Source organism: Triticum dicoccoides, chromosome 5A (assembly GCF_002162155.2).
Source record: "Triticum dicoccoides isolate Atlit2015 ecotype Zavitan chromosome 5A, WEW_v2.0, whole genome shotgun sequence".
Lineage (NCBI taxonomy): Eukaryota > Viridiplantae > Streptophyta > Magnoliopsida > Poales > Poaceae > Triticum > Triticum dicoccoides.
Window position 1 is genome coordinate 358,076,943 of NC_041388.1, and position 72,089 is coordinate 358,149,031.

At 43.7% G+C, this 72,089-nt stretch overlaps 3 long non-coding RNA genes across 5 annotated transcripts; all 3 read right to left on the reverse strand.

The window, feature by feature from the left end:
• Window positions 1-7,274: 7,274 nt before the first annotated feature.
• LOC119301496 lies at window positions 7,275-10,545 on the reverse strand. 3 transcript variants are annotated; one of them, XR_005147047.1, is made up of 9 exons: window positions 10,488-10,545; window positions 10,348-10,407; window positions 10,185-10,259; window positions 10,000-10,112; window positions 8,452-9,915; window positions 8,209-8,358; window positions 8,037-8,115; window positions 7,881-7,947; window positions 7,275-7,804 (listed from the first exon to the last, which is right to left on the reverse strand). It is a non-coding gene; the product is annotated as an uncharacterized LOC119301496 (long non-coding RNA). The 3 variants fall into 3 exon arrangements; XR_005147048.1 differs by having other exon boundaries at window positions 8,205-8,358; XR_005147049.1 differs by lacking the exon at window positions 8,209-8,358.
• A 230-nt stretch (window positions 10,546-10,775) lies between these two features.
• LOC119301497 lies at window positions 10,776-11,356 on the reverse strand. Its single transcript, XR_005147050.1, has 4 exons — window positions 11,330-11,356; window positions 11,123-11,224; window positions 10,894-10,982; window positions 10,776-10,808 (listed from the first exon to the last, which is right to left on the reverse strand). It is a non-coding gene; the product is annotated as an uncharacterized LOC119301497 (long non-coding RNA).
• A 457-nt stretch (window positions 11,357-11,813) lies between these two features.
• On the reverse strand, window positions 11,814-14,781 carry LOC119301498. Its single transcript, XR_005147051.1, has 5 exons — window positions 12,910-14,781; window positions 12,689-12,769; window positions 12,453-12,523; window positions 12,285-12,374; window positions 11,814-11,851 (listed from the first exon to the last, which is right to left on the reverse strand). It is a non-coding gene; the product is annotated as an uncharacterized LOC119301498 (long non-coding RNA).
• Between the last annotated feature and the right edge of the window lie 57,308 nt (window positions 14,782-72,089).

Consider the following 72,089-nt stretch of genomic DNA (forward strand, 5'->3'; position numbering starts at 1 on the left):
GGGAAGAAGAGGGGGTTGTGGCGGAGCTTCTGAGCTAGTCGGGGGAGCGAGGGGTGGCCGGAGATGGCTGCTATGGCGAACGGCGGCGACGGTGGTGTTCGGCCGTGTGAGAGAGAGAGCGAGGGAGAGGAGGGGAGAGCCGGGGGAGAGTGAGAGAGAGCAGGGGGGAGGCATGGCGTCGTCCGGGGCATCGAGCGAGGAGGGGAGGGCAGGCAAGCAGGGAGAGAGGTGGCGTGGCGCGGTGGCGGGCGCGCGCGCCGGCCACACTCCCCTCCCTCTGTCGGGACGAAGACGACAGAGGAGGGAAGCGGGCTGGGCCGCCTGCTGGCTGGGCCGGCCAGCTGGATGGGCTGCACAGGGAGGAGCCCAGGTAAGCTTCTCCCTTTTATTTTTTTCTGTTTTCTAATTTCTGACATTTGTTTTGATTTAAATAATATATTAAATCATTTATTTAACTTATGCCAATTTTTGCAGGGGCTAGATATATTATTCCAGAGCTCCTTTATAATTGGCATAATATTTGGACATATATTTATATATATAGAAATATATTTCCAAAGCAAATATTCATGCATTAATTCCAAATGCCCAAAATAAATGTCCATGAGCCACTAAAAATATTGGTTTGATTTTTATCTCTGTCCAATATTTTCAGAGATCAACATGAGCATTTTCTTGGACCCTTTTGGAGAAATTTTTATTTGGGTCATTTTCAAAATGATTCTGAGGGTTTCACAGATCCCCATTTCAAGTTAAATGGAATTTTAAACATGATGCACACACTCTAATGCATGACTAGCTAGGGTGTGACAAACTACTAATAGCAAGACTTCTCCCTTGTCCTCAGGAACAAACATAATTACTCACAAAGCATATTCATGTTCATAATCAGAGGGGTAATAATATGCATATAGGATCTGAACATATGATCTTCCACCAAATAAACCAACTAGCATCAACTACAAGGAGTAATCAACACTACTAGCAACCTACTAGCACTAATCCCGGACTTTGAGACAAGAAAGAATTGGATACAAGAGATGAACTAGGGTTTGGAGATGAGATGGTGTTGGTGAAGATGTTGATGGAGATTACCCTCTCCCGATGAGAGGAGCGTTGGTGATGACGATGGTGATGATTTCCCCCTCCCGGAGGGAAGTATCCCCGGCAGAACAGCTCTGCCGGAGCTCTAGATTGGTTCCGCTTCGTGGCGGTGGAGTCTCGTCCCGAAAAGTTCCTTCTGATTTTTTTCTCATCGAAAGACTTCATATAGCAGAAGATGGACGTCGGAGACCCAGCAGGGGGCCCACGAGGTAGGGGGGCACGCCCTAGGAGGGGGGCGCGCCCCCACCCTCGTGAGCCCCCTGGCCTTCATCTTTGGCGAGGATTTTTCTTTATTTATTTTAAGATGTTCCGTGGAGTTTCAGGACTTTTGGAGTTGCGCAGAATAGGTCTCTAATATTTGCTCCTTTTTCAGCCTAGAATTCCAACTGCCGGCATTCTCCCTCCTTATGTAAACCTTGTAAAATAAGAGAGAATAGCCATAAGTATTGTGACATAAAGTGAAATAACAGTCCATAATGCAATAAATATCGATATAAAAGCATGATGCAAAATGGACGTACCAGACGTCAGTTCTGTAGTTGTTCAGACTCCATAGCTTTCCATCTTGTCACACCAGAATGGGTTCTATTTCAGCATTTCATACTGCTTAAAGTCATAGGCCAAAGTGTGGCGATCTTTTTGGAATAGTGTTATGTCTCTATCCCATGAATCTTCGAGATCCTCAAGTGTTAAGCGCCTATTGTGCTTGTGCTTCCTGCCGCTTCAAAGCTTAGCCCAAATTGTTCGAAGATTAATTAAAGATCTATTTATGCACCAGTGCAATAATCATCATGCTCACCTACTAAACTTAAAATCTCATAATCCACCAAACATCTTTGACTACCTCCTCAAAAGTCATATGAACTAAAATCTACCTGAAATCTCATAATCTACTATGAAATTTGGGTCAAAATTACAATCACCTAACTAAATCCAAATTGTCCAAGATTAATTGAAGATCTATTTATCCACTAATATAATAATCATCATCCTCGCCTACTAGACCTAAAATCTTATAATCCACTAAATATCTTTGACTATCTTCCGAAGATCACAATCACCAAATTAAATCCACCTAAAATCTCATAATTCTCCATGAAATTTGGTCCAAGGTCAATCACACAAACTAAATCCAAATTGTTCAAAGATTAATTCAAGATCTTTTTATCCACCGATATAATAATCATCATGCTCACCTATTACACCTAATATCTCATAATCCACTGGACAAGTTTGACTATCTTCTCGAGATCACAATCACCTAACTAAATCCAACTAAAATGTCGAAATCCACCTTGAAATTTGGTTCAAAATCACAAATTCACAACCACGTAACTAAATCCAACTTGTTTCAAGATTAATTAAAGATATTGTTATTCACAAATATAATAATCATCATGCTCTCCTACTATACCTAAAATCTCATAATCCACCGATCATCTTTGACTATCTTCTCAAGATCACATCTACATTACCAACAAACTATCTCATTTTCCAATCATAACTCCTCAAAACAACTTAAGTATGACACCACCCAACTAGGTGTGTGTTGAGGGCTTAAGGATGTAACATGATTGACTCATACAATCACTATCTCATGTTGGGATTTATCTCAAGCAATAGTTGTTGGTGCTTAAGCGGTGCTCTTGCAATTTCGTAAGTTAAGCACATTGATATAAGTCTGTCATATCACAACCTTGATAGCTAGGCTGGGTTTTCTTGGGCTAGGTTTGGTTTAGAGAAAGGCTTAAGCTTGAGTGAGGAGAAACTCTAACTAAGTTGCACCTGGTAAAGTTAAATATGTCGGCCTTTGCATCTTGAATGTATTTTGGTGTTAGGCGTATACAATTTGAACAATTGGACAGAACTTTCCTTAAGAATGATGCTAGTATAGAGTCCACCGGATAGTATATACTCCCCCGTGATCGATATTTTAGAAGTTGGGTCCAAAATTTTGATCTACATTATCGTAAGTGATGTGTTACAAAACATAGGGTGAGGTTTCTTAGAAAGATCGCTCAACGATAGTCTTCACTCCAAGTTGCTTGCTCTTCAATGAGATTGCTTCACTCAACCGAGGCACTCGATGGCATAACTTCTGACATATAGCTTTAGCAAGGGCAACAATTGAGATCTCGTAGTAAGTTGGTTAGGGGTGGGGGTCGATGTGTGGTTTTCTTTGCAGAGGCCCCGTTTGATGGATGACTTGATTTTAAAAGCTTCTTGGAATCTCTTCCAGGTTTGGAGGTCAACTTTGTACCTTTATCTGCAACAACCTTCTTGGGAACTTTGTGGGGACTTAAAATTTGGAAGAGGTAGTTATTTGCTAGTTGGCATGCAAATGTCTTTGGTGTTAAGTAATGGGTTGAGGATGGCAAGCTTAGGCAATGGTCAATTATGACCCTGATAGAGTCATGGCCTTAATTTAACATTGGTAAGGGTGCAAGTGGGACAGGACTACCAGCTAAGTCGCTAGTCCACCCTGCAAAAAACTCGCTAATTCTCCCACAGGCAACAACTTTGTGCATGCGGGTTCACGCGAGTGTGACCGCGTTGCCCGACGGGCTGTCGCATATCCCGCAAATATGTGAAACCTACTCCTTCCTTCTTATTCTAGAAAAAACTCATGCAGACATGCTTCACACTTAGCTTCAGACATCTTTCGAGACAGCAAGAGCGCCACACGATACGGCTCTGCCATGCGCCAGGGTCTCTGGTTCATCGATGAAGGCGTGCTGCTTGTAGACTCCACTTCTACAAACCTTCTTGGTTAGGTATGCAGATGCGACCTCCAAACCAAATAACACATTGCTTGTCTTCTGATAATGCATGGCTTTCCCATGCTTGATCATTTCATTGATTTCTTCTATACTTCTTGATTCATCCTAAGAGTGGGTCTAATCTTGAAGTTAGCAAGACGGACACTATTGACTAGCTCTACACCAAACTTCTCAAAGCCTTCATGTAGCACTAATTGCTCCACTTGGTCAAGGCAGAATAGGGACACGACTTCCTGCTAAGGGTATCCACTGCGACATTGGCCTTATCAGGGTGGTAATGGATATCAATGTCATAGTGGTTGATCAAGTTTACACCAAACTTCTCGAAGCCGTCATGTAGCACTAGTTGCTCTGCTTGGTCAAGGCAGAACATGGACATGACTTCCTACTGAGGGTATCCACTGCCAATTGGCCTCATCAGGATGGTAATGGATATCAACGTCATAGTGGTTGATCATCTAGAAGACATACGTATAGCATGCACTACTGCTGCTATTTCCAAATCATGGTAGGGCAGTTCTCTTCATGAGGCCGTAGTTGCCTTGATAGATAGGCTACGAAGATTCCTTCTTGCATCAAGACGGAATGGAGTCCATGCTTAGATGCATCACAATAACTTCAAAACTCGTATAAATATCTAGGGTGGCTAAGGACGGATCAGTGGTTAACCTCTTCGTAAACTCTTGAAAGCTCACTTCACACTTGGGCCTTCATTCAAACTTCTTATCTTTCTTCAAGAGTTAAGTCATTGGCGATGCTTGAAAGTCTTCACAAATTTGCGATAATAACTATTAAGTTCAATGGAACTTCCGACTTCACATCTGTTTTGCCTAAAAGTTGGTTACAGATTCTATCCTTGATGGGTCTATTGACAAACCTTCCATGGAAAAAACAAGTCCTTGGAACCCTACTTCTTTTAGCCAAATTTCATAATTCTTGAACTTGGCATATAACTGGGGCTCTTTAAGTTATCCAACATCATTCTCAAGTGTTGCTTATGATCTTCCTCAGAGGGAGAATAGACCAAGAGGTCATCAATGATGATAACCACAAACTAGTCCAAGAACTCATAAACATGGTCATGATGTTCATCAAATAGGTGGAGTATAAGGGTTAGTCCAAGGGCCATATCCTTACTACATATCCAGCTCTGTTATCACGGCTCGACCAAGTCATGACTTGGTGAGACTTAAGGTTGCCATAAAATACATAAACTTTCTCTGATACCAATTGTTATAAGGCTCACATAGACCAACTCCCACAAGGTTATCATATACCATCAAAATTGCCATCTCTTCGAATTAATCCAAACCATCCTCCCATGATGATTTTGTACTCATAACATTCTTGGGTAGGGACACCAAAATCACCTATGTCTAACAACTTTGACCACATGTATCGTATTCATGATTATATCCATATGGGGCACATGCAGGCTACTAAGCTTAGATAAAAACATCACAAATCCGAGTGCCAAAGTTATCTCTATCCTAGAATCGAAGTAGCTATATCATTTGACCTAAAGGAAACACAAGTTGTGCTACTCCAAGATACCTGCCCAGATTCGGCTGGTAGTGGCGGTTGGTGGCGGCAAGGGTGGCTGGCGGCCCTTCTAAGGTGGTGGTGCTGCAGTAGGTGTTCGCTCTACTCCGGTGGGGAGCGTGGAGGCGCATGTTGTGTGGTGGTGGTTGGCGCTCCTCTCGAGGCCTTCTTCAGCGGCAAGGTGCGGTCGGCCCTCGCCGGCGGATGGGTGACGCCTCTTCCTCGCGTGGTACTTACTGGACGCCGTGGTAGGGCGTCAGGGGTGACACAGGGGTGGCTGCTAGAGGGATGGGTAGACCGACTACCTGTCACCGTCTCACCGACACAGGGGTGCGTCGGTCCGGACGAGCTCCACTCCCTCCCTTTTCCTGGCCTAGTGCCTCTAGGCCGCTGATCATTACTCGGGGCGAGTCAGTCACCGGCGGCTCCGACGGTGCTAGGGATCTGCCGGTCGGCTCAAAGCTCGTGCCTTTGATGGTCTCTGGAGTGTCTGGTTGCAGGGCGACGGCCTTGGTGGCGGGAGCTGCGGGCTCGTGGGCAGAGCTCGTGGCTCGGGCACTGACGGGCTTATTGTCGTGGCCGCATGGGCGGCATGGGGCGGGCCTTCGATGTTCTCGATGGTCATGCGACCGACGCTCTCATGTAGGGTAGTACCCTGGGCGGAGGTGGAGGTGGTGGCCGGGGTGAAAACCTCGTTTGGCTCGGGCCAGACCGATGGCGGCAGCGTCCATGCATCGTTCCCTTCTTTGAAGGCTCCATCGTGGTGGCTCTACGTTCTTCGTGTTACTTCGGGCGAAAACCTCGATTCTCTGGATCGGGTGGTGGTGGCTCTTCAGTGTCGTTTCTTTGTTGGAAGAACCACTTTGGAGTCCTTGGTTCCGTCGAGTTGCGGCTTCATCTCCTCGCGGTTACTGTTCACGGTGGAGAGCTCTTTAGATCCTTAGCTATGCTCTTCCGCCTACTTGTTGTTTGCTTTCGGGTGTTTGGAGTAGTGTTGATGTTCATCAGCTCCCTTGTATCTGCCTTTGGTCTGTGTGATGTCAGGTGGTTTGCATCTGCTATGTCGATCATTGCCTTATATATAAAGCGGGACAAAAGCCTTTTTCGGTAAAATGAATTGAATCAAAGAGGGGAAAGGGGACTCACGAGCCTACACAGTGTCTATCCGTGTGCCGAAGTCAACTCCTTCCAGCTGAAATGCTCCGGCCACCAACACTGCCGCCGTCCCCTCCCCCCTCACACACACACACACTCTCAGCAGGTCACCCCTCGAAAAGGACCCACAACCCGAATAAAAAGGCCAACAACGGAGAGGGCAACCCACAACCCGAACAAAAAGCCCAACAACAAATAAACAAACAAGACATGCACTTGTGAGTTACAGACAAATGAGGGACACCTGCGATGCTGAGATTCGTGCATGATCAGACAACCACAAATCAAAGCCAAATTAAAAACAGATGACTGATTTTTAAAAAAGTATATATATTAGCAGAAAAGAACATTGGTGCTGACAAGATTTAAGAACCCAGCAAGATTAATTTAGGAGACGGGACAAATTCTAGACAAGTACACTTGCTAGATTTTTCATAGCAAGGAAGGATGCATTCCAGAGCTTGAATCACATGCTACGACATTATGTGAAGATTCACTATTCGATTAGGAGAGTAATTTCAATCAACAGTTCTAAGGCAAACAATACTGCAGCTCCCTCCACATTTTCGCATCCGGGCTTGGGACCGGCAAAGGCAGTGTTAAACCACAACAACACAAAACACACCAATCACTCAGCAAAGCATACAAGCCACACCATCAAGCAAATGCAATACACACAGTCACAAGCACACACTCAATCAAGCGCTTGCACCCAAGAAACATGCATAGATAGGGGCACATCACACACACAATGTAGCACTTGAACACAAGAAACAGACAGAAACAGAGTTAGGGGCACATCACACACACAGTCAGACACACACAAACACAATGGAGCACGTGCACACAAGAAATGGAAAGAAACAGACATAGATAGGGGCAAAAACAGAAAGCTAGTACATGCAAGACCGAAGTAAACTCAGAAAGTTAATAATTAGCTCTTCCTTCTTTAGAAAATAAATTTTGGGAAACCATGTCCACTTTGTGTTTTTCAAGAACTTACTTTCTTTAGGATGAGCTGCACCAACTTTAATTTCAGATGATAAATTTGGAATTAAACCCTTACCATCATCATCATCTGAATCATAATTAGCATGACCAAGAAAGCACCTTTAGGAGAACTTAGCCCAGTATCATCAGAACGACCAATACAGTTGTGGTCTTGACTTCTGATTCTCCTAGACCAAGCTCCTTTGAGCTAGAGACACCAGTGGTCTCATTTGCTGCAACACACAGGCGATAATCAGCAATGCAACTAACTTACCTATTTGCATTAAGTTTTAAGTATAACTCACTCACGTTCAGCTGATGAATCATCTTCATTCATAACTTTGGCCGTGATCTCATTAAAAAGATCATCAGAAACCTGGAAATGACAAAAGTAAGAAATGGCAGTCTTGCTGAATTTAGAACAGAAGTACATGTTCTGCTAAACCTAGCCATGCAATGACAAACCTTCAAAAGAACTTCTGTCAACACACGTTTAATTTCCTTGTTGATTGCTGCCATCCGTGCCGCTTCGACTTCATCCTGTCTGTCAATTTTGTACATCAGTAATTTTCTCAAGAGGCTCAATTTCATATACCGGGATCAGGTAGCTATACAAATCCATAAATTCAATACCAACTTCTTTAAAATTATGTTGAGTAAGAAGATGTCGTTTTATGCTTGAGAATTTCCTCGACTCCAGCCAATGGACCGTGGTTGTATAAATAAATAGGATGCTTCCCGCATCGAATCTCATGCCGACACCGGTGCGCTTCATTAGGATCCAAAACTAACCACAGAAAATGCAATAATAATATGAACATAGCGCATATAGCAGCAAAATCACACACAACAGAAAAAAAGACAATTAAGCAAAACGTACCAGGATATTGAGCGGCACTTAGAACAGATCGACTAGAAGATCCACCGCCAGAAGTAGCACCAGGAATATATTCGGAGCGACTTGGAACAGATCGACCAGAAGCACGAACTGAAGAAGGCAGCCGATCAGCACACGAAACTGCAAGAACCCTTATCACGAACCCAAAGCAAAGAATCTAGAAACCGAGAAATAAGGCCTCCAGAATAGCTTATTTATAGGCAGTAGAAGAAAAAAGAAAGGACCACTCGTACCATGAGAAGAGCCCAGAAAAATCGGCCCAAACAATCCGACATACAAAACTGATATGTGGCAAACAAGGAGACACAATCAAAAACAGAAAGCACACGTCACCTAAGATGGAAATAGTCAGAGCATCAGGAGACAGTCAAAGCGGTGGACTCCAAAACATCCAAAACGTCTTGTACGTGCAGACCTCTCCACCTAAAAAATCATGCACAGAAGTAAAAAAAATATATCAAACCCTTATAGGCCTAAATTCTTAGCTACTCGCTTTCCTTTGGTATCGTATAAGAAAAACACTGACCTCGTACAACTAGCAAGGAAGGATGCATTTTAAAGCTTGAATCACTTGCTACCAAATTATGTGAAGATTCACTATTCGATTAGGACAGTAACCTAAACTGTGTAATTTCTATCGACACTCGTAATGCAAACAATACAAAGAAGGTAACTGCAGCTCCCTCCACATTTTCACACCCGAGCTTGGGACCGGCAAAGGCAGTGTTAGGCCGCAACAATATAAAACACATGTTATACACAACCAATCATTCAAAAAAGCATACAAACCACACCATCAGGCAAATGCAATACTCACACAGTCAAACACACACACACACACACAGAGTCACACACAGAGAGTCAAGCACACACACACAGTCAAGCCACACACATATTCACCCTCAAGTCACACACAGTCAAGCCACACACACACACATTGTCAAGCAACACACGCAAAAAAGTCAGACAGTCACACACACAGAATGGAGCGCTTGCACACAAGAAACAGACATAGAAAGGGGCACAAACAGGAAGATAAGAACAATATAAAACACAAGTTATACACAACCAATCATTCAACAAAGCATACAAACCACACCATCAAGCAAATGCAATATTCACACAGTCACACACACACACACACACAGAGAGTCACACACAGAGAGTCAAGCACACACACACAGTCAAGCCACACACATATTCGCCCTCAAGTCACACACAGTCAAGCCACACACACACAGAGTCAAGCAACACACGCAAAAAAGACACACAGTCACACACAGAGAATGGAGCGCTTGCACACAAGAAACAGACATAGAAAGGGGCACAAACAGAAAGCTAACACATGCAAGACAAAGTAAACTCAGAAAGCTATAAAGAATTTCCAGAACTTGAATGAGTAAACTGATTTCTCTAGAGGGGTGATGGTGATTCAGATCTTCGTTCCTGAAAATAGGAAGCTTGTTAGAGGCTGATTACCATCAAACATAAGAGGAAAATTACAACAGCATAAATATACTCAAACTATACTTCATTCTGCTTGGACTTTGCCATTGACACCGATTGATCATTTTCATCATCACGGCGGGAGCTTCTTCAGAACTGTCATCATCACCATAACTTTCTTTCTTGGAAGATGAATCCTGGGATAGAATAAGAAATGCAATATAAACCAACATCTTTAGATGAAAAAGTAAACACCAAAAAATAAGTACCTTAGGCTTCTTTAGTGCACGCTCTTCATCACTCTCATCAGAACTATCATCAGAATCATCCTTGGACTGCAAATACTGAATTACAATAAGAACAATTAATGTACAATAAATATCACAGAAGACAATCCTTTCAATAAAATAAAATTTAAAAAATAATGCATACATGTTCACTCTTTTTCTCTGTTGTCAGAGGCCTCTTAGCAGGAATAGTAGATTTTGCTGGCTGCAAAACATTGGAAGGAATTTTAAACATTGCACAACAACAAAAAGTGACCATGAGTAAGCAAGTAACAGAACACTTACTTCATCAGAATCTAAATCCAAGTCCTTGTCTGAACTACCACTAGATTCTAATTTCTTTGCATTAACTGTTTTAGCAGTGGTATATCCTGGACAAAGAAAGTAACCGCATTAGAAAGATGGCATAGACAAAAGATTTGCTAGCAGCAAAACAATGTTTAAGAAATACAAATATCACACAAGAGAAGTTACCAAGAGTAAACAAGTACAATAGAGAACTTCTTCGGAATCTGAATCTGAGTCAAAATCTGAGCTATCACTAGATTCTTTATTCTTTTTAACAGCAATAGCCTTGGAAGATTGAACTGGTTTAGCAGTGGTGTCCTGGAAATATATTGAAAATGTTAGTATCACATTATAAAGACAGAATAATGAAGCCTTAGTTTTCATATAACTAGTATACTGATACCTCCTCAGAGTCAGAATCAGAACTTTCACTGGATTCTAACACTTTCTTCGCTACTGGTTTTTTAGTGGCCATATCCTGCAAACAGTTTTCTAGTTTGGACTAAGAAATGTGAGTACTCCACAGAATTAAACGACAAGATCAGGGGAATGGTAAGTGCAAGAACTATGTTTTATGCTTTTGTACTGAATTATCTCACATAGACATGCATTGCTAGAAATAGGATTCTTACCTCATCTGATGAATCATCAGAATCACTATCAGAGCCATCCAATTCCTGGTTTTTCTTTTGTGTAGTAGCAACCGCATAATTCTTCACTTCAGTAGCTGGCTTCTGAAAACCAATGAAGTGAAACATGGTGAAATCAGGCAAAAAGATAATTAAAAATTCTATTAAATAATGAAGTTTCCACTTTGAAATCGGTAGGTAAACGAATACCTCAGAGTCAGAGCTTTCAGAATCAGAACTTTCATTGGATTCTTCAATCTTCTTGGCTACTGTTGGTGCTTTAGCGGGAAGCATATCCTGCATACATTGCTACACTACACTCAGGACTAACAAAATATTGCTGGTGAAGACTGGCACTTGTGCATACTCCGCAAAATTTAAACCATGATAGCAACAATGGGAAGTATGAGACGGAGCACATGGAGTACTCACTGTCTCAGATATGCGAAGTACAAACTTGCTAACCTCATCTGATTCATTATTCATATTACGGTGCTAGTGGTTGAGTTCAGAATGAGTGTACCCATGTGTTATATTCATATTTTTGGAAAATAAAATCAGCTCAAGTTCATTAATAGTTTGTTTGGGTGCAGTAATGAGCAGCTGTACAGGATCACCAAAGTATAAGATATCTGGAAGAGGCAAAAACTAACCGTCCAGCACCGCGTTTGCCACATCAGTTGCCTCAGCCATGTTGCACTTGTGCAGAGCAGACTTCTGAAATAAGAACACCTAAAGAACGAACAAAGTGGGTACTCAATAGAGACCCTTTATTTTTGTTTAAAAAAAAGAGAAAATCTAACTAAGGCACATAAAATCATCTAGATACGGCTCTTAGCATGGGAAAATACATGTTAATCAAGCAAAATGCCTTCACAACTGCCAAGGGCACTCACAGTAATTGGCTCTTCGCATGTTATCATAGTCACTTGATGTGGCACTGTAATAATTAAGAAAGAACGAGACTGGAGCTGTATGTTCATATAGATACGGCTCTTAGCTTGTTTTCTCACACTCGCTGTTTTCCTGTTCTTTAATTTTCTCCACAATGCAATATCATTTAGATACGACCCTTAAGAAACAATGCATTGGGGTGACTCTAATTTTTTCACTACTAGGATGACACATTAAGAGATAATGCATTGCGAAGGTTGAGGTAACCAACCTTTTCAGGTGGAAGATCAATTCCAATGTTTCCTCTTTACAGAATTATACCATCTGCTTCTTCCAGGATCCAATCAAAATGGTTCAGGCTCTGCAAGGAATAAGGAGTCAATAGGTGGTAAACAAATCAAAGTTGCTCAAGAATGTTCAAAGAATATCCTGAAATTACCTCCACATTCTCAAGTTTTGCAAAAACAGAGTTTGACTAAGTTCACCTAACTTTGAGAGGAACTCCCATGCCTATTGCAGGAAAAAAACTATCAACGTTAGGAACATTTAAAGTATGAAATGCAAATGAACATGTGGTAGTATTCAACAAAATATCAATATAAAAAATTCAATCTGTTGGGAAAGATGGCACTGTGAAGTAGTACACTCTAAATATCGACATAATGAGTTACTTACTGGCAGCACATCTTCTGCATGCCTTGTATAAGAAAGAGAGAGGAAGTCAATCTTGGTTGGGGCACCCTATTTTTTCATAACCTGAAAGTGGTGCATGCTCATAAAGTCATATAATGGGTTACAGCAAGGAGCTCCAGTTTCATGATTTTTTTAAAACATGTAAAGTCTAGTCGCCAAGTTAATACAAGCAGTAAGAGAGATTCTTGGGAGGAGTTCCTTACATCTTTATCCTCATCAGACAGTGTGGGCATGTCGATATGGATCTGGGAGCAGTGCAATGTAAAGACATAATCACAAAAAAAAGTTCAGAAAAAAGAATAGTTAGTCTACACTAAAAAGTAATAGGTGTGTTACCTATGATCAGGAACTACCGATACCAAGTTAGCATACATGATTATTCGTCAAGATACGAGTTCACATTCAACAAACAGCAATCAATCATGCCGCAACAATATAAAACACAAGTTATACAACCAAATCAATCAACAAAGCATACAAGCCAGAAGCCACACCATCAAGCAAATGCAATATTCACACAGTCGTACACACACACAAAGCCACACACACAGAGTCAAGCCACTCATAGTCCCACACACAAACACACACAGAGTCAAGCCAGACATATTCACCATCAAGCCACACACATTCACACACACATACAGTCAAGCCACACACACACACAATCAAGCCACACACACACAGAGTCAAGCCACACATATTAACCATCAAGCCACACACACAGAATGGAGCGGCGCTTGCACACAAGAAACATACATAGATAGGGGCACAAACAGAGAAAGCTATAAAGACATTCCAGAACTTGAATGAGTAAACTGATTTCTCTAGAGCGGTGAGTGTGATTCAGATAAAGCTATAAAGAAATTCAAGCACTGTGACTGTGAAGTAGCAGCAACATGAGGAATTACATGGTTTGCACTCTAGTAAATCTTTCTGCCTAAGCACCCCTGAATACACACAACCATATATGGGAACATCAGCAAAGCATGACAAGAATTAAGAAATTGAAAAGAACATAAGCAGTAACACCTTGGACATCCATCAAGTAGAATAAGTATCGACACAGGGGCAACAATCCTATTTCAATCAGAACAACCGATCTGAACAAGGCAGCGTTTGAGATATGAACATCCATCAAGTACAGTAGTATCAAAGGGCGCATGCATTTCAGATATGAAAATAACGGACAAACAACGCAGGTGACGGGACAGAGGAACCGATCTGAACGAGCGCGATAAACGGCAATCCAATTTCAAAAACAGACACGAAGACGAAACGCAGGCAGGACGCAGAAGTTTCTCAAACAGACTTGTTAGTTTGCAAACCAGACGACCCAAACCGACTGACCGCTCGCTTCCTCCACAGATACCCACGACGAGATGGCACAAAGAACACACGAGAGCGTCAGCGTAACAAACCCAGCAGGAACACAGGGGACCGAGCAGAATCAAAGCAAACGCGATTGCAAACGGACTACGGTGAGAACGCGCAGAATCAAACCAGACGCAATTCTGTCTAAACTGACGACAGCGAGGACAAGCAAAATCAAAACAGAGGTGATTCTGATCTAAACGAACTACAGCGAGGATGAGTAGAGCAGAATTGAATGAACCAGACGCCATTTCTAAACGTACGACGGTGAGGACGAGCAGAATCGAATGAACCAGACGCAATTCCTAGACGAATGATAGCGAGGACGAGCAGAATCGAAAGAACTAGACGCGGTTTCTGAACGAACGACAGCGAGGACGAGCAGAACCAAATAAATCAAGAACCCCGCGGATGAGCAAAACCAAATCTGCTTCTTCTAATCTGAACGGACGAATCGAGCGAGGATGGGCGAAATGAAACCAGACGCGAGAGGAGGCGAGGCATCAGTCGAGGTCGAGGATGAATCGAGGCGAGAGGCATGGCGTGAACGAAGACTCGAAGAGAGGAGGAGTGGCCTCGGCGAAGAGAGGGGGAGCTGGCCGGCCAAAGGGCGTGCCTTTATAGCCGGGGCAGAGGCGGTCACGGCAGCCGGAGGCTTGTCCTTGCAGGACATGGCTTCGGCGAGGTGGCGTGCGTGGCATGGCGGCGGGTATAGAAGGAAAGTGGAGCTGGTGGGTAGCCGTTGGGGCTGGATCCGGAGCGGGTGGACAGGACGAGGTCGGCGGCGACGCTTCCGTCTCCGTCTCAAGTTGGGGACGGACAGGGAAATTTCCAACTAGGGCACTCGGGACAGGGGAATTTCGAAATGTGTTCTTTTTTACTGCTGAATTTTTTTTTTGAATAAAAACGTCACGTTCATAGATGCTACAGGGAACGAAAACATTCACAATTTACTTCTCATTACGTTAGCACCAACTTAAGTGTCAATTATTATTATTTTTACCCGGCTAGAATAGCTAGGGCACTTATCCGAGTTGATCGAAAACTCGTCTCGCCCGATAGTGTGCGCAGGGTGTGAACCCTAGCTTCCGCCGTTTTCTTCCCCCTCCTCGGCGCTTCTCCTCCCCTTCGCCGCCGTCGTGCAAAGCCCAGTCGGTGTAGGCGGCGGCGGGGTGTTTCTCCCTCTCGATAGTGCGCGCGGCGCGGGACGGCACCGTGTCGGAGGTGTGGCGGCAGCAAGTTAGACGGTCGTGCCGGCAGCGTGGGAAGATGGCAAGGTTGCGGCGGCTGCACAGATTCCGAAGGTGAGGTGGTGCGTGCTCGACGGGCCAGCGCTGGTCTGGATGGTGATGGCCCTGCCGGCCTGGTGTGTTGAGTGGCGCGAGTCGGGCAGACATGGGCCGAAGGTCGCGGACCTGCCTCTAGGCGGCCATGGCTGTTGGCGAATGGGGTGTGCTATGGGCGAGTAGTGGTGGCCCGAATCCATCGAGGGATCTGGCCGGGTACTGCAGGTGTGGTGCGAGGGAGTTGCTCGAGGCCATCCGTGGATCTGGCTGGCCTTGGTTGCTCCTCGCGGCTCCGGTGGGTGGAGGCCTAGATCGTGGAAGGGGTCCCCCCCTTGCCTCGGTCTGGTTCGGCTGTCGCATGGTTGCTACATTTGTCGGCAGGTCAGTCGCTACGGCTTGCGCGACGGTGGTTGGCAGCAGGGTGCGGTTGCCGGTGGTGCTTCTCTTCTTCCGTCGGCGGTGCGGGTGCCCATGACTGGGAGCTCGTGCTCGGGGCAGATCAGTTTTGGGCCCAGGACGGGTCAGATCTCTGCTCCGGGTAGATGGTGGTGGGCCCGATCCAGGTGGTGCCCACGGCCAAAGAGGTCCCTCTGCCCCAGGTGGTTGATGGTGGTGGTCGGGACATCACGAGTCCATCGGGCAGATCGTTGTCGAAGACCACGAACATGGCATCGTGCGAGCATGCTCGACGGCGACCATTGGTAGTGACGGAACTCATCAGCTTCAAATAGTGCAAAGGAACTCTCAAATATTTCAAGGAAAAAGTCCCAATTTTAACATAGAAAATTGTGAAAGCAACTTGGAAGAAGCATCATCAAGATTAACACTCAACAAATCACACTTATCATAATTAGTCTTCATACTAGATATCTAGTCAAAACAAGAAAGCAACCACTTTAAGTTTCTAGCGCATTCAAGATTAGGATCAAGGAAAAGAGTCATATCAGCAACATATTGAAGACTGACTAAGCTATCAGGTACTATATAAGGAATAATCTCAGAAATAACATTAGTTCTGAAAGCTTTCGCTAACATCCTGGAGAACACATCAGCCACAAGGTTGAACAACATGGGGGGGAATGGGTCCCCTTGTTTCAATCCTTTCCTGCCAACACAATAAGGTCCATTTATGTCATTAATACGGACACTAAATGAGCTATTTTGGATGATGGACAAGACCCACCTAATCCACTTATTGCCAAACCCTCTACAGGTTAGCATCTCCACCAAGAAACCCAATTAATCATATCGTAAGCTTTCTCATAATATAATTTGAGGATAACCCCAGGCTTGCCAGAGTTATGTAGTTCATGGATGGCCTCGGGCTGTGACCACACTTTCTAGAATGAATCTCCCTCGGAAAAACGCAGACTGGCACGGAGAAAGTAGTCTTTGTCCTACAGGAGACACTCTATTAGCCACATCTTTGCTAAAGATTTTTATAGAGCAATTACTAAGGCATATAGGCCTGAATTTCTTCGTATCCTTAGCATCGGATTCCTTAGGGATCAATGTGACAATAGCATAGTTGAGCCTCTGGATATCTAGAGAGCCCTCATCGAAATCCTGAACCAAGGCCATGAAATCCTTTTTGATTAAATCCCATAAAGTTTGGTAAAACAGGAAAGAGAGGCCGTCAGGGGCTCCATTAGCATAAGAGCCCATAATGGCCTCTTTGATTGCCTCCTCAGAAAAGGGTTTTTCTAAACTAATGTTTTCTTCTTGGAATACCATTTCTTCCTTAGACCAAAAATGGTCACTTAAATGAATATTTGGCTTAGGTTCGTATCCAAATAAGCTTTTTATAAAAATCAGTTGCAACCTCCAACATATCTTTAGTAGAATTGACAGGGTCATCTAGGTTCTTCAAAACCGAAAGGTGATTTTTTTCTCCGACGTTGATTTGCCACAACATGAAAATAAGTTGTATTCCTATCCCCTTCTATAGTTTTTTTTAATCTCTAGACCTCTGCCACATCACAATTTCTTCTTTTTTCCAGATATCACCCAGCTCCTCTTTGTTCTCTTTCATTCTGAGGATATCCTCAGGAGAAGATCTGTTTTGCTCAGAGAAAACATCCAGAATATCAAATTCTTGGATTAGTTCTCTTTTCTTCCTCTTCATAGCTGTCACCATATTTATACTCCAGCCTCTCACCTTTTATCTGGACAACTTAGTTTTAAATTGCCATGTGTCAATAGCAAAATCAAAAGGAGAGGGGGTGTTCCAGATTTTATGCATCGGAGTAATAAACTCAGGGTGACTAAACCACAATTTTTCAAATCTAAACAATCTAGAAGTAGGAGTGTTGTTTTCTCCGGTATCCAAAAGAAGGGGAGAGTGGTCACTGCCTACTCTAGGTAAAGCACATAGGGTGGTAAGAGGGAAGTGGGCATCCCAATTAGTGGAAGAAAAAACCTATCAATGGTAGAAAAGATAGTGTTGTCCTGATTATTACTGTATGCAAAAACCCTATTAGCCAGTTTTGTTTTCATAAGGCCACATTTGTTGATCCAATCATTGAACATGGGTCTAGAGAAGAACTCCATCACATACAATAATGCTTTCTTGCTGTCTTGCAAGTCCATGATGTACATCTTGCACAAACCACCAAAGGCAAGTCACCAACTCATTAAATTGTGTGCTTAACGTATGACATGAATATCCCATACACTTGCTCTGATAACACTGATATGGCTTAACTGAATTTTGGTAGCACTAACAGAATTATAGAACTAAATGCTAGTATCTAGAAATTAGAATGCTATGTGTTCTGAGTAGAACATGTGCCAGATTTTTTTTGAGTGTATCTCAGATGAATATGCCTAACCAACCATAACTTTGTAGACTTTGAAGGAAATATGCCCTAGAGGCAATAATAAAGTTGTTATATTATATTTCCTTATATCATGATAAATGCTTATTATTCATGCTAGAATTGTATTAACCGGAAACTTGATACATGTGTGGATACATAGACAAAACCCTAGAGGTAATAAAAAAGTTGTAATTTTATATTTCTCTAGTAAGCCTCTACTAGACTAGCTCGTTAATCAAAGATGGTTAAGTTTCCTAACCATAGACATGTGTTGTCATTTGATGAACATGATCACATCATTTGGAGAATGATGTGATGGACAAGACCCATCCGTTAGCTTAGCATATTAATCGTTCAGTTTTATTGCTATTGCTTTCTTCATGTCATATACATATTCCTTTGACTATGAGATTATGCAACTCCCGAATACCGAAGGAATACCTTGTGTGCTATCAAACGTCACAACGTAACTGGTTGATTATAAAGATGCTCTACAGGTATCTCCGAAGGTGTTTGTTGGGTTGGCATAGATCGAGATTAGGATTTGTCACTCTGAGTATCAGAGAGGTATCTCTGGGCCCTCTCGGTAATGCACATCATAATAAGCCTTGCAAGCAATGTGACTAATGAGTTAGTTGCGGGATGATGTATTACGGAACGAGTAAAGAGACTTGTCGATAACGAGATTGAACTAGGTATGAAGATACAAGCGATCGAATCTCGGGCAAGTAACATACCGATGACAAAGGGAATAACATATGTTGTCATTACGGTACGACTGATAAAAATCTTTGTAGAATATGTGGGAACCAATATGAGCATCCAGGTTTGATACGTCTCCAACGTATCTATAATTTTTGATTGTTCCATGCTATTATATGATCAATCTTGGATGTTTTTATAATCATTTTATAGTCATTTTATATCATTTTTTGGTACTAACCTATTGACATAGTGCCAAGTGCCAGTTCCTGTTTTTTTCCATGATTTTTACATCATAGAAAATCAATATCAAACGGAGTCCAAATGCCACGAAACTTTACGGAGATTTTTGATGGACCGAAAGGAACATGTTGGGCCCTGGTTACACCTGGGGGAGTCCCGAGGAGGGGACAACCCACCAGGGCGCGCCAGGAGGCCCAGGCACGCTAGTGGGTTGTGCCCACCTCGGGTGCCCCCCGGACCACCTCTTTGCTCTATAAATACCCCAATATTTCCAGAACCCTAGGGGAGTCGACAAAATATTCATCCAGCCGCCACAGAGTCCAGAACCACCACATCCAATCTAGACACCATCTCGGATGGGGTTCACCACCTCCATTGGTGCCTCTCCGATGATGCGTGAGTAGTTCTTTGTAGACCTTCAGGTCCGTAGTTAGTAGCTAGATGGCTTCATCTCTCTCTCTCTCTCTCTCTCTCTCTCGATTCTCAATACAATGGTCACTTGGAGATCCATATGATGTAACTCTTTTGTGGTGTGTTTGTTGGATCCGATGAACTTCGAGTTTATGATCAATTCTATCTTTTTATATCCATGAAAGTTATTTGAGTTTCTTTGATCTATTATATGCATGATTTCTTATGGCCTCATATTTATTCTATGATATTTGGGTTTTGTTTGGCCAACTTGATCTATTTATCTTGCAATGGGAAGAGGTGCTTTGTAGTGGGTTCGATCTTACGGTGCTTGATCCCAATGACAGAAGGGGGACCGACACGTATGTATCATTGCTACTAAGGATAAAATGATGGGGTCTATCTCTACATAGATAGATCTTGTCTACATCATGTCATAGTTCTTATTGCATTACTCCGTTTCTCCATGAACTTAATACACTAGATGGATGTTGGATAGCGGTCGATGTGTGGAGTAATAGTAGTAGATGCAGGCAGGAGTCGGTCTACTAATCTTGGACGTGATGCATATATAATGATCATTGCTTGGATATCGTCATAATTATTTGAAGTTCTATCAATTGCCCAACAGTAATTTGTTCACCCGCCGCTTTGCTATTTTTCTCGAGAGAAGCCACTAGTGAAACCTACGGCCCCGGGTCTTCTTTCTCATATTATTTGCCTTTGCGATCTATTTTTCTCTTGCATTTATTTTTAGATCTACTAAACCAAAAACCAAAAAAATACCTTGCTGCACTTTATTTTATTTGTGATCTATTTATTTAATCTATTACAACTTTCTCCTGTCCACGTGCCATTTCTGGCGCCGTTACCCGAAAGGGATTGGCTACCCCTTTAACACGTCGGGTTGCGAGTGGTTGTTATCTGTGTGCAGGGGCTGTTTATGTTGTGTTGCTTGGTTCTCCTACTGGTTTGATAATCTTGGTTTCATATCTGTAGGAAATACCTACCGCCGCTGTGCTGCATCATCCCTTCCTCTTTAGGGAAATACCAACGTAGCTTCAAGCGACATCAAAAGGAATTTCTGGCGCCGTTGCCGGGGAGGATCTTCAACATATACCAGGTTCCTAATCAAAAATCTCATATCCTCGCAATTTATATTATTTTCCATTTGCCTCTCGTTTGCCTCTCCCCCACTTCACAAAAAATGCCATTTTATTCGCCTCTCTTTTTCGTTCGTCGTTTTCTTGCCGGATCTGTTTTTGAGTGCAATCTTGTTGTGTAGTCATCATGACTCAAGAGAACACCAAGTTATGTGATTTCTCAAATACCAACAACAATGATTTTATCGGCACTCCGCTTGCTCCTCCTGCCACTAGTGCGGAGACTTGTGATATTAATACTTCTTTGCTGAATCTTGTTATGAAAGACCAATTTTCTGGTACTCCTAATGAGGATGCCACGTCCCATCTTAATAGCTTCATGGGATTATGCGATATGCAAAATAAAAAATATGTGGACAATGATGTGGTCAAGATGAAATTATTTCTATTTTCCTTGCGTGTTTCTGCAAAAAATTGGTTCTCTTCTTTGCCTTGCAATAGTATCAATTCTTGGAATTAGTGCAAAGATGCTTTTATCACTAACTATTTTCCTCCCGCAAAAATTATTTCCCTTAGAACCCAGATCATGAATTTCAGGCAACTTGAACATGAGCATGTTGCACAATCTTGGGAAATGATGAAAATGATGCTAAGGAATTGCCCAACTCATGGGTTAAATATTTGGATGATCATACAATTTTTTATGCGGGGTTGAATTTTCTCTCTCGTAATCTTTTAGATTCCGCCGCGGGTGGTACTTTTATGGAAATTACTTTGGGTGAAGCCACCAAATTGCTTGATAATATTATGGCAAATTATTCGCAATGGCATACCGAAAGAGCTCCTACAAGTAAAAAAGTTAATTCGGTTGAAGAAATTTCTTCTTTGAGTGAAAAGTTGATGCTCTTGTGAAATTGGTTGTTATTAGAAGTGCTCCTATTGATATTAATGATATGCCTTTGTCTACTTTGATTGAGCAAAATAGTGATGCCATAGATGTGAATTTTATCTCTCGAAATAATTTCAACAACAATGCTTATAGAGCTAATTTTAATCCTAGGCCTTTTCCTAGTAATTCCTCTAATAATTATGGTAATTCCTATGGAAATAAATCTTATAATAATAATAGAAACACCTCTGATCTTGAGAATAATATTAAATAATTTATCAGTACTCAAAAAGCTTTCAACACTTCCATAGAAGAAAAGTTGAGTAAGATTGATGATTTGTCTAGAAGTGTTGATAGAATTGCTCATGATGTGGAAAATATCAAGATGAATTTTTTTGTGCCTAAAGTAGATGAATTAATTAAAGCTCTTTATGTTTCTATGGATGAAACTAAGAAAATAACCGCTATGCTTAGAGCTAAAAGAGAATTTTTAGAAAATGCCTTTTCTAGTGATTTCTTTCGCAAAAGTGATGAAGATCTTAGAATGATTGGTGTTTCTTCTATTGATTCCTTGTTTAGCAAAGTTAAGATTGATGAAAAAGGGACTGGAGAAGGGTCAACTTTAGGTAGAAGCGTCCCAATATTTCGGAGGGTGAAAATCTTGTTGAAAAAATTGATGAAAGTGGGTTTGGAGAGGTCAAAACTTTAGCTCGTGATGTGCCCACTCTTTTGGATTACAAAGACTTTAATTACGATAGTTGCTCTTTGATTGATTGTATTTCTTTGTTGCAATCCATGATAAATTCACCCCATGCTTATGAACAAAATAAAGCTTTTACTAAACATATTGTTGATGCTATGATGAAAGCTTTTGAAGAAAAATTGGAATTAGAAGTTTTAGTTCCTAGAAAATTGCATGATGAATGGGAACCTACTATCAAAGTCAAGATTAAAAATTATGAGTGTTTTGCTTTATGTGACTTGGGTGCTAGTGTTTCTACGATTCCAAAATCTTTATGTGATGTGCTTGGTCTTACTAATCTTGAAGAATGTTCTTTGAATTTGCACTTGGCGGATTCTACTATTAAAAAGCCTATGTGAAGAATTAATGATGTTCTTATTCTTGCAAATAGGAATTATGTGCCTATATATTTTATTGTTCTTGATATTGATTGCAATCCGTCTTATCCAATTGTTCTTGGTAGACCGTTTTTACGCACTATCAGTGTCGTGATTGATATGAAAGAAGGCAATATTAAGTTCCAATTTCCCTTGAGAAAGGGTATGGAACACTTTCCTAGAACTAGAATTAAGCCACCTTATGAATCAATCATGAGGGCATCTTATGGATCTCGAACCAAAGATGACAAAACTTAGATCCTTGCTTTATGCCTAGCTAATGGCATAAAACTATAGCGCTTGTTGGGAGGCAACCCAATGAATAAATTTTGTTTTTGCTTTTTGCTTGTTAACACAATTGTGCTACTGTTATGATTGTGTTTTTTATGTTTTAATTAGTGTTTGTGCCAAGTAAAGCCTTTATGATCTTCTTGGGTGATAGTTGTTTGATCTTGCTGAAAAAACAAAAACTTTTACGCTCACGAAATTAGTTTTCATTTTTTACCAGAGAGCGATAAAATACCCATTCCACTTGTAGTAGATAAATATACAAATTTCTCAGGTCGTCTTAATTTTTCAGAATTTTGTGGAGTTACAGAAGTATTCGAAATAGTCAGATTGCTACAGATTGTTCTGTTTTGACAGATTCTGTTTTCTTTGTGTTGTGTGCTTATTTTGATGGCTCTATGGTTTTCTTTGATGAGTTTTTGCCATAGAAAAGTTGGAATACCGTAGATATAATACAAAAACAAAATATGAATTGGTTTGATACATCACTTATAGTAGTGGTTTATTATTTCTTATACTAACGGATCTCATGAAGGTTTTGTTGAGTTTTGTGTGATTGAAGTTTTCAAGTTTTGGGTTATCTTAGGATGGATGAAGGAAGGATGGAAGAGCCTAACCTTGGGGATGCCCCGTCATCCCAAGCTATTATCCAAAAATGAGCAACCAACTAATCTTGGGGATGCCCCCGAGTGGCATCCCCACTTTCTTCCAACGATCATCGGTATTTTACTTGAAACTATATTTTTATTCGTCACATAATATGTGTTTTTCTTGGAGCCTCTTGTATGATATGAGTCTTTGCTTGTTTTATTTTTTGTTTTAAGTCATCAATCCTTGCTGGACACACCTATTTGAGAGAGCCAAAATTATGTCATGACTTGTTAGAATTGCACTCTATGCTCCACTTAAGTTTTTATGAGCAATGGACTTACTCTAGTGCTTCACTTATATCTTTTTGAGCACGATGTGCTTTAGAGTTTTTGAAGAAATGCTCTCTTGATTCACTTAGATTTATTTGAGAGTTAGTAAAATTTTCAAGAAATTCTCTCTTGCGTCACTTAAATTAATTTGAGAGAAAGAAACATATATTATGCTCATGATCTTCACTTATATTTGTTTGAGCTTGTCAAAAGCAATACATGAAAATTAGTCCCAAAGTGATAGAATACCAAGAAGGATATAACAAAAACTTCTATGAAGATTATTGGACAAAATAAACTTGATTCTTAGTAATAGTTTTGAGATATGATGATGTGATATGTGAGTCTTGTTGATGAGTAATTATGCTTTAGTAAGAATATTGGTGTTAAGGTTTGTGATTCCCTATGCAAGTACAAAAGCCAATAGTCATGCAATGAAATTATATGCTACTTGTGGTGCATTATTCGGTGTTATTTATGCTTAATGCTTGCTTATGAGATTATCTGTTTCTTAGTTGGCCGCTTCCCAATCTTTTGCTAGCCTTCATTTTGAACTAAGTATGATCACTACTCGTGCATCCAAAAACCTTTAACCCAGTTTTGCCACATGAGTCCACTATATCTACCTATATGCGGTATTCTTTTGCCGTTCTAAGCAAATTTGCATGTGCCATCTCTAATTTTCAAAATAAACTTCTCTTTTGTGTGTTTGTTTTGCTCGCGGAGCGGTGAGGGGTGGCTAATATTTTCCATGCTAGATGTGTTATTCTTAAGATGAGTGTTTATTCACTTGTCATTGCACGAGAGTAAGGCAAAGGTATTAGGGATCCCTAGTCCCGAAATGCAAAAAATAATAATTTGATTTACTTTATGTTTTCAAATAATAAATTCCTTGGAAAGTGTTGGTATCGAGGGCACCCGTTGATATGGTTAGCCATGGAAAGTGAAAGTTATGGTGGAAAAATGAATAAACTTTATTTTCTGTTTGGGAACCGCCTATGATATATCTATGCATGGAAGGTATTGGGAACTCTAAGTCATTTTCGTTGGTGGGATGGATACACCTCTCAAAATGTTTTTATCTCTAAGTTTTTCGCTTTGAGCTCTGGCACCTCTACAAATCCCTACTTCCCTCTATGAAGGACCTTTCTTTTTTACTTTATGCAATTTTTATTTTGAGTCTCCATCTTCTCTTATAAAAGCACCAACTAGGAGGCAATATGATCGTACTTAAGTATTGGGTGTAGCTAATATTCGAGTGTGTTTCATGAATGGATCAACGTTTGAGCATGATGGGCTAGGGATAGCTTATTTTAGCGTTGATATTTTGAAAGACATGGTTGCTTACTGATATGATTGAGTATCTAAATTATCATGTCAAAACTATACTATTGCTTTGAACAACTAAAAGTCCAATTGTCCATGCTATAAAGAAAGAAATTTGATATGACATGATAGGCAGCATTCCACATCAAAATTCTGTTTTTATCACTTACCTACTCGAGGACGAGTAGGAGTTAAGCTTGGGGATGCTGATACGTCTCCAACGTATCTATAATTTTTGATTGTTCCATGTTGTTATATTCTCAATCTTGGATGTTTTATAATCATTTTATATCATTTTTTGGTACTAACCTATTGACATAGTGCCAAGTGCCAGTTCCTGTTTTTTGTGTGTTTTTTACATCGCAGAAAATCAATATCAGACGGAGTCCAAATGCCACAAAAGTTTACGGAGATTTTTTATGGACCAGAAGGAACATGTTGGGCCCTGGTTGCACCTGGGGGGAGTCTCGAGGAGGGGACAACCCACTAGGGCGCGCCAGGAGGCCCAGGCGCGCCCTGGTGGGTTGTGCCCACCTCGGGTGCCCCCCGGACCGCCTCTTTGCTCTATAAATACCCCAATATTTCCAGAACCCTAGGGGAGTCGACAAAGTATTCATCCAGCCGCCGCAGAGTCCAGAACCACCAGATCCAATCTAGACACCATCTCGGATGGGGTTCACCACCTCCATTGGTGCCTCTTCGATGATGCGTGAGTAGTTCTTTGCAGACCTTTGGGCCCGTAGTTAGTAGCTATATGGCTTCATCTCTCTCTCTCTCTCTCTTGATTCTCAATACATTGGTCTCTTGGAGATCCATATGATGTATCTATTTTGCGGTGTGCTCGTTGGGATCCGATGAACTTCGAGTTTATGATCAGTTCTATCTTTTTATATCCATGAAAGTTATTTGAGTTTCTTTGATCTCATATATGCATGCTTGCTTATGGCCTCGTATTTCTTCTCCGATATTTGGGTTTTTTGGCCAACTTGATCTATTTATCTTGCAAGGGTTCGATCTTACGGTGCTTCATCCCAGTGACAGAAGGGGAACCGACACGTATGTATCGTTGCTACTAAGGATAAAACGATGGGGTCTATCTCTACATAGATAGATCTTGTCGACATCATGTCATCGTTCTTATTGCATTACTCTGTTTCTCCATGAACTTAATACACTAGATGCATGCTGGATAGCCGTCGATGTGTGGAGTAATGGTAGTAGATGCAGGCAGGAGTCAGTCTACTAATCTTGGACGTGATGCCTATATAATGATCATTGCCTGGATATCGTCATAATTATTTGAAGTTCTATCAATTTCCCAACAGTAATTTGTTCACCCACCGCTTTTCTATTTTTCTCGAGAGAAGCCACTAGTGAAACCTACGGCCGCCGGGTCTTCTTTCTCATATTATTTGCCTTTGCGATCTAATTTTCTCTTGCATTTAGTTTTAGATCTACTAAACCAAAAACCCAAAAATACCTTGCTGCACTTTATTTTATTTGCGATCTATTTATTTAATCTATTACAACTTTCTCCCGTCCACGTGCCATTTCTAGCACCGTCACCCGAAAGGGACTGACAACCCCTTTAACACATCGGGTTGCGAGTGGTTGTTATTTGTGTGCAGGGATTGTTTACGTTGTGTTGCTTGGTTCTCCTACTGGTTCAATAACCTTGGTTTCATATCTGAGGGAAATACCTACCGCCGCTATGCTGCATCATCCCTTCCTCTTTCAGGAAATACCGACATAGCTTCAGGAAACATCAAGGTTCCACTGTTGGTTATTGACCGGAGAGGTGTCTCGTTCATGTCTACATAGGTCTCGAACCTGTAGGGTCCGCACACTTAATGTTCGATGATGATTTTGTATTATATGAGTTATGTGATTTGGTGACCAAATGTTGTTCGGAGTCCCAGATGAGATCACGAACATGACGAGGAGTCTCGAAATGGTCGAGAGGTAAAGATTCATATATATAGGACGATGATATTCGGACACCGGAAGTGTTCTGGGGGTACCGGGTACATATCGGCTCACCGAAAGGGATTTCAGGCATCCCCCCGGCAACTACATGGTCCTAATGGGCCAAGAAGGGGATAGAAGAGAGAAAGAGGAGAAGGAAAGAGGAGAGGAGATAAAGGAAGGGGAGGGATTCGGCCTCACCCTTCCCTCTCTTCTCCCTCCTCCTTCCTTCCCCCTCCGGATGAATATGGAAGGGGGGAAGGCCGAATTGGGAGGCACCCAAGTAGGATTCCTCCTACCTGGGGCGCCCCCTTGGCTGCCTCTCCTCCCCTCCAACCTATATATATGAGGGGGTACCGCTAGAACACACCAACAATTGTTAGGCGTGTGTGGCGCCCCCCTCCATAGTTTACCCCTTCGGTCATATTCACGTAGTGCTTAGGCGAAGCCCTGCGCGGATCACTTCACCATCATCGTCACCATGCCGTTGTGCTGACGGAACTCTCCCTCGACACTTTGCTGGATCAAGAGTTCGAGGGACGTCATCGAGCTGAACGTGTGCAAAACTCGGAGGTCCCGTACGTTCGGTGCTTGATCGGTCGGAACGGGAAGAAGTTCGACTACATCAACCGCGTTGTTAAACGCTTCAGCTTTCGGTCTATGAGGGTACATGGACACACTCTCCCCCTCTTGTTGCTATGCATCTCCTAGATAGATCTTGCGTGAGCGTAGGATTTTTTTGAAATTGCATGCTACGTTCCCAAACAGTGGCATCCGAGCCAGGTCTATGCGTAGATGATATGCACGAGTAGAACTGATACGTCCATTTTGCATCATGCTTTTATATCGATATTTATTGCATTATGGGCTATTATTACACAAATTCTGGGCTGGAAAAGGAGCAAATATTACAGACCTATTCTGCAGAGCTCCAAAAGTCCTGAAACTCCACGTGAGTCATTTTTAGAATATATAAAAATATTAGGCGAAGGAAGCACCAGAGGGGGGCCACCCACCATCCACGAGGGTGGGGGCGTGCCCTACCCCCCTGGGCGCGCCCCCTACTTCGTGGGCCCCCTGGCAGGCCTCTGGTGCCCATCTTCTGCTATATGAGGTCTTTCGTCCGAGAAAAAAATCATAAGCAAGCTTACGGGACGAAACTCCACCGCCACGAGGCGGAACCTTGGCGGAACCAATCTAGGGCTCCGGCGGAGCTGTTCTGCCGGGGAAACATCCCTCCGGGAGGGGGAAATCATCACCATCGATCCTTTCATCGGGAGGGGGTCAATCTCCATCAACATCTTCACGAGCACCATCTCATCTCAAACCCTAGTCCATCTCTTGTATCCAATCTTTGTCTCAAAACCTCAAATTGGTACCTGTGGGTTGCTAGTAGTGTTGATTACTCTTTGTAGTTGATGCTAGTTGGTTTATTCGGTGGAAGATCATATGTTCAGATCCTTTATGCATATTAATACCCCTCTGATTATGAACATGAATATGATTTGTGAGTAGTTATGTTTGTTCCTTAGGACATGGGAGAAGTCTTGCTATAAGTAGTCATATGTGAATTTGGTATTCATTCGATATTTTGATGAGATGTATGTTGTCTTTCCTCTAGTCGTGTCATGTGAACGTCGACTACATGACACTTCACCATTGTTTGGGCCTAGAGGAAGGCACTGGGAAGTAATAAGTAGATGATGGGTTGCTAGAGTGACAGAAGCTTAAACCCAAGTTTATGAGTTGCTTCGTAAGGGGCTGATTTGGATCCATATGTTTCATGCTATGGTTAGGTTTACCTTAATACTTCTTTTGTACTTGTGGATGCTTGCAATAGGGGTTAATCATAAGTGGGATGCTTGTCCAAGGAAGGGCAGTACCCAAGCACCGGTCCACCCACATATCAAATTATCAAAGTACCGAACGCGAATCATATGAATGTAATGAAAACTAGCTTGAAGATAATTCCCATGTGTCCTCGGGAGAGCTTTCATTTATATAAGAGTTTGTCCAGGCTTTTCCTTTGCTACAAAAAGGATTGGGCCATCTTGCTGCACCTTATTTGCTTTTATTATTGTTACCCATTACAAATTACCTTATCACAAAACTATGTGTTACCTATAATTTCAGTGCTTGAAGAGAATACCTTACTGAAAACTGCTTATTATTTCCTTCTGCTCCTCGTTGGGTTTGACACTCTTACTTATCGAAAGGACTACGATAGATCCCCTATACTTGTGGGTCATCAAGACTCTTTTCTGGCGCCGTTGCCATGGAGTGAAGCACCTTTGGTAGGTGGAATTTGGTAACGAAAAATTTATATAGTGTTGGGGATATTACTACTGGACATAAACCGGCCAGGAGTGGCCGGGTTAAATCTATGAGGATTAGAATCCCAGGAAGACAAAGGATGGTGGCGCTTTATGAAGGCCCAAGGCCCAAAGGAGGGTTAAGGCCTGTAGATGTAAACCGACATTATCATGTAACTTGTATTGTAAGATAGGAGGAATAGAGACTGAGTTGAACACGTTGATGATCCGGTCTCGGGACTTTGTAAACCGACGGGCGTCGACCTATGTATATAAAGGGACGACCCGGCGGCGGTTTAGGGACGACAGACAACAAATCGAGAGCCAGGCAAAGTGGATTCGCTCCCTGGTCATCAAAACCCTAGCAATTCCATCACAACTGGAGTAGGCTTTTACCTTCATAGTAAGGGGCCGAACCAGTATAAAACTCTTGCGTCCCTTGTCCGCTTTAACCCCTTTAAGATAACCCGTAGCAATGGCTCCACGACTAAGTCCTTTCACGAGGACATCTGCCGTGACAAAACCACGACAGTTGGCGCCCACCGTGGGGCTATCGCACGATGGTTTCAAGTTCTTGAAGGGTAGCTTCTAAGGACTCAAGGGATACGCTGTGGGCCAGATGACTAAAATTCGTCGCGGCAAGCTCTACAACGACGATGCTGGATGGGGTCCCGAGACCGGTTCAATTGAATACGGGTACCGGGCCCCCTTTGGCGGAATTCACGTCTTCATCGGCAAGCTCGGCGAACCAGGCCCTGAGCCGAACATCTGCACCGACATCATCGAGACGGATCAGCATGCAAGCACTGCCCAGGTTCAGCCCGCCGTAAAACATGTCTTCATAGGTGTCATCCGTGGAGCGGAGTATGAGGGTAGATCGGCATCTGGTGGCGAAACCGTTGTCTGCTCTGACGACGAGTCTTCAACCAGAAAGACCGAGTCACTGTACTAGCTGCAGGATGGCCGGATTAGTGGAGGTTCTGATGGAAACAGTATTCCGGACCCCCTCGATCTGCCAAGCCGGGTCGCGGTCTTCATGGCCGGTACACAACCAGCACAACACTCTTCTACCACCGCAGCAATGATCTCCGGTTCAGCAACAACAACACTAGCAGGAGCAGGGGGCTCTGCGCCGCCTCCGGCTCAGGTTTTGTCCGACCTGTTCGACGCTTTAGCGACGTTGATGGCAGCGGAAGTGGACGCGGCAACCCGGGATCAGCACAACGCAGAGATTGCAAAGGTGAAGGATCAGATAACTCAGGTTAAAGCGGACCTGGCAGCAGAAAATGCCAGGATGGCTACAGAGCGGGCCGGATTGGAGGCTTAGGCATACCGGCTTATGCTGGATCAGAGTGCGTCAGATGACGTCATGAGGAGAAGATACCGGTCGTGCCTTCTGTCGGTTTTGGAGGCAAGTAATCTCTTTAACACATCAGGAGCGGGCACCAGCAACCAACCTGTGGTAAACCGGGCGGAGGCACTTGGGACTGGGGCACAGGTTCAGCCTCATGCAACGGATCCGACGCCTCCGCCTCGTTAGAACAATATTCCATCACGACATGTCTCAACACCTCCGGGTCATTACTCTAACCCGTTGGATAACATTGTGTCCGCCGCTTCACGATTGGCAGCTCTCCCAATCGAAGGCGAGTCACCGGTGGGAGTCGAGACACGACGGGTTAGAGAGCTCCTTCAAACGGCTTTAACCCAGCAGCAGGCTTATTGGCATAGTCGCGAGAGGATTCATTCCACCCCCCGTCCAAGTCGGAGTTACCACAGGCATGTGGACGAACCGGCTGTGTCAAGCAGTGCACGGCACCGTAACCCGGCGGGTGGTGGTGCTAATGCACAAGATGTGGTGGATCATGGCCGAGCACGTCAAGAGGCCGAGTTAGCAGCACAACACGCAGCTCGACAGCCTACTCTGGTTCGTCCAACCACCTCAGTGGAGCTAGGTGTGGTCTTCAGTTCTTTGGGGGTACCGTGCCTCACCCTAGCCTTGCGTAATGTGCGACTGCCCAAGGATTTTAAGGGCCCTCATAAGGTGCCCAATTATACTGTCGATTTGCCCCCTGAGTCATGGGTTGAGAGTTATGAGATGGCGATGGAGATGCTGGATGTGGATGAAGCGGTATGTGCTAAGTATTTCACCATGATGTTAGAAGGAACAGCTCGTACATGGTTAAAAAGTTTTCCAGCTAACTCCACTGGGTCATGGGCCGAGTTAAGAACCGATTTATCCAGAATTTTAAGGACACGTGTAAGCAGCCTATGTCAATTGTAGACCTAGCCGCCTGCGTTCAAGAGGATGGGGAGTCTACAACCCATTGGGTGAAGTGAGTCTCAGCTATTTTGCACTCATCAGACCGCATCAATGCGGATGCGGCAGTCTTGACGTTGGAAGGCAATTGCTGGTTTATGCCGTTGAAACTAAAGTTGGGAAGACTCAAACGTCACTGCAACGACATGTCAACGCGTATGGCCGCTTGAAGGAAATATGCCCTAGAGGCAATAATGAAGTTATTATTTATTTCCTTATTTCATGATAAATGTTTATTATTCATGCTAGAATTGTATTAACTGGAAACATAATACATGTGTGAATACATAGACAAAAAGAGTGTCACTAATATGCCTCTACTAGACTAGCTCGTTAATCAAAGATGGTTATGTTTCCTAGCCATAGACATGAGTTGTCATTTGATTAACGGGATCACATCATTAGGAGAATGATGTGATTGACTTGACCCATTCCGTTAGCTTAGCACCCGATCGTTTAGTATGTTGCTATTGCTTTCTTCATGACTTATACATGTTCCTATGACTATGAGATTATGCAACTCCCGTTTACTAGAGGAACACCTTGTGTGCTACCAAATGTCAGAACGTAACTGGGTGATTATAAAGGTGCTCTACAGGTGTCTCCGAAGGTACTTGTTGGGTTGGAGTATTTCGAGATTAGGATTTGTCACCCGATTGTCGGATAGGTATCTCTGGGCCCACTCGGTAATGCACATCACTATAAGCCTTGCAAGCATTGTAACTAATGAGTTAGTTGCGGGATGATGTATTACAACACGAGTAAAGAGAGTCGCCGATAACGAGATTAAACTAGGTATTAAGATACCGACGATCAAATCTCGGGCAAGTGACATACCGATGACAAAGGGAACAACGTATGTTATTATGCGGTCTGACCGATAAAGATCTTCGTAGAATATGTAGGAGCCAATATGGGCATCCAGGTCCCGCTATTGGTTATTGACCAGAGAGGTGTCCCAGTCATGTCTACATAGTTCTCGAACCCGTAGGGTCCGCACGCTTAACGTTCATTGACGATATAGTATTATATGAGTTATGTATGTTGGTGACTGAATGTTGTTTGGAGTTCGGGATGAGATCACGGACATGACGAGGAACTCCGGAATGGTCTGGAGATAAAGTTTGATATATGGGATAATAGTGTTTGGTCACCGGAAGGGTTCCGGAATTCATCGGAAGGGGTTCCAGATGTTTAGTGGGATGTCTATCTAAGTGGGAGTTCTTAAGTAATATGATTAATTGAACTTTAATTTATCATGAACTTAGTCCTGGTAGTATTAGCATATCTATGTTATAGATCAATAGCTCGCATTTAGCTCCTCTGTTTTATTTTTGATATGTTCCTAGAGAAAACTAAGTTGAAAGATGTTAGTAGCAATGACGCAGATTGGATCCGTGATCTGAGGATTATCCTCATTGTTGCACAGAAGAATTATGTCCTTGATGCACCGCTAGGTGACAGACCTATTACAGGAGCAGATGCAGACGTTATGAACGTTTGGCTAGCTCAATATGATGACTACTTGATAGTTTAGTGCACCATGCTTAACAACTTTGAATCGAGACTTCAAAGACGTTTTGAACATCATGGATCATATGAGATGTTCCAGGAGTTGAAGTTAATATTTCAAGAAAATACCCGAGTTGAGAGATATGAAGTCTCCAACAAGTTCTATAGCTAAAAGATGGAGGGGAATAGTTCAAGCAGTGAGCATGTGCTCAGATTGTCTGGGTACTACAACCGCTTGAATCAAGTGGGAGTTAATCTTCCAGATTAGATAGTGATTGATAGAGTTCTCTAGTCACTATCACCAAGTTACTAGAACTTTGTGATGAGCTATAATATGCAAGGGATAAACAGAAACGATTCCCAAGCTCTTTGTGATGCTGAAATCGACGAAGGTAGAAATCAAGAAAAGCATCAAGTGTTGATGGTTGACAAGACCACTAGTTTCAAGAAAAGGGCAAAGGGAAGAAGGGGAACTTCAAGAAGAACGACAAGCAAGTTCCTACTCAAGTGAAGAAGCCCAAGTCTATACCTAAGTCTGAGACTAAGTGTTTCTACTGCAAAGGGATTGGTCACTGGAAGCAGAACTGCCCAAAGTATTTGGCAGATAAGAAGGATGGCAAAGTGAACAAAGGTATATTTGATATATAGACTATTGATGTATATTTTACTAGTGTTCATAGCAACCCCTCGGTATTTGATACTAGTTCAGTTGCTAAGAGTAGTAACTCGAAACAGGAGTTGTAGAATAAACAGAGACTAGTTGAGGCCGAAGTGATGATGTGTGTTGGAAGTGGTTCCAAGATTGATATGATCATCATCGTACACTCCCTACACTTTTGGGATTAGTGTTGAACCTAAATAAGTGTTATTTGGTGTTTGCGTTGAGCATGAATACGATTTGATCATGTTTATTGCAATACAGTTATTCATTTAAGTTAGATAATAATTGTTATTCTGTTTACATGAATAAAACCTTCTATGGTTATGCACCCAATGAAAATGGTTTGTTGAATCTCGATCGTAGTGATGCACATATTCATAATATTGAAGCCAAAAGATGCAAAGTTAATAATGATAGTGCAACTTATTTGTGGCACTGCCGTTTAGGACATATTGGTGTAAAGCGCATGAAGAAAATCCATGCTGATGGGCTTTTGGAATCACTTGATTATGAATCAGTTGATGCTTGCGAACCATGCCTCATGGGCAAAGATGACTAAGACTCCGTTCTCTAGAACAATGGAGCGAGCAATTGACTTATTGGATATAATACATACTGATGTATGAGGTCCGATGAGTGTTGAGGCTCGCGACGGGTATCGTTATTTTTCTGACCTTCACAGATGATTTGAGCAGATATGGGTATATCTACTTGAAGAAACATAAGTTTGAAACATTTGAAAAGTTCAAAGAATTTCAGAGTGAAGTGGAAAATCATCGTAACAAGAAAATAAAGTTTCTACGATTTGATCATAGAGGCGAATATTTGAGTTACGAGTTTGGCCTTCAATTAAAACAATGTGCAATAGTTTCACAAAACTCATGCCACCTGGAACACCACAGCGTAATGGTGTGTCTGAACGTCCTAACCGTACTTTATTTGATATAGTGCAATCTATGATGTCTCTTACCAATTTACCACTATTGATTTGGGGTTATGCATTAGAGACAGCTGCATTCACATTAAAAAAGGGCACCATCTAAATCTGTTGAGACGACATTGTATGAACTGTGGTTTAGGAGGAAACCTAAGCTGTCGTTTCTTAAAGTTTGGGGTTGCGATGCTTATGTAAAAAAGTTTCATCTTGATAAGCTCAAACCCAAGTCGGAGAAGTGCGTCTTCGTAGGATACCCAAAAGTAACTGTTGGGTACACCTTCTATCACAGATCCGAAGGCAAGATATTTGTTGCTGAGAATGGATCCTTTCTGGAGAAGGAGTTTCTCTTGAAAGAAGTGAGTAGGAGGAAAGTAGAACTTGATGAGGTAACTATACCTGCTCCCTTATTGGAAAGTAGTTCATCACAGAAATCTGTTTCTGTGACTCCTACACCAATTAGTGAGGAAGCTAATGATGATGATCATGTAACTTCAGATCAAGTTACTACCGAACCTCGTAGGTCAACCAGAGTGAGATCCACACCATAGTGGTACAAAAATCCTGTTCTGGAGGTCATGTTAATTGACCATGACGAACCTACGAACTATGAGGAAGCGATGATGAGCCCAGATTCCGCAAAATGGCTTAAGGCCATGAAATCTGAGATGGGATCCATGTATGAGAACAAAAGTGTGAACTTTGGTTGACTTGCCCGTTGACCGGCAAGACATTGATAATAAATGGATCTTCAAGAAGAAGACTGACGCTGATGGTAATGTTACTGTCTATAAAGCTCGGCTTTTTGCAAAAGGTTTTCGACAAGTTCAAGGGATTGACTACGATGAGACTTTCTCACCCGTAGCGATGCTTAAGTCTGTCCGAATCATGTTAGCAATTGCCTCATTTTGTAATTATGAAATTTGACAAATGAATGTCAAAACTACATTCCTTAATGGATTTCTTAAAAAAGAGTTGTATATGATGCAACCAGAAGGTTTTGTCGATCCTAAAGGTGTTAACAAAGTGTGCAAGCTCCAATGATCCATCTATGGACTGGTGCAAGCATCTCGGAGTTGGAATATATGCTTTGATGAGTTGATCAAAGCATATAGTTTTATACAGACTTACGGTGAAGCCTGTATTTACAAAAAAGTGAGTGGGAGCACTACAACATTTCTGATAAGTATATGTGAATGACATATTGTTGATCGGAAATAATGTAGAATTTTCTGGAAAGCATAAAGGAGTATTTGAAAGGAGTTTTTCAAAGAAAGACCTCAGTGAAGCTGCTTACGTATTGAGCATCAAGATCTATAGAGATTGATCAAGACGCTTGATAAGTTTTTTCAATGAGTACATACCTTGACAAAGATTTTGAAGTAGTTCAAAATGGAACAGTCAAAGAAGGAGTTCTCGCCTGTGTTACAAGGTGTGAAGTTGAGTAAGACTCAAAACCCGACCACGGCAGAAGATAGAGAGAGAATGAAAGTCGTTCCCTATGCCTCAGCCATAGGTTCTATAAAGTATGCCCTCCGTGATGACGGCCCTCTTCCGGCGGAGCTCCGGAACATGCCCCAAGATGGGATCTCGTGGATACAGAAAGTTGCGGCGATGGAATTAGGTTTTTGGCTCCTGTTCTGATCGTTTGGTGGTACGTGTGTATATATAGGAGGAAGAAGTACGCCGGAGGAGCAACGAGGGGCCCATGAGGCAGGGGGTGCGCCCTGGGGGGGGGACCCCCCACCCTCGTGACCGCCTCTTTTGTTCCTTCGAGTAGGATCCAAGTCTCCTAGATCACGTTCGGTTAGAAAATCACGTTCCTGAAGATTTTATTCCATTTGGACTCTGTTTGATATTCCGTTTATCCGAAACACTGAAATAGGCAAAAAACAGCAATTCTGGGTTGGGCCTCCGGTTAATAGGCTAGTCCCAAAAATAATATAAAAGTGGAAAATAAAGCCCAATATAGTCCAAAACAGTAGATAATATAACATGGAGCAATCAAAAATTATAGATACATTGGAGACGTATCAGGCATCCCCAAGCTTAATTCCTGCTCATCCTCGAGTAGGTAAATGATAAAAAGAGAATTTTTGATGCGGAGTGCTACTTGGCATAATTTCAATGTAAATCTTCTTAATTGTGGTATGAATATTCAGATTAGAAAGATTCAAGACAAAAGTTTATATTGACATAAAAAATAATAATACTTCAAGCATACTAATAAAGCAATTATGTCTTCTCAAAAATAACATGGCCAAAGAAAGTTATCCCTACAAAATCATATAGTCTGGCTATGCTCCATCTTCACCACACAAAGTATTTAAATCATGCACAACCCCGATGACAAGCCAACCAATTGTTTCATACTCTAACTTTTTCAAAACTTTTTCAATCTTCACGCAATACATGAGCGTGAGCCATGGATATAGCACTACAGGTGGAATACAATGGTGGTTGTGGAGAAGACAATAAAGGAGAAGATGGTCTCACATCAACTAGGCGTATCAACGGGCTATGGAGATGCCCATCAATAGATATCAATGTGAGTGAGTAGGGATTGCCATGCAACGGATGCACTAGAGCTATAAGTATATGAAAGCTCAAAAAGAAACTAAGTGGGTGTGCATCCAACTTGCTTGCTCATGAAGACCTAGGGCAATTTTTGAGGAAGCCCATCATTGGAATATACAAGCCAAGTTCTATAATGAAAAATTCCCACTAGTATATGAAAGTGATAACATGAGAGACTCTCTACTATGAAGATCATGGTGCTACTTTGAAGCACAAGTGTGGTAAAAGGATAGTAACATTGTCCCTTCTCTCTTTTTCTCTCATTCCTTTTTTTATTTGGGCCTTTTCCTTTTTTATGGCCTCTTTTTATTTGGGCTTCTTTGGCCTCTTTTTTTATTTTTCGTCCGGAGTCTCATCCCGACTTATGGGGGAATCATAGTCTCCATCATTCTTTCCTCACTAGGACAATGCTCTAATAATGATCATCACACTTTTATTTTTCTTATAACTCAACAATTACAACTCGATACTTAGAACAAAATATGACTCCATGTGAATGCATCCGGCGGTGTACCGGGATATGCAATATGACAATGATGGAGTGTGTCATGAACGGAATGGTGGAAAGTTGCATGGCAATATATCTCGGAATGGCTATGGAAATGCCATAATAGGTAGGTATGGTGGCTGTTTTGAGGAAGGTATATGATAGGTGTATGATACCGACGAAAGGTGCGCGGTTGTAGAGAGGCTAGCAAAGGTGGAAGGGTGAGAGTGCATATAATCCATGGACTCAACATTAGTCATAAAGAACTCATATAATTATTGCAAAAATCTAGAAGTTATCAAAGCAAAGTATTATGCGCATGCTCCTAGGGGGATAGATTGGTAGGAAAAGACCATCACTCATCCCCGACCGCCACTCATAAGGAAGACAATCAATAAATAAATCATGCTCTGATTTCATCACATAACGGTTCACCATATGTGCATGCTACGGGAATCACAAACCTTAACACAAGTATTCTTTAAATTCACAACTACTCAACTAGCATGACTTTAATATTATCACCTCCATATCTAAAAACAATTATCATGCTTCAATCTTTTCTTAGTATTCAACACACTCAAAAGAAAGTTTCACAAATCTTGAATACCAAGCATATTATTATTAAGCAAATTACCATGCTATTAAGAGACTCTCAAAATAATTTAAGTGAAGCATGAGAGATCAATAGTTTCTTTAAAATGAATCCACCACCGTGCTCTAAAAGATCTAAGTGAAGCACATAGAGCAAAATTATAACGCTCAAAAGATATAAGTGAAGCACATAGAGCAAAACTACTTAGCTCAAAAGATATAAGTGAAGCACATAGAGCAAAACTACTACGCTCAAAAGATATAAGTGAAGCACATAGAGTATTCTATCAAATTTTAATTCATGTATGGCTCTCTAAAAAGGTGTGTACAGCAAGGATGATTGTGGCATACTAAGACACAAAGACACAAATAATACAAGACGCTCCAAGCAAAACACATATCATGTTGGTGAATAACAATATAGTTCCAAGTAAATTACCGATGGAAGTGGATGAAAGAGGGGATGCCTTCCGGGGCATCCCCAAGCTTTGACTTCTTGGTGTCCTTGGATTATCTTGGGGGTGCCATAGGCATCCCCAAGCTTAGGCTCTTGCCACTCCTTGTTCCATGATCCATCAAAAGAATTCACCCAAAACTTGAAAACTTCACAACACAAAACTCAAAATAGAAAACTCATGAGCTCCGTTAGCGAAAGAAAACAAAAGACCACTTCAAGGTACTGTAATGAACTCATTCTTTATTTATATTGGTGTTAAACCTACTGTATTCCAACTTCTATATGGATTATAGACTATTTTACTAGCCATAGATTCATCAAAATAAGCAAACAACACACAAAAACAGAATCTGTCAAAAACAGAACAGTCTGTAGTAATCTGTAGCTAGCACAAGATCTGGAACCCCGAAAATTCTAAAATAAATTTCTGGACGTGAGGAATTTATGTATTAATCATCTGCGAAAAGAATTAACTAAATAGCACTCTTCAAATAAAAATGACAGCAGTTCTCGTGAGCGCTAAAGTTTCTGTTTTTTACAGCAAGTTCAACAAGACTTTCCCCAAGTCTTCCCAACGGTTCTACTTGGCACAAAAACTAATTAAACACAAAAAAACACAACCAAAACAGAGGCTAAATAATTTATTTATTAAATAACAGCAAGGAATAATATTGGGTTGTCTCCCAACAAGCGCTTTTCTTTAAAGCCTTATAGCTAGGCATAATATTTCAATGATGCTCAGATGAAAGACAAGAATTGAAGCACAAAGAGAGCATCATAAAACACATGACAAACACATCTAAGTCTAACATACTTCCTATGCATAGGCATCTTATAGGCAAACAAATTATCAAGGCAAGCAAAACTAGCATATGCAAGGAAGCAGAAAGAGACAATAGCAATCTCAACATAACGAGAGGTAATTTAGTAACATGAAAATTTCTACCACCATATTTTCCTCTCTCATAATAATTATATGTAGGATCATAAGAAAATTCAACAAAATAGCTATCACATAAAATATTTTCAACACGATCCACATGCATGCAAAGTTGACACTCTTCCAAAATAGTGGGATTAACAAATAGTGGAATTAACATTAACTAAAGTCATGACCATTCCAAACCCACTTTTAATATTATTGCAAACATTATAATCAATCTCATATTCATCATGGGGTTTAAATAAATTTTCAAGATCAAAAGAAGAATCACCCCAATCATGATCATTGCAACAAGTAGAGGACATAGCAAAACTAGCATCCCCAAGCTTAGGGTTTTGCATATTATTAGCACAATTGACATCAAGAGAATTTATAATAAAATCATTGCAATCATGCTTTTTATTCAAAGATCTATCGTGAAGCACTTCATCACAATTTTCATATTTACGGGTTTCAGGGAAAAGCTTATAAAGATAATCTAGTGCATCCAAATCACTAGGGATTGGTTCATCATAATTGGATCTCTAAAAAAGATTGGTAAGCAGATGAGGATCCATAGATCTTAGGTTCTCTGTTTAGTAATAAATAAACAACTATTCTAACCATACGAGCAAACAAGAAGCAAGCGGACAAAAAAGGGGCAAATAGAGAGGGAGGATAGAGAGAGAGGGCGAATAAAACGGCAAGGGTGAATTGGGGGGGAGAGGAAAATGAGAGGCAAATGGCAAATAATGTAATGCGAGAGATAGGGATTGTGATGGGTACTTGGTATGTTGACTTTTTGCGTAGACTCCCCGGCAACGGCGCCAGAAATCCTTCTTGCTACGTCTTGAGCTTGCGTTGGTTTTCCCCGAAGAGGAAGGGATGATGCAGCAGAGTAGCATAAGTATTTCCCTCAGTTTTTGAGAACCAAGGTATCAATCCAGTAGGAGCCCACGCTCAAGTCCCTCGTACCTGCACAAAGCGATAGCTACTCGCAACCAACGCGATTAGGGGTTGTCAAGCCCTTCACGGTCACTTACGAGAGTGAGATCTGATAGATATAATATTTTTGGTATTTTTGGTATAAAGATGCAAAGTAAAAAGTAAAAGCAAAGTAAAAAAGCAAAGCAAGATTAAAGTAATGGAGATTGATATGATGAGAATAGACCCGGGGGCCATAGGTTTCACTAGTGGCTTCTCTCAAGAGCATAAGTATTCTACGGTGGGTGAACAAATTACTGTTGAGCAATTGACATAATTGAGCATAGTTATGAGAATATCTAGGCATGATCATGTATATAGGCATCACGTCCGTGACAAGTAGATCGAAACGATTCTGCATCTACTACTATTACTCCACTCATCGACCGCTATCCAGCATGCATCTAGAGTATTAAGTTAAAAACAGAGTAACGCCTTAAGCAAGATGACATGATGTAGAGAGATAAAATTCATGCAATATGAAATAAACCCCATCTTGTTATCCTCGATGGCAACGATACAATACATGCCTTGCTGCCCCTTCTATCACTGGGTGAGGACATCGCAAGATCGGACCCAAAGCTAAGCACTTCTCCCATGGCAAGAACTACCAACCTAGTTGGCCAAACCAAACGGATAATTCGAAGAGACTTGCAAAGATAACCAATCATACATAAAAGAATTCAGAGAAGATTCAAATATTATTCATAGATAGACTTGATCATAAACCCACAATTCATCGGTCTCAACAAACACACCGCAAAAAGAAGATTACATCAAATAGATCTCCACAAGAGAGGGGGAGAACTTTGTATTGAGATTGAAAGAGAGAGAAGAAGCCATCTAGATACTAATTATGGACCCGAAGGTCTAAGGTGAACTACTCACACTTCATCGGATAGGCTATGATGATGTAGAGGCCCTCCGTGATGACGGCCCTCTTCCGGCGGAGCTCCGGAACAGGCCCCAAGATGGGATCTCATGGATACCGAAAGTTGCGGCGGTGGAATTAGGTTTTGGCTCCTGTTCTGGTCGTTTGGGGGTACGTGTGTATATATAGGAGGAAGAAGTACGCCGGAGGAGCAACGAGGGGCCCACGAGGCAGGGGGCGCGCCCTAGGGGGGGCGCCCCCACCCTCGTGACCGCCTCTTTTTTCCTTGGAGCAGGGTCCAAGTCTCCTGGATCACGTTCGGTGAGAAAATCACGCCCCGAAGATTTTATTCTGTTTGGACTCTGTTTGATATTCCGTTTATCCGAAACACTGAAATAGACAAAAAACAGCAATTCTGGGCTGGGCCTCCGGTTAATAGGTTAGTCCCAAAAATAATATAAAAGTGGAAAATAAAGCCCAATATAGTCCAAAACAGTAGATAATATAGCATGGAGCAATCAAAAATTATAGATACGTTGGAGACGTATCAAGATTGTTATTCACCAACACCATCACCACGCCGTTGTGCTGCCGGAACTCATCTACTACTTCGCCCCTCTTGCTGGATCGAGAAGGTGAGGACGTCACCGAGCCGAACGTGTGCAGAACTCAGAGGTGTCGTGCTTTCGGTACTTGGATCGGTCGGATCGTGAAGACGTACGACTACATCAACCACGTTGATATAACGCTTCCGCTTTCGGTCTATGAGGGCACGTAGACATACTCTCCCCTCTCGTTGCTATGCATCGCCATGATCCTGTGTGTGCGTAGACAAATTTTGAAATTACTACGTTCCCCAACACCGCTTTGGTTAAGTATGCCAATTCAGATAGTACCAAGGATCCCGAGTCTGAGCAGGACAAATCCGGGAAGGGGAAAAATAACGGCAGTGCCAAGGGGCAGCAACATAAGCCGGCAGGTCATGGGAACAATGGTAAGCGCAAGGCGGATAATAGCTTGGACTTCGTGGCTAACACCAACGCCCAGGATCACGGTCAGCATCGCAAGGGTAAACCGCCCCAGCAGGGCGGAGGGTCAGGCCCCAATCTGGAGTGTCTGTTAAATCAACCTTGTCCAAAGCAGAGATCAAACGAGAAGCCAGCTTCGTATCTTTGGAAGGATTGTTTCATCATGCGAGAGTTCAAAAATTCTAATATGTTTCAATACGACAATGGCCCGCCCGGCGGTTCAGGAGGCGGTTTTCATGGGCCAGGTTATGGAGGCGGCAGCTCCGGTTTAGGATTCCAAGGCAATCAGACCAGACATGGCAGCCAAGGTAATCAGGGCAATCAAGGAGGTTATAACCATTAGGGGAATCAGCAGCAGCAGCAATCGGGTTATTAGAGCAATCCGAAGCAGTTGAATAGTGGGCAGTATCATGTCTTTACCACTAGCTTGTGTAAGCGCGATCAAAAGCTTCACAAAAGGGCCGTGAACTCTGTTGAACCGGCGGTGCCTCAGTATTTGCGCTGGTCTGAACAACCCATTTTATGGAGTCGAGAATATCATCCTCCCCGGGTTGATAATCCGGGTCATCTGGCCTTAGTGGTGGCACCTCAAGTTGGGGGTTACAAGTTCACCAAGGTGCCTATGGATGGAGGGAGCAGTATCAATATCCTTTACTATGATACCTTCCGACGCATGGGGCTGACAGATAAGAATCTCAAACCGTCGAACACCGTATTTCATGGTGTGGTGCCTAGTAAATCGGCATATCTAGTTGGCAAGATAGCTTTAGAGGTGGCTTTTGGAGATGATCATGATTCCAGATCAGAGACATTGACTTTTAAAGTAGTGAAAATCAAGAGTCCATATCATGCCCTGTTCGGACGGCCGGATTATGCTAAGTTCATGGCAAGGCCGTGTTGTGTTTATCCGCAGCTTAAGATGCCGGGTCATAAGGGGACCATCACAGTACATGGGAGCAGGAAGATAACCTTGGAGTGTGAAGAAGGTGATGCGGCTTATGCTGAGTTGGTTTGTGCCACAGAGGAGCTGAAGTTTTATAAAGACAATGTTGATCCGGCTGATATGACTTCTCTGAAAAAGCCAACTACAGAGCATGATCCGGCGCTGAAATTTAAATCGCCGCAGATAATAAGATGGTTGATTTTGTTCCTGGTGATTCATCTCAGCAGTTCAGCATTAGTGCTAACCTGGATCCAAAATAGGAAAGCACGCTCATCGAGTTCATCCGTGAGAACCGGGACATCTTTGCATGGAAGCCTTCTGACATGCCTAGTGTACCGAGGGAACTCACTGAGCACACCCTTAATATAGATCCCAAATTTAAACTGGCCAGACAGTTTCTTCGCCGCTTCAATGAAGAGAGGCGTAAGGCTATTGGTGAGGAGGTAGCCCGGCTTTTGGCAGCAGGGTTTATCGTGGAGGTCTTTCACCTTGAGTGGCTAGCTAATCCGGTGCTGGTACTTAAGAAAAATGGCACTTGGCATATGTGTGTGGATTACACAAACTTGAACAAGGCATGTCCAGCTGATCCCTTTGCTCTCCCTCGTATTGATCAGATTATTGATGCTACAGGGGGTTGTGACCGTTTGTGTTTTTTGGATGCTTATTCTGGTTATCATCAAATCAAAATGGCAGTTAAGGACCAGGAGAAGACAACTTTCATAACTCCCTTTGGAGCCTTCTGCTATGTATCTATGCCTTTTGGGCTCAAGAGTGCCCAGGCGATGTATCAACGTTGTGTTCAGAATTGTCTTCATAAACAGATTGGGCGCAATGTCCATGCTTATGTGGATGATATTGTGGTGAAGTCTAGGAAGGAGGAAACATTGATAGATGACCTAAGAGAGACTTTTGACAACCTCCAGGTCTATAAGATGATGCTTAATCCGGCCAAATGTGTCTTTGGTGTTCGGCAGGCAAACTCTTGGGTTTCCTGGTGTCTAACAGGGGCATTGAGGAGAATCTAGAGAAGATCACAACTATCACCTCTCTGGCTAAACCGACATGTATCAATGATGTTGAGCGTTTGGCGGGCCGGATTGCAGCATTAAGCCGGTTTATCAGTCGCCTTGGGGAGAAAGCTATCCCTTTGTATCAGATGCTAAAGAAAACGGATGACTTCGTCTGGAGTGACGCGGCTGATAAAGCGTTCGAGGATTTGAAGAGACAGTTAGCCGAACCGCCTGTCCTTGCGGCTCCGGTCGATAAAGAGCCCTTATTGCTATACGTGGCTGCTAATGCCCGGGCTGTTAGTGTGGCTATTGTGGTTGAGCGCAAGGAGGCCGAAAAGGAGTATCCGGTTCAACGGCCGGTTTATTACATTAGTGAGGTACTTATTGAATCAAAGCAGAGGTGCCCACATTGGCAGAAGCTGGTGTATGGAGTTTTCATGGCAAGCTGGAAGCTCAAGCATTATTTTCAAGGTCATCCTATCACAGTGGTTAGTTTAGCCCCCTTGGGAGATATCATCCAAAACAGAGAAGCAACTGGCCGAATTTCCAAGTGGGCTATTGAGCTTGGACCTCACGGGATAAAATATACGGCTCGCACAACAATCAAATCCCAAGCACTTGTGGACTTCATTAATGATTGGACAGAGTTGCAGGCACCAGAGGAAAAGCCAGATAACACGTATTGGATTATTCATTTTGATGGGTCCAGACAACTAGAGGGCTCGGGGGCTGGAGTCATACTAACTTTTCCACGAGGTGATAATTTTTGTTATGTTCTCCGCTTAATGTTCCCTTGTACTAACAACGCAGCTAAATACGAAGCCTTGCTCCATGGTCTTTGGATGGCTAAGGAGATGAATTTAAGCCGGGTTAAGTGCTTCGGTGACTCAGATGTGGTGGCTCAGCAGGTGTCTGGTACATGGGATTCCAAGGATCTGCTCATGGCAGCGTATCGACGAGAGGTGGACATAGTGGTTGGTCATTTTAAGGGTTATCAGGTTGACCATATAGACCGGCGAAAGAATGAAGTAGCGGACGCTTTAAGTCGCCTAGGCTCTCAGCGTAAACCGGTGCCACCCAATGTCTTCCTAGACGTACTTCATAATCCATCTGTCAAGTTACCCATAGAGGAGGAGTTGGCTATTCCTGATTCGGAGGCTCAATTGGTAGCAGCTCTTCATGTTATACCGGATTGGACAGTCCCATACCTAGCCTACATGAACCGGGGTGAGTTACCAGGCGATGAAACCTTGGCCCGATAGATAATTCGGCGATCAAAGTCAATGACCATTGTCAATGGGGAGTTACATCATTACAGCGTCAGAGGGGTGATTCAGCGTTGTGTGTCTCCTCAAGAAGGTTGTGAGATCTTGGGAGAGATCCACGAAGGTGATTATAGTCACCACGCCGGTTCAAAGTCCTTGGTGGCTAAGGCTTTTTGTCACAGCTTCTATTGGTTGACGGCTCATGCTGATGCTGAGGATTTGGTGAAGAGGTGTGACGGTTGTCAGAAGTTTGCACGCCGCGCTCATATTCCGGCCCAGGAGTTGAGAATGATTCCAATCACTTGGCCGTTTGCAATTTGGGGGCTAGACATGGTTGGACCCTTTAAAAGGTCCAAAGACAAGAAGACCCACCTGCTGGTGGCGGTTGATAAGTTTACCAAGTGGGTGGAGGCAGAGCCAGTCAGTAAGTGTGATGCAGCCACGGCCGTTCAATTCATCAAAAAGGTGATATTCCGGTTTGGTTTTCCACATAACATTATAGCTGATAATGGTACTAATCTATCCAAGGGCGCCATGGAAGAATTTTGTCAACGTGAGCACATCCGACTTGACGTGTCATCAGTGGCTCACCCCCAATCTAATGGTCAAGTAGAAAGGGCAAATCAGGAGATTTTGAGAGGCATTAAACCCCGGCTTATGCTTCCTTTAAAGCGGATGCCGGGTTGTTGGGTGGAGGAGTTACCTTCCGTGTTATGGAGTATCAACACCACACCGAACAGATCTACGGGTTACACGCCTTTCTTTATGGTTTATGGAGCAGAGGCGGTTCTCCCTACTGACATCCATCATGGCTCACCCTGTGTGGCGGCTTACGTTGAAGCTGATAATGAGAAGGCACGTCAGGACTCACTGGACCTATTAGATGAGGAGCGTGATCTGGCGGCATCGCATTCAGCAATTTATCAACAAGATCTCTGACGTTATAATAGCCGACGGGTTAAGACCAGAACTTTTCAAGAGGGCGATCTGGTGCTCTGGCTCATCCAGGATCAGACTGATATGCACAAGTTATCCCCACCTTGGGAAGGACCTTTTGTGGTCAGCAAAAATCTGCACAATGGGTCATACTACCTTATCGATGTTCGAGAGCACAAAGACTCACATAAATCGGAGGAGGAGACCAAGCGGCCGTGGAATATAGCTCTTCTTCGGCCTTATTATACTTGAGCCACAGGCTCTTCTTATGTACATATTTATGACAATGTATATATTATATACCGGAGCCTCGGCTAAAGCAGGGTCTCTTTTGTTTTTACATAATGTGTGGTTACATGGGGGCTTCTACTTATAAAGCGGAGTTCTATTAACCCGACTTATAATGCCACGCATATATAAAGGAAATCACTAGGGGGCTTGGTCATATTCGAACCATAGGTACGCCTCTTGATTGGCTTAAAGCCAAAAAAAGGAAATCACTAGGGGGCTTGGTTGTATTCACACCATAGCTATACCTCTTGATAGGCTAAAAGCCAAAAGGAAATTATGTGGGCCAAAGAGTGTTTGTGGCAAAAGCACAACTCAAACATAGGTTCCACTGAGCACAGCTCAAATATTGCTTGGGGTTCCTTGCTTCTCAAAGAACAAAGAGTTTGTACCCTTGCAATAGGCTATCAAGCCAGGCTTGGAAACCAGGTGTATTCACCTAAAACCCCGGGTTATCCTGCCTCTTTAAGTAAGCCACTCTGTCCAGGTAAACCTGGTATGACCCATCGAACGTTTGACAAGTCAATCTCATAGACCCTAAACTTGTCAAAGTTAAAATGATGATTGGTTAAAGATTGAGGTCCATCTAAAAAGGCTTTGCAAAATGGTTTAACTCAGTGGCCTGGCAGCCCATTAAAAGCCTCAATTTAGGGCCTGTCAGCCCATGAAAATCCTTACATATTTTTCTGGTATTTTTGTGCAATATTTAACCTCTTTTGTTAAAGGATTTATGAACATTTGCTGATAAACCGGTGTCTATTACAACCCGGCATGGCTTTCAACACTAAGTTGTTAGTATATGATCAGTTACAATCCGGCATTAACTTGATCCGGTCTGGTTTTGGCTAGAAGTCACCAGAATTATATGAACAAACCGGTGTTTATCATAACCCGATACGGTTTTGATATGAACCGGCAAGGATGAAAGGAGTCATCCATACTCCAGATTGGTGTTATCACCCTTATTATAACAACAGTTGGTCAGCCAACAAGATATATCACAGGTATCATCTATTTTATATCCGGTTATTACAGTCTTGGTTATACATCCAAGCTATGTATATATTTTGGGCATCATGACCCGTCCAGTGGTTAACCACTAGGACACTTTCAAGTTCTTATATGCAGGAACAAATTAAATAAAGCTGCAATGGACTATGCATATAATAGATCCCAAGGGAATGGCGAGTTACCAATATCAAGCAAAATAAACATGCTCGATGGCATAACCGATAAGTGTTTAAGCTAGCCTATTACAAGGTGCTTTAAAAGCCCACACAGAATAATTGTTTCAATAACGAGTGGCAGACTGCGGCAGATAAACCGGCCCCCGGTTTAGGATTCAACATCTGGACGACTTGAAGATTGAGGATCATCCTGAGTTGGCGCATCCTCCTCCTCTCTACCCAGTAGCTGGAATCAATCGTCGTCCAATCGATTCCAGTTAAAGCTTGGAATACAGCCTCTTCACTTATAAGGCTGGAAGGATCAATGTCAGGGGCATAAGTGTGTTTACGAATTGGCGGAACAAGATCTTCTATGTCATGTATTGCCACAGGATACATCTTCTGATCAGCATCATAAATCGGCTGGTAATGGGATAGATCCATTTCATCCGCCAATTTGCTTGCAATGGGTCGCAGTTCTCTTGTCAACCTTCGGAGATCATCATTGTTGAATTCTGAACCATATTCTTTACGCCAGGATAGCCTTGGCCAATATCTTCCGGTTCAAGATCTGGAATCCACGCCTTGGCCCGGATTAGCGCAGTCAGCGCACCTGACCTTGCAGCTGATCTCTTCAGTTCATCCAACCGGGCAGGCAACATGGATAACTTTTCGATGGTTTCTTTTATCAGCGTGGGAGGAGGCTTGTTATAAGCAGCAGTGCAAATAGCTCATTGGGATCTGGAATATAGCTGTTCTATCAAAGTATAGGCAACCTTGAGCTTCATCCGCATGTCGGAGCCCAGATGAGTAATGCGGGTCCCTGTCATGGTAAGCATCAGTAAACCGACCATTGATGAGATAGTATGAATTGAAAAAGCTTCATATGAGGATACTTACCAAATACAACAAAAGTCATGGCATTAATCTGCTGCTTTAAACCGGCCAGTTCTTCAGCCACCGATTTAAGAGCGGCTGCTGCGTCTTCAGCTTTCTTCTGTAAAGCGGATTTTTCTGCCTCCCAATCCGCCCGCTCCTTCCTCAAGGTCTCCTTCAGCTTTTCCATGGCTGCTAAGGTGGTGCTCAGTTCTTCCTTGGCTTTAGAAGCCTCTCCTTGTTGAGATTTAATGTTCTCTTGGAGATCAGAGTTTTGGCTGTCCTTTTTGCTCAGCTCAGCCTGTCAAGGAACGACATATCATCAGTCGGTTGTATATATTTGAAGTACCAAGCACATAACAAGTTATGCACTTTGTACATGGGGGCTAATGCCTATTTGCTCTATTATCAGATTTTTTTGAAGTCCCAAGTACAATGCAAGCATTATCCTTGACACTTGGGGGCTAATGTACATCTGTTCAAATTGAAGCATTGGTTAAAGACCTTGTTTGCCTTGGAAAGATAAACCGGCCCTTGGAGACTACACAGGTGAAAAGTACAGGAACACAATGATAGAGTACGGGTTTATTTTTAAAAACCCACTTGACATGTGAAAGATAAGCATGCACGGGTTAAGATATTACAAAGTCCCGATTTATGATTGCCATCATAAACCAGCCCTTGGGGGCTACTAGAGTTGGTACTTACAAATTGGATTTAAGAAAGGAAAAGTGATGAAAGTACCTCATAGCGCTCCTTCATCAGATTCACTAAACCAGCTTCATAGTCACGGTTTGTGTGCAGATGGTTTAGAAAGCCAGAGTGGAGTTCTTGAGCACTGAGGTGGGCCTAGCTTGATAAATCGGTGCTCCATTTGCCTTTTTCCGTTGCAACACGTTCTTCCTTAGCACTATGTTTGGATAAAACAACAGGGTTGCCAGGAGAGGTATGGCCAACACCAGTGATGATAACATCATCTTCCTTGTCACCAGCAATCTTCGTTGGAGTTGTTGGGATATCAGTAGCCTTAGCCGGACTAGACGATCCATCATCATTATGGACCGGACTCGTCGGTTTATCCGCAAGGTCTGCTACTTCAGTTTCTGCTTGTTCATCAACGTTATGGTCTTGAGGGGGCGGTTCGTGAAATGTGGCCTAAGTATTTGGACCTTCCGGTTTCGCAGTTAGCTCCGGTTCAATCACCACATGGTCTTCAGACGGGTTATTCACCCGAGCCTTCTTACTGGGTCTGGCTTTGGCTCTAAAAAGAGCAGACGCAAAGGTTAGCATAGCATATAAAGTGTGAAACATCAAAAGATTGAGTTGAAATACTTACCCAGCAACGGTCTTAAGAGGAGGGAGTTGTGTGGCCATTGATTCGTCGGATGACGAAGGAGGTGTCACCTAATAATTCGAATCGGATGGATGAAGAGGTTGTCGGAAATAGCCGGCCTTGGGATAAGAAGTGTCAGAAGTGGGTGGGACCTCAGGTCAGTGTTTTCGAACTGGGGTATTCGGTAAACCGGTCGAAGTGACCGTTTGGCCGCTGTGCCGGGTTGTGTGGCGAACTTCGTGCTGCTGCTTCTTCAAAAGAAATTTTGGATCCAAGTGAGCAAGAGGGCGAGAAAATCTTACTTTCCGGACTGCCTGACGGATTTTTTTTGTGTTGGCAGAGGATCTGAACCGGAGGAAAGGATAGTTACCTCTGCATCATCAGCTTGGCTGCCCTCAGCGTCCTCCTGATAAATATCATTGTCAATGAGGTGCATGAAAACTAAACTAAGTGAATCAAGTTCTACCTCTGCTTCCGGTTCATCAGGGTCGTCATCAAGCTCTAAACCAATGGGTTCAGTGGCTTTTCTCTTCGTGGTTTTCTTGACAACTTTCATTTTAGGTCGAGATGGCTTCACTGCTTTCTCCCGAGGTTTCTTTTTCCAGAACGGATCATCACCCTATTTAAAAATGGATAGAGGGTATTCAAAGTTGCACAGTTCAATAATATCAGGTGTAAAGCAGAAGAAAAAACAATACTTACAGCGGGCGGTTTGTTCTGTGTAAAAGGGACTTAACCCAGTCTTGCTACAGACAGCTTTCGGTTCATTCAGCATTTTCTTGACAGACTCAGTAACTTCCTCATCTATTAACTGAATGTCAATATGACATTGGGAGTCTTTTACGTCACCGATGTACTCGCACATTAAACCGGAGCGGCGACTTAATGGCAAGATACTCCAGGATATCCAGCAACGGACAAAGTCCAAGCCTGTTAAACCATTGGCCATGAAAGCTCTAAGCTTGGTGAGTTGTGGTGTGTACGAGGACCGCTCCTTGGCACTTAGACGTTGCGGAAGCGGATGAGTATTGGTGAGCCGGTGAGCACGGTAACCCGACAGACGGTTCTCATCTTCAGGAGAGGTGTCCTTGCAATAGAACCAAGCTTGATTCCACTCCTTTGGGTGACTGTGAAGTTTGGCGTGAGGAAAACTAACATTCTTCCTTTTCTGAATGGAGACGTCACCAAGCTCAGTATTGGGCCTGTCTATGAATTCAGTGCGACGGTTTAAGTGGAAGAAATCCCGGAACAACTCGATAGTTGGTTCTTCTTGTAGATACGATTCACAAAAAACCCGAAAGTTGCAGATATTGGATATAGAGTTGGGTCCAATATCTTGAAGGTGGATCTGAAAGCTGGCAAGTACATCTCGGAAAAACTTGGATCCAGGCGGTTTAAAACCACGGCCTATATGATCAGCAAACACCACTACTTCACCCTCTCTAGGGGTAGGAGGATTTTCCGGCCCAGGAACTCGCCATCGGAATTCATTTTTCTTCGGTAAGGTACCAATTTTGACCATTCCATTCAGTTGCTCCTCAATAACCTAGGAAGGGACCCAGTTACAGGAATAGAACTGTTTGGCCATTGCAAGTGAGGAAGCTGCAAAGAAAATAATGTCGGTTTATGATTCACTAATGATAAAGCGTACGATGCAACAGGTTGAGGAAAAAGGAATTCAAGCATATAAAATTGATAAACCGGAGGATGTTATAAACCGCCTATGACAGAGTGTTTTATAAGTGGTAAAGCGATGAACGGTTTACAAGGGGACTAATGGCATATGACAGATTATGTTCTACAGAGATAAACCGCCTGTGCAGGTAAAGAAGGTACAGATCTGAAGCAAAAAATAGCTAAGTGAAGGAATACAAGTTTCACAAGAGTTACATGATGATTTTAGATCTGTTGTACGACAGAAAACAAGAATATATTCAAGACCTAAATTTCAGATACCAGTTTATCAGGTTCGGATGAGTTTTTCCTATATGAAGGGGATGGTCTGATAAGGAAAGGTGATATTATGGCTACGGTCGCATAAAGAGCTAACAGATCTAACTAGTCTTTGATGCTACTGGGAAGGAAAGAGAAGAACAACACCGGAGCTTCGATGAGCTCCGATGAACACTGAAACCCTAACTGGATCTACGAAGAAAATGGGGAAGACTTACCGAAGTTGTTGAGGTAGAGGAGGTGTGCCGCATCTCTTTGGAGCGATCAGGTCGATGCAACGACCAATTATGAGGCAGAGACGAAGCTCGACGACGGCGGCGGCGCTCAGGTGCAGAGGCGTCGCGAGGAGGAAGAAGAGAGGAGAGGGCAACAGAAGGAAAAGGAAGGGGCCCTCCGCCCTATTTATAAGGACAAAGAGATAAGCGACAGGCGCGGGAATCGAGGAGCCCAAAAAATGGATAGATAACGAGATTGTTGCCTCGATTGCCGGATGCTCATTAATAACAGGGGTATCTCGGCTTTAAATAAACAGGTGATGTCACGGCGGTTTACTAGAAATCTGGAGGATGACGTCGGGGCGGTTTACAAGATCTATGCGAAGGTGCAAAGGCAGGAATTTTTCTAAGTGTTGAAGATTGACACGAACAAGTTCAAATCAATCTGGGGCCTAATGTTGGGGATATTACTACTGGACGTAAACCGGCCAGGAGTAGCCGGGTTGACTCTATGAGGATTAGAAGCCCCGGAAGACAAAGGATGGTGGCGCTTTATGAAGGCCCAAGGCCCAAAGGCGGGTTAAGGCCTGTAGATGGAAACCGACATTATCATGTAACTTGTATTGTAAGATCGGAGGAATAGAGACCGACTTGGACACGTTGATGATCCGACCTCGGGACTCTGTAAACCGACGGGCGTCGACCTATGTATATAAAGGGACGACCCGACAGCGGTTTAGGGACGACAAACAACAACTCGAGAGCCAGGCAAAGTGGATTCGCTCCCTGGTCATCGAAACCCTAGCAATTCCATCACAACTGGAGTAGGCTTTTACCTTCATAGTAAGCGGCCGAACCAGTATAAAACTCTCGCGTCCCTTGTCTGCTTTAACCCCTTTAAGCTAACCCGTAGCGATGGCTCCACGACTAAGTCCTTTCACGAGGACATCTGCCGTGACAAAACCACGACATATAGTGTGCTGAAATTTACTGTCACTTGTTACTATGGAACATAATCCTTTGAGGGGCTTGTTCGGGGTATCTTCACCCCGACCAGTAGAGCAAAGAGTTGCTCCTCGACCTACTGAACCTACTGAAAATGTTTACTTTGAAATTCCTTTGGGTATGATAGATAAACAGCTAGCTAATCCTTTCATAGGTGATGGAACATTACATCCCGATTTGCACCCAATCTATGTGGATGAAGTTTGTGGATTATTTAAGCTTCTAGGCATGCCTGAGGATGTTATCAAGAAGAAGGTCTTTCCTTTATATTTAAAGGGGAAGGCATTGACATGGTTTAGGCTATGTGATGATATGGGATCATGGAACTACAACCGATTGAAATTGGAATTTCATCAGAAGTTTTATCCTATGCATCTTGTTCATCGTGATCGTAATTATATATATAATTTTTGGCCTCGCGAAGGAGAAATCATCGCTCAAGCTTGGGGGGGCTTAAGTCAATGTTATATTCATGCCCCAATCATGAGCTCTCAAGAGAAATTATTATTCAAAAAATTTATGCTCGGCTTTCTCTCAATAATCGCTCCATGCTCAATACTTCTTGTACTGGTTCTTTTATGATGAAGACTATTGAATTCAAATGGGATTTATTGGAGAGAATTAAACGCAACTCTGAAGATTGGGATCTCGACGTAGGTAAGGAGTCAGGTATAACCCCAAAGTTTGATTGTGTTAATTTTTTTATGGATACTGATGCCTTTCGTGAATTTAGCACCAAATATGGGCTTGACTCTGAGATAGTAGCTTCTTTCTGTGAATCCTTTGCTACTCATGTTGATCTCCCAAAGGAGAAGTGGTCTAAATATAATCCTCCCATTGAAGTAAAAGTAGTTGCACCTATTAAAGTTGAAGAAAAGACTATCACTTATAATGTTGATCCTTTTGTTCCTACTCCTTATATTGAGAAACCACCTTTCCCTGTTAGAATAAAGGATCATGCTAAAGCCTCAACTGTGGTTCATAAGAGTAATACTAGAACACATACACCCCCTGAGCAAATTAAAGATGAACCTAGTATTGCTATGGTTAAAGATCTCTTGGCCAATAATATTGATGGGCATGTTATTTACTTCTGTGATGAAGCTGCTAGAATTGCTAGACCTGATACTAAAAATAAACATAGACCTGTTGTAGGCATGCCTGTTCTTTCTGTTAAAATAGGAGATCATTGCTATCATGGCTTATGCATATGGGTGCTAGTTGATGTGAGACTATCTTCTCCTTTTTTTTCTCCACAACCACCATTCTATTCCACCTATAGTGCTATATCCATGGCTCACACTCATGTATTGCGTGAAGATTGAAAAATTTAGAGAACATCAAACAATTGCTTGGCTTGTCATCGGGGTTGTGCATGATTTAAATATTTTGTGTGATGAAGATAGAGCATAGCCAGGCTATATGATTTTATAGGGATAACTTTCGTTGTTCACGTTATTTTGAGAAGACATGATTGCTTTATTAGTATGCTTGAAGTATAATTATTTTTATGTCAATATTAAACTTTTGTCTTGAATCTTTCGGATCTGAATATTCATGCCACAATAAAGAAAATTACATTGAAAATTATGTTAGGTAGCATTCCACATCAAAAATTCTGTTTTTATCATTTACCTACTCGAGGACGAGCAGGAATTAAGCTTGGGGATGCTGATACGTCTCCAACGTATCTATAATTTTTGATTGTTCCATGCTATTATATTATATGTTTTGGATGTTTAATGGGCTTTAATACTTTTATATTATTTTTGGGACTAACCTATTAACCGGAGGCCCAGTGCCAGTTGTTGTTCTTTTGCCTATTTCAGTGTTTCGTAGAAAAGGAATATCAAACGGAATGAAACCTTCACGAGGATATTTTTTGGAACAAACGCAATTCAGGAGATTTGGAGTGGAGGTCAAGGAAGCAACGAGGCGGCCACGAGGTAGGGCGGCGTGCCCCCACCCTCGTGGGCCCCTCGTAGCTCCACCGACCTACATCATAAACCTATATATACTCTTATACCCTGAAAAATCCAGGGGAGCCACGAAACCACTTTTCCACCACTGCAACCTTCTGTACCCGTGAGATCCCATCTGGGGACCTTTTCCGACGATCTGTCGGAGGGGGATTCGATCACGGAGGGCTTCTACATCAACACCATAGCCTCTCCGATGATGTGTGAGTAGTTTACCATAGACCTTCGGGTCCATAGTTATTAGCTAGATGGCTTCTTCTCTCTCTTTGGATCTCAATACAAAGTTCTCCTCGATGTTCTTGGAGATCTATTCGATGTAATTCTCTTTGTGGTGTGTTTGCCGAGATCCAATGAATTGTGGGTTTATGATTAAGATTATGTATGAACAATATTTGATTCTTCTCTGAATTCCTATATGCATGATTTGATATCTTTGCAAGTCTCTTTGAATTATCAGTTTGGTTTGGCCTACTAGATTGATTGTTCTTGCAATGGGAGAAGTGCTTAGCTTTGGGTTCAATCTTGCGGTGTCCTTTCCCAATGACAGCAGGGGCAGCAAGGCACGTATTGTATTGTTGCCATCGAGGATAAAAAGATGGGGTTTATATCATATTTCTTGAGTTTATCCCTCTACATCATGTCATCTTGCCTAATGCATTACTCTGTTCTTATGAACTTAATACTCTAGATGCATGCTGGATATCGGTCGATGTGTGGAGTAATAGTTGTAGATGCAGAATTGTTTCGGTCTACTTGACACGGACGTGATGCCTATGTTCATGGTCATGCCTAGATATCATCATAACTATGCGCTTTTCTATCAATTGCTCGGCAGTAATTTGTTCACCCACCATAATATATGCTATCTTGAGAGAAGCCACTAGTGAAACCTATGCCCCCCCGGGTCTACTTTACATCATATAAGTTTCCGATCTACAATTCTAGTTTACTATTTATTTTGCAATCTTTATTTCCAATCTATACAAAAATACCAAAAATATTGATCTTATTATCCTTATGAGATCTCACTTTTGCAAGTGGTCGTGAAGGGATTGACAACCCTTTTATCGCGTTGGTTGCAAGGTTCTTATTTGTTTGTGTAGGTACTAGGCGACTTGTGTGTAGTCTCCTACTGGATTGATACCTTGGTTCTTAAAAACTGAGGGAAATACTTACGCTACTTTGCTGCATCACCCTTTCCTCTTCAAGGGAAAACCAATGCATGCTCAAGAGGTAGCATTAACCTAGTTCAGGAATCTGCATCACGGTTTTGAGAAGAGAGGTCGAGCTATCACAAGGGTGACAAGTACTCGCCTTGAGCTCGATAACAAATATCGCGAGGCAAAAGGAATGTTGCATATAACACATTGTTGAGGTTTGTCAAATGACTTTACACACACATGGGAGTTGGCACGTTCTACCAGGAGCCGCTACCAACTATCGACTTGGTCATGTCCATGCATACGTGAACCTATAGGGTCGCACGCTTAAGGGGTTGAAGCTCATTCGGATTGGATCCGAGTGGAAAACGGATGTGTACTCCTAGTGGGCTCAAGTGTTGAGCCCACCTCGGAGGTCTATATAAAGGGGAGTGGACGCACCACTTAGGGTTAATCTTTTCTGACCCTGGTTTGCCACCGCCGCTCCCACGCCCATGCCGCGCGACCGGACCTAGCAGTCCGCCACTCGACGCTGCTCCCCGTACGTGTGGATACCTTGGAGGCATCGCATCTCGGTGCTTGGACAAACTATTCGAGGGAACCACAAGGTGCCGTTCGCGGAAGATCACCGTTCGCGAGTCTTCGCTGTTCGCTGGAGATCGACAACACGAGGAGGAGACGGGCTGATACGTCTCCAACGTATCTACAATTTGATTGCTCCATGCTATTATATTATTTATTTTGGATGTTAATGGGCTTATTTTTACACTTTTATATTATTTTTGGGACTAACCTATTAACCGGAGGCCCAACCCAAATTGCTGTTTTTTTTCCTATTTTAGAGTTTCGTTGAAAAGGAGTATCAAACGGAGTCCAAACAGAATGAAACCTTCGGGAGCATTATTTTTGGAACAAATGTGATCCAGGAGACTTGGAGTGGACGTCAAGAAACAATAGAGGAGGCCACTAGGCAGGGGGTGCGCCCACCCCCTGGGCGCGCCCTCCACCCTCGTGAGCCCCTCGTTGCTCCACCGACCTACTTCTTCCTCCTATATATATCCATATACCCCGCAAACATCCATGAGCACCACGAAAACTTAATTCCACAGCCGCAAGCTTCTGTACCCAAGAGATCCCATATTGGGGCCTTTCCCGGAACTCCGCCAGAGGGGGCATTGATCACGGAGGGCCTCTACATCAACTCCATGGCCCCTCCGATGATGTGTGAGTAGTTTACTTCAGACCTTCGGGTCCATAGCTAGTATCTAGATGGCTTCTTCTCTCTCTTTGGATCTCAATACAAAGTTCTCCTCGATTCTCTTGGAGATCTATTCGATGTAATCTTGTTTTGCGCTGTGTTTGTCGAGATTCGATGAATTGTGGGTTTATGATCAAGTTTATCTATGAACAATATTTGAATCTCCTCTGAATTATTTTATGTATGATTGATTTATCTTTGCAAGTCTCTTTGAATTATCAGTTTGGTTTGGCCTACTAGATTGATCTTTCTTGCAATGGGAGAAGTGCTTAGCTTTGGGTTCAATCTTGCGGTGCTCGATCCCAGTGACAGAAAGGGAAACAACACATATTGTATTGTTGCCATCGAGGATAAAAAGATGGGGTTTACATCATATTGCATGAGTTTATCCCTCTACATCATGTCATCTTGCTTAAGGCGTTACTCTGTTCTTATGAACTTAATACTCTAGATGCATGCTAGATAGCGGTCGATGTGTGGAGTAATAGTAGTAGATGCAGAATCATTCCGGTCTACTTGTCTCGGACGTGATGCCTATATACATGAGCATGCCTAGATATTCTCATAATCATTCGCTTTTCTATCAATTGCTCGACAGTAATTTGTTCACCCACCGTAATACTTATGCTATCTTGAGAGAAGCCACTAGTGGCCCCCGGGTCTATTCTCCATCATATGAGTTTCCATCTATTTTATTTTGCAAACTTTTACTTTCAATCTATATCATAAAAATACCAAAAATATTTATCTTATTATTATTATCTCTATCAGATCTCACTCTTGCAAGTGGCCGTGAAAGGATTGACAACCCCTTTATCGCATTGGTTGCGAGGTTCTTATTTGTGTGTGTAGGTACGAGGTGACTTGCGCGTGGTCTCCTACTAGATTGATACCTTGGTTCTCAAAAACTGAGGGAAATACTTATGCTGCTTTACTGCACCACCCTTTCCTCTTCAAGGGAAAACTAACGCAATGCTCAAGAGGTAGCATGGGCCGAGAGATCGACTACACGCATCACCAACTCTGCTTCTGCTACGGTGACTGCGCATCTATGGTAAACCTGATCACGTAATCTATGTCCAGCAGCAAGATCTTGGGTGCGCAGTAGAAATTTTTTATTTGGCGCTAGCGTTAGCATAGCGTACCGCGTGTTCCAACAGGTGGGTGTGCCGTGCCTAGCGTCGGCTCTCCACAATGAGTGTTTGCCAAGGACTTCAAGGGCCCTCGAAAGGTGCCCAATTACACAGCTGATCAACCTCCCGAGGCTTGGATTGAGAGCTATGTGCTGGCTATGGAGATGTTAGATATTAATTATGTTGTGTGCGCCAAATACTTCACCATGATGCTGGATGGGCCGGCTTGAACCTGGTTGAAATGATTACCCCCTGATTCTATCAATTCATGGGCGGAGTTGAAAGCGCGTTTTATTCAGAATTTCAAAGACACGTGCAAACAACCTCTATCGATCATCGAGTTAGATGCTTGTGTCTAGCGCGAGGATGAGTCACCCACCATTGGGTCCGTTGGGTGTCCACTATTATACACTCATCGAATAGCATCAATGCCGGTTCTGCTATTCTAATTCTGGAGAAAAATTGTCGTTTCACCCCTCTCAAACAAAAGTTAGGGCGGCTTAAACGTCACTGCAATAACATGGGAGAGCTTATGGCGGCTCTCATCAAATACGCTGACTCTAACAATACTAAAGACCCGGGGTCCGATGAGGAGAATTCCAACAAGGGGAAGAAGAACAACAATGGAAAAGGGCAGTGGCCAAACATGATAGGGCATAACCAGGGTGGTAAAGGAAAGCGCAAGCAACCGGCCGGCAGGTCAGATTTTGTGGCCAATACCAATACACGAAATAATGGTCAACGTCGTAAGGGAAAGCCACTACCTCGTCTTGGAGGGCCAAAGTTTAACCTTGAGGCGATGTTGAACCAGCCTTGCCCGAAGCCTAGTTATACAAATAGACTGTCGACTCGCATGTGGAAAGATTGTTTTATCATGAAGGAACATAGGAGCTCCGATTTTCCTTAGGACCAGAATAATAATAATGGCCCGCATGGCGGGTCAGGATCTGGCTCACATGGGCCCGACTTTGGAGGTGGCGGTTCAAATTCTAGATATCAAGGTCAGGGTGATACGTCTCCGTCGTATCTATAATTTTTGATTGTTTCATGCCAATATTATTCAACTTTTACATACTTTTGGCAACTTTTTATATGATTTATTTGGACTAACTTACTTATCCAGTGCCCAGTGCCAGTTCCTGTTTGTTGCATGTTTTTGTTTCGCAGAAAATCCATATCAAACGAAGTCCAAACGCGATAAAAATTTACGGAGAATTATTTTGGAATATATGTGATTTTTAGGAGGTGGAATCAACGCAAACGGGGGCCCATAGTGCCCACAACCCACCAGGGCGCGCCAGGCACCCCCCGGCGCGCCCAGGTGTCTTGTGCCCTCCTCGAAGGTCTGTTGGGGCCCTTCTTCTGGCACAAAAAAAATATAATTAATGGAAAAAATCGTGTAAAAATTTAAGCGCAATCGGAGTTACGGATCTCCGGAAATATAAAAAACCTTGAAGGGCCAGATATCAAGAACGCGAAACAGAAGAGAACAGAGAGGGAGATCCAATCCAGGAGGGGCTCCCGCTCCTCCGCGGCCATGGACTAGAGGGGGAACTTTCCTCCCATCTTTGGGGGAGGCCAAGGAAGAAGAAGAAGGAGGGGGGCTCTCTCCCCCCTCTTTCGGTGGCGCCGGAGTGCCGCCGGGGTGTCACACCCTAGCTAGTTCAAGCATTAGAGTGTGCATCATGTTTAAATTCCTCTTAAATTTGAAATGGGGAAGGCAGAAAACCCCAACACCCCTTGGAAACAACTAGGGTTTACTAAAATTATTTTCAATGAACCTGAAATGCCCTTCTAAAAAGTTCACCCTCTTTATCTTGGGTTAGAACCTGTGGCAAAATTGGTGCACAATTTTCTAGGTCAACAGAAGGTCATTGAATTAAATCATAAGTATTTGAATTTGGGCATTTTAATGCTATAAAATAATTTAAATGCTCAAATAATTCTGGAAATAAATGTTTGCTGTTGGAAATATTCTAAACAGAGCCCACAATTATTTTCAGGATTTTTGGAAACGTTTTAGTATTTTTAATAAAGCCCAACAGTTGCAGTTTAATAGAAAAAGAAAACAATCAGAAAAAAAGAGAGAGAGGGAAGCCCACCTGGGCCTTACCTGTGCTGGCCCAGCCCACCTGGCTCGGCCCAGCCGACTGGCCTTGCCAGTCGTCCTCCTCCTCCCGCTAGAAGGACGAGGAGCGCGTGGCCGGCGCCCGCGGCCACACGCCGGCCACCTCCTGCTTATACCGACGCCCTGGAGACGTCCAGGGATGCCACGCGACCCCCACGTCCCCCTCTCATCCTCCCTCACTCTCCCCCTCGTGTCCCTCACCTTCTCCCGCGATGGCCGAGCGCGTTCCTCGCCGCCGTTCGCCGTAGACGCCACCAGAGCCACCCCCTCGCCCCTCCGACGAGCCCAATAGCTCCGCCTCGCCGCCCTGGACCTCTCCGCTGACCCACGCGACTCCAAACGCCGCCGAACACCGTCTTCGCCCTCGTCTTCAACCTCGGGCACCCGAGCCATCTTCGGTCGATTTGCCGCTGCCAGGACCTCCCCGAGCTCGCTGACCCCCTCTCCGACCCCGTTGTGAGCTCCTCTTCCTCTTCCCCTAGCTCTCGTGCTCGTTTGGCCTCTGTAGACGCCGCCCCCATCCTCACCGTAGCACGCCGCCGCGCGAGCTCGACACCGGCGTCACTCCGGTGACCTTTTGGTCACGGGCTTGTGTCCGTCACACTCCTCGCGCCGCGTAGAGGTTGTAGGTGCTAGCGCCGCACCGTCTAGGCCACTACAGCCACGCGCACGAGCTGGCCCGAGCTTCGGCCTCTGCCTGACCTCGTCGCTGACGATGCTCCGGCCACTCCCCGGCCAAGCCATCACCACGGCTGGATGCGGGCGAGCACCAGCTGCCCGTAGCTGCTCTCCGCGTAGCAAATGGAGCTCTGTGGGCAAATCCTGCAGCACGCCGCCACATCTGGCCTCGCCGGCAGCTAAACGCCAGCGGGATTAGCCCCGCTGACCAGGTGTTTGACCCCAGTTTGACTCCCCTGAGTCACTGACAAGTGGGGCCCCCTCTGCTAACTAAATCAAATTAGTCTTAACTAAAAATAATTAGTTTAATTAACTACTGACACGCGGGACCCACTAGTCAGGTTTGACCTGGACGTCCCCGTTGACCACTGACGTCACCCTGACGTAATGCTGACGCAATAATTGAATTACTGGAATTATTCTTATACAGGAAATTCCTGAAAATAATCAAAACTTCTAAAAATCATAGAAAATCAACCATAGCTCCAAATGCAAAGATTTATATATGAAAAATGATTAGAAAAATTCAATCTATCCATCTGTAATGGTTGCATGCATGACAAAACAAGTTAACCTTGCTGTTTAAGCAGAATAAGGTAATGCACTAATGTGGCTATGTTAAATGAACTAACATTTGAACCTTTGCTTAAAATAAGCACATTCCTTTCTGTTATAGCTCACATTCATATTGCCATGTCATAGCATGCATCATATTGTTGCATATCGTCATGTGTTGATTGTGTTCCGATGTGTTCTTCGTGGTAGGTTTTGCCTCCGAGGATATTCACGAGTATCCAACTGAAGGGCAGTATCCGACTACCACTCCATCAGGCAAGCAACCATTGATCATTCCGATACAAACCCATGTTCTCGCTTCTTCTCTTGTTTACTGCATTAAGACAACGCGATTCAAACTGCCGTGTGCTACGGTAGTTGAACCCTTATCCTCTGCATGACCTGTCATTGCCACAGTAACTAGATGAAACCCACTAGCATGTGTAGGAGTTGATTGAGCCATGTGTGTGATTCCTACCTTGCTATGCCTGCTATGCTTAGAGTTGTGTTAGGTCTGGTTCATCTGGGTGATGGGCTAGATTGAAATGCTTATGCCGGTAACGTGAGGGATGTGTTGAACATGTTTTGGTAAAGGTATCGATGAGAGGCCATGTAGGAGTACATGGTGGGTTGTTTCATTGAGGCCGTCCATAAGAACTGAGATCTGTATGTGTGATTTAAGATGCAGTTACTACCGTACATTGGGGCCCAAACCAATGGACCCTCTCGGCTTCTTAATCACCCTAGTACTCTGTCCAGGAGTTGCAAATAGTTTCTGGTGTTTGTAGGTTATGTGTTGGCGGTCGTGCGTAGCGCTGACCCTAGGGGTGGGCTATGTTGCGGTAGATACACCGTGGCCGGGTATGCCGGGCGCCCGTTTGGCATCTCGGGACCCTGTTCACATCGTTCGGGGCCGTATGTGGAAACCTCGGCCAGACTCCCTGCGGATGGAACCTGGATAGGCGATAAACCTGAACTAGAGACTTAAGTGTTTAGGTAGGCTGTGGCCGACACCCTCGCTGGGCTTCCGCTTGAAGGTTGCCGAGTACATGTCGTGTAAACGGCAGTAAGTGGTGAAAGCGTGTATGAAGAAGTACACCCCCGCAGGGTATAAAACTATTCGAATAGCCGCGTCCGCGGTAAAGGACTACTTGGTTGCCTATACAGTTCATAGACAAGTTAATGGATACTACTAAAAGACACAAGATAAGTGTGAGTACCGAGGATGGCCCTCTCGTAGGATGACGAGGGAGGATCCCCGGTGGAGTATTGTGTTGGTGAGTAGTGGACTCGTGTGCGAAAACTATTTTACTAGTGAAGTTCCGTAGGATAGCTTAGCCAAGAGTCAAAGCTGGCTTGCTGCAATAACCCCACCACCTTCTTGAGAATGAGCATGTATATTAGGTTCTGATGTAAGACTTGCTGAGTACCTTTGTACTCATGTTTGCTTAATTACTGTTTTCAGACGACAACACCGCCCCCTCCGATGGGTTCTACGTAGACCTTGACGTCGCCGAGTGACTAGCCACCCAGGTGGTGATCCTGTCCATGGAGGGCCTTATGTAGATAGACAGGCTTTGAGAAGCCTTCTTTCTTTCTAGAGTCTGTACTCAGACTAGTTGCTTCCGCATGTGCTTGTATGATTGTATGACTTGAGTGTCGGGTCATGTGACCCTATCTGTATGAACACGTTATGTATGGCTCCCTAGAGCCTTTAAATAAAGTACTTGAGCTGTAGGGTTTTGTTGTGATGCCATGTTGTATGTACTCATATCGGGCATATTGTGTGTATGATTGAAATGCTTGGTATGAGTGGGATCCGACAATCTAGTTGTTTATCCTTGGCAGCCTTTCTTATGGGGAAATGTAGTCTAGTGTTCCTCGAGCCATAGTAGTCCGCTACAGCCCGGTTCACCGGAGTCCTGCTAGCCCAGCCCTACTGTTCAGGACACTTGACTGGCCGGCATGTGTTTCACTTCATTCCTATGTATGTCCCTTCGGGGAAATGTCACACGGTGATATCCAGAGTCCTTCCTAGCCTGCTACAGCCCGGGTTCCCCGGAGTCCTGTTAGCCCAGTGCTACAGCCCGGTATCACTCGCTGATGACCGACATGCTCGATGTGATTCATGTATGCCTGTCTCCATAGGTCTGTGCCGCTTTGGGTTCACGACTAGCCATGTCGGCCCGGGTTCTCTTTCATATGGATGCTAGCGACACTATCATATATGTGAGCCAAAAGGCGCAAACGGTCCCGGGCTATGGTAAGGCGACACCCGTGGGATACCGTGCATGAGGCCGCAAAGTGATATGAGGTGTTACCGGCTAGATCGATGTGACTTGGAATCGGGGTCCTGACAGCATTGGCATCAGAGCCGGACTGCCTGTCGGTTCATTGAGCCAAACTGGTCGATGTCGAGTCTAGAAATGCTTTAGTTATATGTAGGGGAATTGATTGTGGGAGGGAACGTAAGGCTCTTTTACTCCTTTACCCTATGCCTCTGATCTGAGTCATTTTCTTCTCATTCAACGTGGGTTAAGGACTAGGCTCTCTTCTTCTATCAGGTTCACGTGTTACTAATCCGTAGTAGCTTATAGGATTGTTGTTACAAGTCCCAGTTCAGTTTCTACTATTCTTAGTATGTTGCTAATTGGATCAGAACCTTGATATGATGTTGTTGAGTGGTATTGCGAATTGTTGTGGATGTCTCAAATCTTTTTCTGAGCATTTACAACTGTTATGCTGTCCAATTTTCCCTAGAAATTCTGATGTCTTTGCATTGTGGTTGTGCTTTCAGATGGCCAACCATGTTCAAAACCAAGTGGTTCGCCTGACCCGGTGCCTCGACGTGCCCGGTCATACTGCTATGTTAGTCCGGGTAATGATTGAGACGGGTTACCATTGGTATCCCGAATACACCGTCGAAGAGCAATTCCGAGACTTTAATCAAAGCCAATATTTCTGTACCGTCAGGATATTTCCTTCTTATCCTAGATCTACCGAGCCCCTTCACTGTTCCTATGGACTTGGGGTTACTGTGGAGATGGCTGTGCAGGATGCTGCCCATTCCATGATGACCATCATGCGAGTCCGGACTGGCCTGCTTCGGAACACCGACTTCCGTTACTTGCCAGCTTCACTTCCAGGAGCGCAAGGGTATCTTCAGGCTATCTATGCTGACTCCACTCAGGAGGACTCATTAACTCGTACCACTGCCGAGATGCTCGAAGATAAGGACCGAGAGAATCGGGCCTTGAGGCTGGAGCTTTTCAATACCCATGCTGATCATTGGGCCACATTGACTCGGTTTGCACCTGTGGTGCAAGCAGGATATATGGATACAAGGGATCTGTATCCTGTGAGATCTGCTCTGCCAGACATGGTGGATTGGCGTGATGTGGGAGGCATCACCCCACCCCGTGGTCCTCGCAGGCCACCATTTGTTGGTCCAAGACCTCATCCTAGCCCCTATGGTCCACAAGCTCCTCAGGACCGTCTGTTCCCGAATGGTCACGTTGAACTTCCAGGCTATGGAGGTGACCTCTATGGGGACTACTATGGAGTTGTCTGAGTTAGTAGTAGTATCACTAGTATTGTAGTAGCTGTATCTCCACTGTCCTGCATGACTTGTGGAATATGACTTTGTGTGTAATCAATTCCCGAGGTGTAGACAAATAATGTATAGGAGCTTGGAATGCCTCCGATGAGATGTAACGTCTTTCATCATAGTTGTACTATAGCCTGGGCTTGTACTAAACTATATATGATGTGTATGACCGTTGGTATATATACGGCAGTTTTATATTACCATGACATACGGATGAACATCTCTGCATTCCATGTTATCCATTACATACTGCACTTCCTTGCTAAGTTTGAGCCATCCTTATCTAAACCATTGTCTTGTTTTCTCCTAGGATGGTCAACACCCGCAGCAACCCTGCTGCCTCGGAGCAGGGGGAAGCCAGTGCAGCTAGGGGTGAAAATCTGCCTCACCCGCCTTCTCTGGCCGAAGTGATGCTAGAGGCGGAAAGAAACAAGCGTGAGACTAACCGCCTGCTGGAGCGGATCGAGCAGAACACTGCACGCCACCCGCGAAATGACTTGGTATCAATCAATGACTTTATCAAGCTGTACCCACCAAACTTTAACCATTCCGTCGAGCCCCTCGACGCGGATGATTGGCTTCACAGCATCACCCACAAGCTACTTTCTGCCAACGTAGCCGAAGCCGACAAGGTTACTTATGCTGCCTATCACCTCGAAGGCTCTGCTAGTCTCTAGTGGGAGAATCTTGAAGCTATGCGCCCAGTCGGCCAAATCACTACTTGGGCTGAATTCAGTGAGGCTTTCCATGAGCATCACATTCCGGAAGGTCTCATGGATCGCAAGAGGGAGGAGTTCTGCAACTTCACCCAAGGAAGACTGACTGTGGATGCTTATAGTCGTGAATTTGGGAATCTGGCACATTATGCCCCTGAAGAGGTATCTTCTGACGCTAAGAAGCAGGCAAGGTTCCGCAAGGGACTTAGCCCTGAGCTTCGCCGCGATCTTCGTCTGCACGAGTGCACCTTCTTTCAGAAGTTGGTCAATAAAGCCATCAGTGCTGAGACAGGCCAGACTGATTATGACGCTTCACGCAAGCACTCCTGTGATTTTGGCTCTTCATCCGGCTCTGGAGCTCAGAAGCGCCGGGTGTGGATCCCAAGCACGACACTGCCACCCAGGTTCATCCCGAGGCCATCCTTTGAGGCGCCTCATCCCAACCAGCAATTTGCACCGCCCAAGCCCTATGGTGGCCCCGCTGCTAATGCTGCTCCACGCCCCAATGTTGTGACTTGTTTCAAGTGTGGAGAGCCGGGTCACTATAGCCGAGAGTGTCCCCAAAACAACAACCCCATTCAAACTGGATAGTCCGTTGGCCGTGGTAAGCCTGCGGGAAAGACATTCTACGCCAAGCCGGTCACCACTGCACGTGGCCATGTCAACTATGTTTCAGCCGAGGAGGCTCATGAGGATCCTAACGTCGTCCTTGGTACGCTCCTTGTTAACTGCCATCCGGCATCTATTCTTTTCAATACTGGAGCATCTCATTCATTCATATCCGAGAACTATGCTCGATTGCACAACACGACATTCTGTGACATGCCCTCTACCATGGAAATTCAAACTCCTGGCTCTAGATGGCAAACTTCTAGAGTAAGCCATGGGAACGAAATTCTTGTCGATAGACTTGTCTTCCTTGCATCCTTAATAGCTCTCAAGTCCACTGACATAAACATCATCTTGGGGGTGGACTGGATGTCAGCTCATTATGCTAAGATTGATTATGCCACTAGAACCGTTCAACTTACTCACCCATTGGGCAAGACAGTCAATGTCTTAACTCGAGTGGCCAAGTGCCAGCTTTACTCCTTAAATGCCAATCCCCTTCCAGACCTTGAGGATGTTCCGGTAGTCCGAGACTTTCCGGATGTCTTTCCAGAAGAACTGCCAGGTGTTCCACCTGACAGGGATGTTGAGTTTGTGATAGACCTTGTTCCAGGAACCGTTCCAATTTCTAGAAGACCCTACAAGATGGCACCCTTAGAACTAGCCGAGCTTAAGAACCAACTCGATGAGTCCTTGAAAAAGGGTTTCATCTGTCCTAGTTCCTCTCCTTGGGCTTGCCCCGTCCTCTTCATCAAGAAGAAGGATGGAACGGATCAAATGGTTGTAGATTACCGACCTGTCAACTTGGTCACCATCAAGAACAAATACCCGCTTCCCAGGATCAATGATCTGTATGATCAGCTCGCTGGATCCTCAGTCTTTTCCAAGATGGATTTGAGCTTGGGCTACCATCAAATCAAAATCGGAAACGGGGACATTCCCAAAACGGCCTTTGTTACTCGTTATGGCCAATATGAGTACACCGTTATGTCCTTCGGTTTAACCAATGCCCCAGCCACCTTCTCTTGGTTAATGAACTCGGTCTTCATGGAGTACTTGGATAAATTCGTCGTAGTATACCTTGATGACATACTCATCTACTCCAAGAATGAAGAGGAACATGCCGAACATCTAAGGCTGGTATTGATGAAACTTCGAGAGCATCGCCTTTATGCCAAATTCTCCAAGTGTGAATTTTGGTTGCCAGAAGTGACCTATCTAGGCCATGTAGTCTCTAGTAAGGGTATTGCTGTCAATCCCGAGCGAGTTCAAGCCGTCCTTGATTGGACTCCACCTGAGACGGTCAAGCAAGTTCAGAGCTTCCTTGGCTTAGAGAGCTATTGTCGCCGCTTCGTCGAGAATTTCTCCAAGGTTGCTAAACCTCTAACTGAACTCCTCGAGAAAGATAAAAAGTTCGAGTGGACTCCATAGTGCGAGTTCAGTTTTCAGGAACTGAAAAGACGCCTGACATCTGCTCCCGTACTGGTACCACCAGACTTCTCCAAGGACTTTATTATCTATTGCGACGCCTCGCGTCAAGGACTAGGTTGCATACTCATGCAAGATCATCAGGTAATCGCCTATGCTTCACGGCAATTACACCCACATGAGGAAAATTATCCCACACATGATCTAGAGATTGCAGCTGTAGTCCATGCACTTAAAACTTGGCGACATTACCTTCTCGGTAATCGTTGCGAGATCTTCACCGATCACCAAAGTTTGAAATATATCTTCACCCAACCAGATTTGAATCTCAGGCAAAGACGTTGGGTTGAGTTGATCTTGGATTACGACTTAGGAATAACTTACACCCCGGGCAAAGCCAATGTCATGGCTGATGCGCTAAGCCGTAAGTCCTATTGTAACAACCTGATGTTACAACAAAGTCAACCACTTCTCCATGAGGAATTTCGTAAGCTAAATCTTCACATTGTTCCTCGAGGATTCCTATCCACCCTAGTGGCGAAACCTACCCTTACGGATCAGATCATCAAAGCACAGAAGGTAGATCCGGGAATCTCCCGTATTAAGAGAAACATTAAGAAAGGAGTCGCGAATTGTTTCTCCATTGATGATCAAGGTGTCGTATACTTTGGAAATCGCCTAGTGGTTCCAAAGGCATGAAACCTGAGGCGGCTGATCCTTAAGGAAGCTCATGAATCCCCTCTCACCATTCATCCCGGTAGTACTAAAATGTATCAAGACCTATGCCAGAGGTTTTGGTGGACTAGGATGAAGAGAGAAATCGCTCAATACATTGCTAATTGCGACGTTTGTCGTCGTGTTAAAGCAGAGCATCAACGGCCTGCTGGCACCCTTCAACCTTTGGCTATTCCCAAGTGGAAATGGGATAAAATCAGTATGGATTTCATCACTGGATTTCCCAGGACCAAGAGAGGGAATAATGCCATCTTCGTCGTGATCGACCGTCTTTCCAAAGTAGCCCATTTCCTACCTGTTCATGAGAGTATCACCGCTAGCCAGCTAGCCGATTTATACATCTCCCGAATAGTGTCTCTTCATGGTGTTCCATTGGAAATTAACTCAGACCATGGGAGTCTCTTCACCTCTTGATTTTGGGAAAGTTTCCAAAATGCTATGGGAACTCGTCTCTCTTTTAGTACCGCCTTCCATCCTCAATCAAGTGGTCAAGTAGAACGAGTTAATCAAATTCTGGAAGATATGCTCCGAGCTTCTGTTATCTCGTTCGGAATGAGTTGGGAGAAATGCCTTCCATTCGTGGAGTTTGCTTATAACAATAGTTATCAAGCCAGCTTAGGCAAGGCCCCTTTCGAAGTTCTCTATGGACGAAAATGTCGAACGCCTCTTACCTGGTCAGAAATCGGGGAAAGACAACTCTTTGGCCCGGATATGATTCAGGAAGCAGAAGAGCAGGTTGGCGTTATTCGTGAGAAATTGAAAACAGCCCAATCTCGTTAAAAGAGTCAATATGATCGTAAACATAAGCCTATGACTTATGAAGTCGGCGAGAAGGCCTACCTTCGGGTTACTCCGTTAAAGGGAACCCATCGTTTCGGTATCAAAGGCAAATTGGCTCCTCGTTACATTGGACCCTTTCGCATTCTTGCCAAACGAGGAGAAGTTGTCTACCAATTGGAACTACCTTCGCATCTTTCCAGAGTTCACGATGTCTTCCACGTTTCTCAACTCAGGCGTTGCTTCGCGGATCCTATCCGTGGAGTGGACCACAAAACGCTTGATCTACAAGATAACCTCTCCTATCGAGAATGTCCCGTTCGTATCCTTGATCAAGCCGAGCGTACCACTCGACGTCATAATATCAAGTTTCTCAAGGTTCAATGGTCACACCATTCCGAGAAAGAAGCCACTTGGGAAAGGGAGGATCGTCTTCGACTCGAGTACCCCACCTTCTTTCCAGAGGATCGTAAATCTCGGGACGAGATTCTTTTGAGTGGGGGTGAGTTGTCACACCCTAGCTAGTTCAAGCATTAGAGTGTGCATCATGTTTAAATTCCTCTTAAATTTGAAATGGGGAAGGCAGAAAACCCCAACACCCCCTGGAAACAACTAGGGTTTACTAAAATTATTTTCAATGAACCTGAAATGCCCTTCTAAAAAGTTCACCCTCTTTGTCTTGGGTTAGAACCTCTGGCAAAATTGGTGCACAATTTTCTAGGTCAACAGAAGGTCATTGAATTAAATCATAAGTATTTGAATTTGGGCACTTAAATGCTATAAAATAATTTAAATGCGCAAATAATTCTGGAAATAAATGTTTGCTGTTGGAAATATTCTAAACAGAGCCCACAATTATTTTCAGGATTTTTGGAAACGTTTTAGTATTTTTAATAAAGCCCAACAGTTGCAGTTTAATAGAAAAAGAAAACAATCAGAAAAGGAGAGAGAGAGGGAAGCCCACCTGGGCCTTACCTGTGCTGGCCCAGCCCACCTGGCTCGGCCCAGCCGACTGGCCTTGCCAGTCGTCGTCCTCCTCCCGCCAGAAGGACGAGGAGCGCGTGGCCAGCGCCCGCGGCCACACGCAGGCCACCTCCTGCTTCTGCCGACGCCCTGGAGACGTCCAGGGATGCCACGTGACCACCACGTCCCCCTCTCATCCTCCCTCACTCTCCCTCTCATCTCCCTCACCCTCTCCCGCGATGGCCGAGCGCGTTCCTCGCCGCTATTCGCCGTAGACGCCACCAGAGCCACCCCATCGCCCCTCCGACGAGCCCAATAGCTCCGCCTCGTCGCCCTGGACCTCTCCGCTGACCCACGTGACTCCAAACACCGCGGAACGCCGTCTTCGCCCTCGTCTTCAACCTCGGGCACCCGAGCCATCTCCGGTCGATTCGCCGCTGCCAGGACCTCCCCGAGCTCGCTGACCCCCTCTCCGACCCTGCTGTGAGCTCCTCTTCGTCTTCCCCTAGCTCCCGTGCTCGTTTGGCCTCTGTAGACACCGCCCCCTTCCTCACCGTAGCATGCCG